The sequence below is a fragment of the Gopherus evgoodei genome, chromosome 2 (assembly GCF_007399415.2).
Source record: "Gopherus evgoodei ecotype Sinaloan lineage chromosome 2, rGopEvg1_v1.p, whole genome shotgun sequence".
NCBI classification, from domain to species: Eukaryota; Metazoa; Chordata; order Testudines; family Testudinidae; genus Gopherus; species Gopherus evgoodei.
In genome coordinates, this window is record NC_044323.1 from 171,830,727 (window position 1) to 171,891,674 (window position 60,948).

At 45.1% G+C, this 60,948-nt stretch overlaps 1 protein-coding gene and 2 pseudogenes across 1 annotated transcript; 1 reads left to right on the forward strand and 2 right to left on the reverse strand.

Moving 5' to 3' along the window:
- Positions 1–13,760: 13,760 nt before the first annotated feature.
- Positions 13,761–35,227, reverse strand: LOC115646451 (serpin B6-like). Its single transcript, XM_030552285.1, is given in 15 exon segments — positions 13,761–14,697; positions 14,700–14,804; positions 14,807–15,056; positions 16,141–16,211; positions 16,214–16,308; positions 18,163–18,178; positions 22,448–22,457; positions 23,568–23,605; positions 23,608–23,682; positions 23,911–23,927; positions 23,929–24,017; positions 25,333–25,491; positions 28,131–28,308; positions 28,992–29,092; positions 35,072–35,227. Coding segments are annotated over 13 exon segments (1,137 nt in total). The 5' UTR covers positions 28,299–28,308; positions 28,992–29,092; positions 35,072–35,227; the 3' UTR covers positions 13,761–14,653.
- A 2,991-nt stretch (positions 35,228–38,218) lies between these two features.
- Positions 38,219–53,301, reverse strand: LOC115645020 (annotated as a pseudogene).
- Positions 53,302–56,944: 3,643 nt separating this feature from the next.
- On the forward strand, positions 56,945–59,298 carry LOC115645021 (annotated as a pseudogene).
- Positions 59,299–60,948: the final 1,650 nt, after the last annotated feature.

Below are 60,948 nucleotides of genomic sequence, written 5' to 3' on the forward strand. Positions count from 1 at the left end.
ACTGGTGAGGAGAAAGGTGCCCACTTTCTGCCAACCCGCAGGCAGCAATTTTCCTTGTTTCACAAACAGAAAACTGGGGCACAGACAGCAGGAAAAGGCAGGATGTGAGAACATAACAGTCTGCTGTTTTCTCTCAGTCTCAGCCTCTTTCCTATACTATCTACTACTAGATTCATTTCAAGTCTGTTTATCACCCCAGGCAGACCCACCCCTCTTTCTTGCATGCACAACACATCTCTCTTCTCCTCTTCCTCATTATGCGCTTTCTGTTCTCTGTTTTTTCTGTCCCGTGTCTTGTCATATTTCCCTTTTCTCTTCTGAACTTTATTTTCTTCTTTTCTGTCTTCCCACCATTTCTTGCTAGCGTGCCCCTTCCCCTCCCACCTACTGATGTTGAAGCTTGCCTCCGACTCTTCTGCCCACCAACTGGCACACTCATCCACAAAGGCCTTAGGGATCCTGAGAATTAATCTACCACCAGCCTAGCCCTAATGCTTCACCCCAAGAGGTGCTGAGGATTCTAAGCAGATCTAGCCCCCCCGCCCCCAGAAGTTGGTCCAGAAAAGTTATTACCTTCCACACCTGGTCTCTATCCTGAGACCCCCAGGGATACAATAACACTGCACACAAACCCAGCCAAACAGGTTTATGTGCCTACGCTCTTCCACCCAGCCGTAGCCGGTTCATCTCCTCCTCCATTCCCCACTTTTCCCTCATCCTCCCGTACCGATCCATTCCCCCACCCCCACTGCTTTACCCCTCCTCCAGAGGTGGCCCCTCCCCCTGCAGTCACAGCGCCCCCAGCTAGTGTGGGGCAGCCACACCCTCCCTTGGTCTGTGCATTTCCCTCCCCTAAGGCTTATCCCCAGCACAGTCCAGCCCACGCACACACTCCCTGCCCCGGCCTGGCTAAGCACACAGGGCTGAGTCATCGGTTCACGTGTCTCTCCTACTGCCTGGAACCAGTGACTCCTCAGCTGGCTGCAGCCTGCAGGGTAAGAAACAGCAGCGGTGAATTTGTCCCAGTTCAAGAGCAGAGGAGGGGGATGCTCATTGGCTCTGAGAAATGGGGCTAAGGGGAGGACTCTGCGCCATGTGCTGGGTCTGTGTGCAGGGTGCACCTAGGTAATTTGTTCGAGTGCTTAACTATCCTGACAATTTGGAAGTTTTTCCTAATGTCCAATCTGAACCTCCTTTTTCATAATTTAAGGTCATTACTTCTTGTCCTGTCCTCAGTGGTTAAGGAAAACAATTTATCACCCTTATCTTTGTAACAATTTTGGCTGTGCATTAAGACTGTGATCATGTCCCCACACAATGTTTTCCTTTCCAAACTAAACAAACCTTATTTTTTCCATCTTTTCTCGCAGGTCATGTGTTCTGGACCTTTAATCATTTTTGTTGTTCTCCTCTGAACTTTCTCCATTTGTCCCATCTTTCTCAAAGTGTGGTGCCCAGAACTGGCCTTATCAGGTCTAAGGAGAGAGGGAGAATTATTTCTTGTGTCTTGCTTACAACATTCTTGCTAATTCATCCCTAACTCACACTTGGAGTGTAGGAGTTTATATCAGTATACAGTGTTAATTGTATGTTCAGGTATGAACAGGTCAGATTCTGTTTTCCAACTCTCCCATCTCCCTCTGCTCCACATCATGGTGAGTAGTTCTTTTCTCTGTGAATAAAGTACTTCTGTATTGTAGTTTAAATGAATCATTACTCAAAGATCTGTATTAATATGCCTAGTAAGGAATCTACTTGTCAAAAATGATTCAGGAATTTTTTTGACATTACAAACATACTTGCTGACAGGTATTTTGAAATAAATTACAAAAATAATTGAAACTGGCATGATTATTTTGTTATTTTCACAAATAAAATATGCAGAATTTTAAGATATTGAGCTCAGAATTTTTAATTTTTCCTGGCATAATTCCCCCAGGAGTAAATGTTCATGTATCATGCCACTGCCCCACAATTAGGCATTTGCTACAGCACAGACAGGCCCTTTGCCCCTCCAGTCTCTGGCAGCTTGTCCATATGCAGAAGTTGTGATGTTTAACTGGTGCCGCTTTAAGTGTGGACAGTCTTCCTTCATTTAAACCTGATGTGCACCTGTTTTGCTTCTACCCAAGAGTGAAAGTTGAGGAGGCAAATCAGAGGAAAGGAAGGAGGAGGAGAAACTGCATCTCTGGCCTTCCCTGGAAGGCTGTGGAGAATTTGCCATGGGCAGGCTCTTTCGAAGCAGCTTCATCTCCCTGGCGGCGGGTGGGAGAGGCTCAGCCGGTACTGTGGGCTTTTCTCTCCTGCAGGGCTGTCTCCGTGTCCCTCTGGGCACGCAGTGAGGGGGTGAAGAAGAACAGGCCAGGTGCTTGGCCCAGCCCAACTGCACATTTCTAATATGCTGGAGCGGGGGCAGATTGCAGGCTCCTGCTCTGTCCCCAGCACATGGAGCAGGGTCATCCCTTTTAGGCCCTGTTTTTTGGAGCTAAAGAGCAAGCAACACGGCTCCCACCTTCCCCCACTCTGGACTGGACAAATTCACCACTGCTGTTCCTTACCTGCAGCTCATCTGGGAATTCACTGGTTCCAGGTAGTAGGAGAGACATGTGAACTGGTGACTCATCGCTGCGTATTTAGCCAGGCCCGGGGTGGGGAGTGTGTGCGCAAGCTGGGCTGAAATATCCCCTTAAAATAAATTACAAAATCTTTCATCACAAGACAGAAGGACTTTAAAATTTACATAAAAAGACATGCATCTGAGGAAGTGGGTATTCACCCACGAAAGCTCATGCTCCAAAACGTCTGTTAGTCTATAAGGTGCCACAGGATTCTTTGCTGCTTTTACATAAAAAGAGTATCTAAAGAGAGGAATATGCATGAGAAAAACCACACTGGGTCCAACCAATGGTCCATTGAGCCCAATATCTTGTTTCTTGCCAGTGGTGAGTACCGGAGCTTCAGGGGTGCATGTACAGAACAGGGCAATTTTGGAGAGATCTACTCCAGTCTTCCCTTCCCAGCTTCTATCAGCTATCAGTCGTAGGTTTATTACCTCCCTCAAATAAATGAGACTGACAAGATTTCCAGAAAAGATCTCTCAGCCCCTTATCCTGATATGTCAAGCTTTTGGTTTGCTCTGAAAAGGCAGAGCGAGGAGCCCTTGCTGGTGGGATTTTATGAACTCAGCAGGAAAGCAAGTATGCAGGCTGGAAAAAGGGTGCACAGATATAGACCGTTGGTATTATCCATGCTTCAAAGGTGTGGACAATTTTTTCTGCCTCTGGTGGGAGAGCAAGCTCCTCCAGAAACACCTTTTCAACCAGTGCCTTTTCTTTATGTTGCTGTTCTCTGCTGTGATGTGATATGGGGTCTAGTATCTTGGTCTGCTATTGTTAATTTTCTCTTTTTTTGCTCAGTGGTAAGCCTGTGTGTCCATAGTTTATGCTATAATGATAGTCACGACATTGGAAGAGTTCTTTAGGCTACATGACTGAAAGGCAGAAAATCTACATGACTGGGCCCCTGGAGCTACCTGCCTTTTTTCAGCTGCAGTGCTGCCTTTGCCTCTCTGAGTGCACCGAATCACAATGGGTACTGCTGGCCATGACATCATCAGGTAAAGGAAATACACTGCTAAGGAACAACAAATGTTATCCAGGCCTTCATGAGTTTTAGCCTTACAGGAGAGACACTACTGATGTTCAGGTGACCATTATTAGGTAATAGCCCATATTTGAAATGAAGAGGACAACAGCACCCTTCCCGTTGTTGCTAATCACAATCTCCAATTTTTAAATTAGGTAGAATAATACGTAAGCAGAGTCAGGATGAGCTCTACCCTGACATCTGGTGGTGAATTACGGGGAGTGTGGAAAGGAATTTTAGGTATTTGCATTGGCACCACCCACCCATCTAGCATATCCCTCAGCAGCCTGGGATGGTTATTTTGACAGCTCTGGGATCCCCAATTTCTTTGTTATTGGGGCAGGAGGAATACATGTTGTCACCCTGATTATGGTGAATGAGGAACTATGAGACTGTTTATATCACAGAGATGTCTCAATATCAGTGAAATAGCACTTGCTAGACAAGGGAAATGGGTGCCAACTCCCATTGAAATGAGAGTGGTTGGGGACTGGTGTGTGTACTTGAGGTATGGACCCCTTTTGAGGGCATAGAACACCAATTGCACATCCCCTCTCTCTACTTTTGAAGAGTAGAGCTAATTTTGATTCCATTAGGAGTCTATCTAGAGGCTGCTGACCTGAATTCATGTTGGGCCAATAATGCACTGGCATCGGGCTCCCTTACTACAAGCTGAAATCACTAAAAGAGCTAAGCTGAGATCACTGAGTGCTGTGTTAACTAGTGAGGGAGCCTGAAGCTCTATTGCTAAGTGGCTGGCAGAGCAGAGCAGTTTGCAGCATGTTGGAGCAGCCCATGGAACAGTGAGAGGAGTGGAGTGGCACAGCGGATGTAGTGGAGTTGGTTGTGGTGAAGGCTGCCGCAGATCTCCAAGGAGAGGCAGAGAAGTTGGCCCTGGCCCATGTAAGGTGCCCCTTAACACCCTGTGTGTGTGCTCCCCCCATTTCCACCCAGGCTGGGGGGTAAATCTCTGCAGATAAACTTTTGACCTCTGGGGTGGCACTGACCAGAGGCTTTCGGGTTATTGGACTTTGGGGTGATTGGACTTAAGACCCTAAGGGGGAAAGGACATTGCCAAACGTACTTGGAGGTGGGTTTTTGTTTATGGTTTGTGTTATAATCCTGTTTGTGGTGTTTCTTCTCCAACATGATGCAGCCTTGGTTTCCGTCCCTTTATTAAAAGGATTTTGCTACACTCAGACTCCGTGCTTGGCCGAGTGGGGAAATATTGCCTCCTAGAGGCACCCAGGGGTGGTGGTGTAATTGTCCCAGGTCACTGGGTGGGGGCTCGAGCCAGTTTTGCATTGTTGTTATTGAAATTGGAACCCTTGGATATCTGAACCCGGCCCTTGTTGCTGCCAACTCAGAGGGGCAGAAGGGTTACAATATAATTGGAGACAATAGTTGCGTGTCTGCTTAACAGACAGCTGGGAAGTCTTCCCTTCTCTTCCAGCTGGTGAGATGAGCTCCAGGGACTGTGTAGTCAGCACAGTTGTTGAAGGATTCTTCTGATTGGCTGCAGTGATATTTTAGGAAAGCAGGAGGCAAGTAGTGAAGCAGCCCAGCTTATGTGTTGGGTATAGGACAGCTGTCCTCAGAAAGGTAAATAAACCACTAGTTGGGGAGGCTTTTTTTTTTTTTTTTTTAGTGATTAATTATGGTTATATGGAAGACTAACCAAGGACAGTTTACATTAAAAACAAAAAATGCCACCATGGAATTAATAAGATGCCTGCTTACCAGCCAATCACTGTGCTTGCACAGCATAGCCCATTTCCCCTCCCTACGTAAACCTTGTTTGTTTTGACTGTTAACTCTTCAGGGCAGAGACTCTTTCTCTGAGTTTGTACAGTGCCTACCAATAAGGCCCCAATTCTGTTAGGACCCATTAAGTGTTGTCACAGTATAAATAGTAACCATCAGTGCAGACCTCACGCTTATAAATACTTAACTAATGGTCCAAAATAAACTCTTGCAGTAGTGTCACCGCAGTAGTGTGTGTTAATAGTGTAGTTTTTTATTTAAAGACAAACGATGGATACATCTCTCCAAATACTATTACCCAAAGAGGACAATATTTCCTTTACTTACCAGAGATAGAGAGAGGAAATTCATGCAAGAGGCCCAAGCTCTACAATATATAACTCCTTGCCCCCTATGGAGAAAAGTTCTTACAAAAATCTAAAAAATGCCAAAACTCCACGTAGCTTCAGACTAACATTCTTGGAAACAATTTACCAAATACTTCTAACCTACCACTATAGTTTCACATTCTGACCTCCAACAAATTTGTTGAACTAAACACCTTTGTAGACTTTATGCTAGATGAGATGAGATTGATATTCTTTTGGGGCTTGGGAGAAATCTCACTGCCAGCTTTCCTGTTCATTCAAGAGGTGTCACAGAATTTTGTATATTGAGCCTGTTACGTAGCTTATTCTTTGCTCCTGTCTTAAGCTGTGTGTGGTGAATGATGTGCTGTTAATAGCTGCAGCATTATACCCCAGAGATGAGTATATGTCAGTGATGGATTAAGTGATCCCTAGGCAGTGGTCTCCCTTAAACTTTGAAGTTTTGTCTTTACAAAGATTACTCAGTATTTCCTAATCTTTCCCTTATTTACTCTGGGGAACAGCTAGAATGCTCCCAAAGACTGAGGTGAATTAGTTATCTTAAAAGGTACAATGAAGGCACAATTAGCAAGTCTATGGCATCACTTCACCTACCACAGAAATGCAGTCCACCTCTGAGCTGGAACAGGATTTTCAGTATTGCATACCAGCACCAGTTTACAACAGAGACTGAGAATGGGTTAATGTAGGGGGCTGTTAGGTTGAGGCATTCTGCAAACCTAAGTTGGGATTTGGTCAGGACACCATTGTAAACAGCCCTTGCTCTTAAGTTCTTAGGCAGTGAAAAGTGAAAAACAACACTGAAGCATGTGACTCTAGGATTTAAAACCCCACAACTATGGAAGTAAAACAAAGAGTGCTGTTGCTGCTGAAGTTAGTTACACAAAGCAACTTCTTAAATGCTGAACTTACATTTATGCACAGAATTTCTATTGCATTTGAGTAATGGATGACCATTTTAAAAAAATGTACGATTACCTGCAACTTGTGTGTAAGTAGAGTCAGGATGAACTCTACCCTGGCATCTGGTGGTGAATTATGGGAAGTGCAGAAAGAATTTCAGGAATTGTGACTTCTCAGATATTTGCACGGGCACGCCCAGCATAGCCCAGTGCAGCCTGGGATGGTTATTTTGACAGCTCTGGGATCTCCAATTTCTTTGTTATTGGGGCAGGATAAATAAAGTGTTGCCAGCTGGTTATGTGAATGAGGAACTAGGAGACTGCTTTATGACAGAGATGTCTCAATATAACTTAAGTGACACTTGCTAAACAAGGGACATGGGTTCCAATACCTAGTGAATTGAGAGAGGGTGGGGACTAGTGTGTGTGCCTGATGGTATGGGCCTGGAACACCAATTGCACAGCCTTCTCTCTCTACTGTAAAAAAGTAGAACTAATTTTAATTCCAGTAGGAGTCCATCTAGAGACTGCTGAGCTGAGTTCATGTTGGGTCAATGGTGCACCAGCACCAGAGCTCCCCTACTAAGAGCTGAATGAGCTGAGATCACTGAGTGCTGTGTTAACTAGTGGGGGAGCCTGAAGACCTATTGTTAAGTGGCTGGCAGAGTGGAGCAGTTTGCAGCGTGTTGGAGCAGCCCATAGAACAGTGAGCGAAGTGAAGCGGTTTGCAGGGATGGCTGGAGGAGTGGCACAGCTGGTGTGATGGAGCTGGTCGTGGTGAAGGCTGCAGCAGAACTCCACGGAGAGGTGGAGCAGTTGGCCCTGGCCCATGTAGGTGCCCCTTAACACCCTGTGTGGACTCCCCCACCCCCATTTCCACCGAGGCTGGGGGTGTGTGTAAAACTCTGCAGATAAACTCTTGAATTCTGGGGTGGCACTGACCAGAGACTTTTGGGTTGTTGGACTTTGGGGTGATTGGACTTAAAACCCTAAGGGGAAAAAGGACAGTGCCAAACGTACTTGGAGGTGGGTTTTGTTTATGGTTTGTGTTATAATCCTGTTTGTGCTGTTTCTCCAATGGGATGCCGCATTTGTTCCTTCCTTTATTAAAGGATTTTGCTACATTCAGACTCCGTGCTTGCGAGAGAGGAAGTATTGCCTCCTAGAGGCGCCTAGGGGGGGTGTGGTATGTAAAGCCTGGTCCACACTACAGCGTTAAATCGATTTAAAACAGCGTTAAATCGATTTATGGGTGTACCCGTTCACACTACAAGGCACTTTAAATCGATTTTAAGGGCTCTTAAAATCGATTTCTGTACTCCTGCCCACGAGAGGAGTAACCCTAAAATCGATATTACTAAATCAATTTAGGGTTAGTGTGGACGGAAATCAAAGTTATTGGTCTCTGGGAGGTATCCCACAGTGCACCAGTGGCCGCTCTGGACAGGTAAATGAACTCTACTGCACTGGCCAGGTATACAGGAAAAGCCTCGCAAACTTTTGAATTGCATTTCCTGTTTGGCCAGCGTGGAGCTCTCAGCAGCACAGGTACAATGCAGTCTCCTGAGAACAGGAAAAAGAGCTCCAGCGTGGCCCGCACAGGAGTTATTGGATCTGATCGCTGTATGGGGACAGATTCTGTGCTATCAGAACTGCGTTCCAGAAGACGAATGAAAAAACTTTTGAAAAAATTTCTAATGCCATGAGGCAGAGAGGCCATACCAGGGACTCAGTGCAGTGCAGAGTTAAAGTGAAGGAGCTCAGACAAGCCTACCAGAAAACCAAAGCAGCAAATGGCAGATCCGGATCTGGGCCAAAAACATGCCGCTTCTATGCTGAGCTGCATGCAATTTTAGGGGGCTGCGCCACGACAAGCCCCCCCCTTGTCTGTGGATTCCGAGGTGGGGGTAATAATCTCACCCATGGATGAGGATTCAGCGGAGGGGGAAGATTACGAGGAGGAAGAGGAGGAAGACTTGCTGAAAGCACACAGCACTCCATTCTCCCCAACAGCCAGGAGCTTTTCGTGACCCAGACAGAATTAAACTCCCAGCCCTCCCAAGCCACTAGCCCAGACAGTGAAGCGACCTCTGGTGAGTGTACCTTTGTAAATATAAAACATAGTTTAAAAGCAAAGCGTTTTTTAATGATTGATTTGCCATGAGGGCTTGCATGCATTAGCTGGCATTAAAGTTACTGGAAAAGTCTGTTAACATGTCTGGGGATGGAGCGGAAATCCTCCAGGGACATCTCTATGAAGCACTCCTGGAGGTACTCCAAAAGCCTTTGCAGAATGTTTCTGGGCAGGGCAGCCTTATTCCATCCTCCATGGTACGAAACTTTACCATGCTATGCCTGGAGCATGTAATCGGGCATCATTGCATGACAAAGCCTAGCTGCGTATGGTCCCGGTGATTGCTGGCATTCAAGAAGTATAATTTCTTTCTCTCTGTCTGTTATCCTCAGAAGAGTGATATCATTCATGGTCACCTGGTAAAAATTAATGTATTTTATTAAGGGGACAGAGATGACCATTCCTACGGTGATGCTTTCCTGTGGCTTAAAAGAAATCCTTCCCTTGCAGTTAGCCATGCGGGGGGAAGGGAAAAAGCTGCCCATTCCTACAGGGAGGTGTCTTTAATGGCGCTGAGCTTTTTAGCATTTGGCCAGCAGGAATTTTCCCTGCTAATAGCCACGCGGTGGGGGGGGGGGGGGGCGGGGGGGCGGGGATAGGGTTTCAGTGATCTGCCTTCATTGCAGGACATGCAGAGTGGGGGGGAACACAATTCACAATTTCCTCTACTGCTGCTCCTTCTGAAGGCATAAGAAAAAAAGCAAAAGATGTGCTTTTTAGCAGTTGGCTGGCCAGCAGGAATTTTACCTGCTAATAGCCATGCGGGGGGGGGGGGTGGTGCAGGGGGAAGGGAGACAGTGATCTGCCATTAGATGTAGGCCTTACCATGACCGCCTGCAAGCTGAATTGTAATCCCCGGACCTGCGTCTGTGTTGATCTGTTACACCACAGCCGCAGGCACTAAATACTAAAAGAATCCAAAGGCGACCTTGTAGTGAAGTGACATGTGCTACGTACGGTGAATAGTGTAGTTCACTGTGAAAGAGTATAACCATTGTTCTGTGAAATGTATCTCTTATGATCCTTCTATCACTCTTTTCCCCCACCATGCAGCTACAAATTTTTCAAGCCTCCCTACTCTAGCCCAAAGGCTAGCTCAGATAAGGAGGAGGAAGAAGAGGACACGGGCTGAAATGTTCACAGAAATCATGGCAGTAACCCACAATGAAAGAGCTCATCTGGGGGAGTGGAAGGACGTGGTAGCAAAGTACAGGAAAGATGCCAGTGAACGTGAGGACAGGAGGGACGCTTGAGATGAGATGTGGCAGCAGAAAGATCAGCGGTGGCGGGATGCAATGCTGCAGCTGCTGAGCGATCAAACTGACAACCTCCGAGGTCTGGTGGAAGAGCTGCGGGGTCACAGAGTGCCACTCCAGCCATGTTTAACCTCCCTCACCACTCACCATGTTCCATATCTTCCACACCCAGACGTGTAAGAACGCGTGAGGGAAGGCTTTCTGCACCCGCCCACTCCACCCCCGTGGACAGTCCAACCAAAAGGCTGTCATTACATTGAAATGTCCTTAATGGCCTTTTCTTTCTTCCCTCCTATCCTCCTCCCAAACCACTCCCGGGTACCTTTTATTTCTCTTACTCGTCTTATAATTACATGCTTTTCAAAGCAAGTGGGAGGGTGGGCTGGAATGACTTTAATTTCCATAAGCAAGCTGTAATGGAAGGCGGAGGGGTAGGTTGCTTGCAGCAGGAGTCAAAACAGGGGGGAGGTTCATGAAGGGGAAACAAACACAGCAGTCACCACACCGTACCCTGGCCCATGATGAAACTCGTTTTCAAGGCTTCCTTAATGGCCTTTTTCTTCCCTCCTATCCTCCTCCCAAACCACTCTCCGGGGTACCTTGTTATTTCTCTTTACTCTTTTTATAATTACATGCTTTTAAAGCAAGTGGGAGGGTGGGTTGCTTACAGGGAATGACTTTTAATAAAGAATACAGGGTTTTTAAAGGATAGTAACTTTATTTCCATAAGCAAGCTGTAATGGAAGGAGGGGGGGAGGTTGCTTGCAGGCAGGAGTCAATAACAGGGGGGAGGTTCATGAAGGGGAAACAAACACAGCAGTCACACTGTACCCTGGCCCATGATGAAACTGCATTTTCAAGGCTTCTCTGATGCGCACCGCTTCCTGGTGTGAATCTTCTAATCGCCCTGGTGTCTGGCTGCGTGTAGTCAGCGGCCAGGTGATTTGCCCCACCCCGCCAGAAAGATCTCCCCCTTACTCTCACAGAGATTGTGCAGCACACAGCAAGCAGCAATAACAAAGGGGACATTGGTTTGGCTGAGGTCTGAGCAAGTGAGTAATGTTCTCCAGCGCCCTTTTAGACGGCCAAATGCACATTCCACCACCATTCTGCACTTGCTCAGCCTGTAGTTAAACAGCTCCTGACCACTGTCCAGGCTGCCTGTGTATGGCTTCATGAGCCATGGCATCAAGGGGTAGGCTGGGTCCCCCAGGATAACGACAGGCATTTCAACATCCCCAACTGTTATTTTCTGGTCTGGGAAGTAAGTCCTTTGCTGCAGCCATTTAAACAGAGCGGTGCTTCTGAAGACACGAGCGTCATGAACCCTTCCTGGCCATCCCACGTGGATGTTGGTGAAACGTCCCTTGTGATCCACCAGTGCTTGCAGCACCATTGAAAAGTACCCCTTGCGCTTTATGTACTGGGTGCCCTGGTGCTCCGGCGCCAAGATAGGGATATGGGTTCCATTTATGGCCCCCCCACAGTTAGGGAATCCCATTGCAGCAAAGCCATCCACTATGACCTGCACGTTTCCCAGAGTCACAACCTTTCGTAGCAGCAGCTTAATGATTGCTTTGGCTACTTGCAACACAGCAGCCCCCACAGTGGATTTTCCCACTCCAAATTGATTCCCGACTGACCGGTAGCTGTCTGGCGTTGCAAGCTTCCAGAATGCTATTGCCACTCGCTTCTCCACTGTGAGGGCTGCTCTCATCCTGGTATTATGGCGTTTCAGGGCAGGGGAAAGCAAGTCACAAAGTTCAAAGAAAGTGCTCTTACGCATGCGAAAGTTCCGCAGCCACTGCGAATCGTCCCACACCTGCAAAACTATGCGGTCCCACCAGTCTGTGCTTGTTTCCGGGCCCAAAATCGGCGATCAATGGGTAGAACCTCCCCCATTACCATCAGGAGCTCCAAAGCGCGGGGGCCCGCGGTTAGGGAGAAATCAGTCTCCAGGTCCTCATCACTCTCGTCGCTGCACTGCCATTAGCTGCCTCCTCCTTCTCCTGCGTTTGCAGTTCATGGTTCACCATAGACAGCACGAGAATGCTTGAGCATGTTACAACGTCCACAGATCGTGGTACTGATCAGAGCAGGGTCCATGCTTGCTGTACTATGGCATTTGCTCTCCAGTTCACCCAGTAAAAAACGTGCGAAATGGCTGTCTGCTGCTTTCAGAAAGGGAGGGGGGTGAGGCTGTACCCAGAACCACCCACGACAGTGATTTTTGCCCCATCAGGCACTGGGGTAGTAACCCATAATTCCAAGGGTCAGGGAAGACTGCAAGAACTAGGGATAGGTACCCACAGTGCAACGCTCTCGGAAATCGATGGTAGCCTGGGACCATGGACGCACACCACCGAAGTAATGTGCCCTATGTGGGACATGTTAAAATCGATTTTATAAAACCTGTTTTATAAATCGATTTTAATAATTTCGATTTTATTCTGTAGTGTGGACGTGGCCTAAGTGTCCCAGGTCACTGGGTGGGGGCTAGAGCCGGTTATGCATTGTGTTATTGAAACAGAACCCCTGGATACTGAACACGGCCCTTGTTGCTAGGCCAACTCAGAGGGGCAGAAGGGTTACATGTGTAAGTGAAGCTAATTGAAAAAGTCTCCCATTTCTTCCTGTCAAGTGAAAGAATATAGGCCAAAAATCATTTCTGATTGAATCATGAACAACTCATCTAAAGTCAGTAGTGGTGTTCTTGATTATGCCACCACAGAGCCAAAATCATTGGTGGCAATGAGGCAGCATGGATCTAGAATATAGGGCACTGGGAGTCAAGAGACCTGGGTGGTATTCCCAGTTCTGCCAGTCTATCGGCTGTAACTTCAGAAAAGTCACTTTACTCCCCCTTTCCACTCCTTTCTGTCTTGAGTATTTTGTCTCTCTGTACAAACACAATAGGCGCCCAGTAATGGCTGGCGCTCTAGGCACCACTGAAATACATATAATGAAATACATTTTAATAGTGAACTGGCTCAGCTAGTAGGAGCTTTTCCCTCAATTTCTCCAGAGTTAAGGATCTATTGTGGTGCACATCCCTGTCAGCTCCCAGGGCAGCTTAGAATGCCAGGGACTGTTCCATTTCACCTCCTTCAAAGTCAAGTCAGTGTTTCTATAATGCTGACCTCTGTCCCAGTGCCTGTAGGGGCACCGATTGTGAAGGGTCAGGATTTGTAGTTGGTGGAGGGAATGAAAACCTTGCATACAATCCAGGACTGGTATCTTATTGCAATTTATAATTTATAATATAGTGAAAGGTTATTTTTAACAACGAGGTTTTCACTGAAACTAATTCCATGCATAGAAGAGATACCTGTGCCCTTACCGCCCAGACTTCACTCTGCCAGGTTATGAGGTGCTGTTGGCAAACCTAATTTGAGACTGAAACTGAGTTAGCTGCAACACTCAGCTAACACTGAGAATAAATTCTCCGTTCCAAGGTAACCACCCTTTTGCCTCTATTTACATATATGTTCTTGGCAGCCAAGTATTCTAAAGGAAGCAATAAATACTGGACTTGATTGGAGGTGGGAGTCCTGCTAGTGCAGTCTTAGAATGGCAGGGCCTGTCTCTGCTAGTTATCGATAGCAAAATTCACACAATGTTTGTTTCAATCACACTCCAGCTAAAGAACTACACAATTAAAACCAAACAAAACCTGACCCCAAGCACTTCTCATCAGTTCTTTTATTGTTGGTTCAAAGAGGAGAAAGAGCAAGACCAAAATCACTGTATAAGACCACTATGGCTGTGCAATTAGCATTATCAGTCTAAGCAAATGTCTGTCCTATTTCACAAATATAATAATATTAGTGTAACCCAGGTTAACATATGAGACCATGCAGAGTGAAATTCTGACCCCACTGAAGCCATAAGAAGTTTTACCACTGATTTCAGTAGAGCTGACTTCATTCCTTGTCTTGAATAAGTACTTGCTCAATTTTCCCCAAGAGTACAGCTGTGTTAGCATCATTCATAAAAATCTGTTAGATGGCTGCCAAGAGCTATTTGTTTGTTTTTTAAAATGGTGACACAGCTAGACACAGAATGAACCAGTCTGGAAAATGAGAGAGGGAGAAGGGAAATTTGCAAAAAGCATTTGGAGGTCAGTCAGAAGTCAGTCTTCTTCATTTTCCTCTCCCCAGGAGATCTTACCACTTGCTGCTAAGAAACCCCAAGTATGAGAACCAAATTTCTAGGGGAATATGTACAGAGATGGAAAGATGCATTAAGCAAGATGTTATGGCTAAAAATGGACTAAAGTTAAGGAACCCTGCATTTATTAAGGTATATAGGATACAAGGGGTGCTTTACAGTGAACTATGGCAAACGCAATTTTAAGTCTTATGGATTGGAATAAATATTAAATGATTCTGTTATTTAAAACAGTTGCTAAATTTGAATAGTGGACTACAAAAAGCTATTTCAGGCACAAGAGAGAAGGGTATTTAGGGTTGCACCATGTAATGTACAGCATCTGGTCAAATCCTGTTGCTTAGGGTGCAAAAAAAATCCCAAAATAGTAAAATGGAAATAACTCTACTCTGTTAATGGCTGCATTTTTTCTTTTTAGGGGGAACAAAATCTGCCATAGAACAAAATGTTGCCAGTTTGTTGTGCCGGATAAGGAAGAGGAAAGGATGGTCAGCAGTGAACCGTGGTACAATCCGTGCACAAAGCATACGGAACACTAATGCAGTAGCAGCTGCTGCCTCTGTGCTTCTTCGTTTACCTCCACAAAGGACTTGTGAACAACCTCAGACAGAACTAGGTCATTGCTGGCTGACATTCCAGATAAATCCACCTTCTCACTGTCAAATGCATCAGCCATTCCCATGCTCTTCAGAACAGGCTTCAGATCATAAGCTTGCTCCAACTTAAATCTGGGTAAAAACACTTCCACTTCACTATAGTCCATCATTTCTGGATTTATCCACTCTGTAAGTTTCTCATAGGTAAGTTCTCTTTCCAGCTACAAGAAAAAAATATTGCTGTAGTCAGAAGCCAAAAATAAATGACAGTCAGAAACATTCTTATTTTTTTTCAATACAGTCAAAAGGCCCCCCAGCTAGGATCAGAGCCCCGCTGTGCTATATGCAGGTACCATCCCAAGACCATCCTTCATGGTAACAAGTTAATGCAATTGCATGTTGTCACTAGTAATGAAGCATACTTGGCAGAGGTGGCTACTGTGGGAGAGGCATTACTATTTCACTGTCCCTTGCCAGCCCAGTAACAATGTAGCACAGAAAGGAAATCAGTAGCTCTTGAATGAAGGAGGAGCACTTGAGGACTCCCATATAAAGAAATGTAAGGTAGAAGGTTAGGTACAAGCGAGGGAGAGCCTAACCCAGAACAGTTAAAAAGGAATATGGGGGAAATCCATCAAATAGGAATTGATTTTTGTGACAGTGGAAGCTCTCCAGGATCTCCTTCAATCTGTCACTCACCTACATTCTGGCTTCATCCCAATGCAAGGGTTAGCAACCTCTGGCACGCGGCTCACCAGTCTGGCAGTTTGGGTCAGTTTGTTTACCTCCTGCGTCGACAAGTTCGGCCGATCATGGCTTCCACTGGCCGCAGTTCGATGGCTCCAGGCCAATGGGAGAGTGGCGGGAAGTGGCGTGGGCCGAGGGATGTACTGGCCACGGCTCTTCCCGTCACCCCCAGGGCCTGGAGTGGCGAACTGTGGCCAGTGGGAGCTGCCTATCGGCCGAACCTGCTGACGCGGCAGGTAAACAAACTGACCCAGACTGCTTACCCTGGCGAACTGTGTGTCAGAGGTTGCTGACCCATCATGATGCCTGGTCAAAAAGTCTCTCTTTCAGAACTAACATTTCTCTGGACATCAGAGAGAGCTGGGTACTTACTTGACAGTGACAGATGGTATTCCCAGCCTCTTGGGGGAACAGATGCAACATTTCTGCAGCTCTCCCACCCTGTGCTAATACTGGTGAGTTGAGAGCTTGGGACTTGAATTCACAGATCTAAATGAGATTTAGTCAAATGCTCTTCTCTAGCAGGATTGAGCTTTATATTCAGTACAAATGGCTTACCTGTTCCAGGCCAGTGGAATTATCTTGGATTTCATCAGGAAGCAGGATGATCATACTAGTCTCATTATCACATAAGGGAGATCAAGGATTTTGGTCTGAAAGTCTGTTAGGTAGCTCATGTTAAATTTAGCTTCCTTGAACATCATCTGCACTGGTTTGCTCTCATTCCTTAAATAAATAAATAAATAAAAAAGTATCAGTGTCAACAAGTACTACAGAGCCCAGCGTGTTGGTACTAAACTAGAAGAACTGGGATTCAAATCACATGGGACATCTGAAAACTGGGCTGGACAGAGCACTACAGAATATTGGCAAGAAGGGTGCTACCATTGCCCTTTGGGGTGGCAGGGAATGAACCAGAATTCCATCAGGCTTTTCCCATTTGTAATGCCAGTCCCTCGAGGATTTATTTTGAGGAAAACACTACAGGTATTTAGTTGCTTAGTGTGTAGCTCCTATCAACAAAATTGTTAAAACACTAGACCTCTTGCCTAAAATAGTTTCACACTTGGATTCAAGCCCTTTAGTTTATTGACATATTTTAATCATTTCAAATAGACAGGGAACATCTTCAGCTTAAATATTTTGTTATTTTAGGCTCAAAAGAAATGTCAATATTTTAGTGATGTTAAAAAATAATTAAATTCTAAAATTATAAAGCCACTAATGGTTTGAAATGACCATTTTAAAATCCTAGATTAGGGTTGGAGAGACCTCCGGAGGTCATCTAGTCCAACCTCCTGCTCAAAGCAGGAATCAACCCCAACTAAATCATCCCAGGCAGGGTTTGGTCAAGCCTGACCTTAAGAACCTCTAAGGATGGAGATTCCATCACCTCCCTAGGTAACCCACCCCAGTGTTTCCTAATATCCAACCTAGACCTCTCTCACTGCAACTTGAGGACCATTGCTCCTTTTTCTGTCATCTGCGATCACTGAGAACAGCTGAGCTCCATCCTCTTTGGGACCCTCCTTCAGGCAGTTGAAGGCTGCTATCAAATCCCCCCTCACCTCTTCTCCTCTGCAGCCTGACTAAGCCCAGTTCCCTCAGCCTCTCCTTGTATGTCATGTGCCCCAGCCCCATAATTATTTTCATTGCCCTCTGCTGGATTCTCTCCAAGTTGTACACATCCTTTCTGTAGTGGGGGCCCCAAAACTGAACGCAGTACTCCAGGTGTGGCCTCACCAGTGCCAAACAGAGGGGAATAATCACTTCCCTCAATCGGCTGGCAATGCTCCAACTAATGCAGCCCAATATGCCATTAGCCTTCTTGGCAACAAGAGCACACTGCTGACTCATATGCAACCTCTCATCCACATCCCCTGGTCCTTTTCCGCAGAACTACTGCTTAGCCAGTCAGTTGTGGTGCATGGAATTCTTCCTTCCTAAGTGCAGGACTCCGCACTTGTCCTTGCTGAACCTCCTTGGATTTCTTTTGGCCCAATCCTCCAATTTTTCTAGGTCACCCTGGACCTTATCCCTACCCTCCAGTGTATCTACCTCTCCCCCAAATTTAGTGTCATCTGCAAAGTTGCTGAGGGTGCAATCATCCCATCATCCAGATCATTAATAAAGATGTTGAACAAAACCAGCCCCAAGACCGACCCCAGGACTACTCCACTTGATATCGGCTGCTAACTAGACATCGAACTGTTGAGCGGTACTCATTGAGCCCAACAATCTAGCCAGCTTTCTATCCACCTTATAGTCCATTCATCCAGTCCATACTTTTTTTAACTTGCTGGCAAGAATACTGTGGGAGACAATATCAAAGGTTTTGCTGAAGTCAAGATATATCAAATCCGCTGCTTTCCCCATATCCACAGAGCCAGTTACCTCATCACAGAAGGCAATCAGGTTGCCCTTAACTACTTTCTCCTTCAAAATTTTTTCCAAGACCTTACATACTATAGATGTCAAACTAACAGGCCTACAGTTACTCGGATCACCTTTTTTCCCTTTCTTAAAAATAGGAACTATGTTAGCAATTCTCCAGTCGTACGATACAACCCCTGAGTTTACTGATTCATTAAAAATTCTTGCTAATGGGCTTGCAATTTTATGTGCCAGTTCCTTTAATATTCTTGGGTGAAGATTATCTGGGCCCTCCGATTTTGTCCCATTAAGCTGTTCAAGTTTGGCTTCTACCTCCGGATGTGGTATATCTACCACCATATCCTCATTCCCATTTTGTCATCCTTCCATTATCCCTAAGCTCCTCATTCGCCTCATTAAAGACCTGAGGCAAAGTATTTGTTTAGATATTGGGCCACGCCTAGATTATCCTTACCTCCACTCCATCCTCAGTGTTAGCTGTCCCACTTCTCCTTTCTTTGTTTTCTTCTTATTTTATATGGCTATAGAACCTTTTACTAATTGGTTTTTAATTCCCTTTGCAAGGTCCAACTCTACATGGCTTTTGGCCTTTCTCACTTTATCCCTACATGGTTCTGACCTCAATAAGGTAGCCTTTCCTTGCTAATCCCTTCCATCTTCCACTCCTTATAGGCTTTTCTGCTTTTTTCTTAATCACCTCTCTGGGTACGTCTACACTACGGGATAATTCCGATTTTCCATAAATCAGTTTTATAAAACAGATTGTATAAAGTCGAGCGCACGCGGCCACACTAAGCACATTAATTTGGCGGTGTACATCCATGGTCCGAGGCTAGCGTCGATTTCCGGAGCATTGCACTGTGGGTAGCTATTCCGTAGCTATCCCATAGTTCCCGCAGTCTCCCCCGCCCCTTAGAATTCTGAGTTGAGAGCCCAGTGGCTGAGGGCAAAAATCATTGTCGCGGGTGGTTCTGGGTAAATGTCGTCAGTCATTCCTTCCTCCAGGAAAGCAACAGCAGACAATCATTTCATGCCCTTTTTCCCCTGGATTTTCCTGGCAGACGCCATAGCATGGCAACCATGGAGCCATTCAGCTTTTTATTTATTTATTTATTTTTTACAGTCACCGTATGTGTACTGGATGCCGCAGACAGAGGCAATACTCCAGCGCTACACAGCAGCATGCATTTGCTTTTGCATGATAGCAGAGACGGTTACTAGTTGTTCTGTACCGTCTGCTGCCAGTGTAATTTGCAATGAGATGATGGTTATCTGTCTTTCTCGTGCTGTCTACTACTATCATGGGTGCCCTGGCTGAGGTTGGCCGGGGTGTGCAAAAGCAAAAATGGAATGACTCCCTGAGTCAATCCCTCCTTTATGGTTCTAAAAATAGAGTCAGTCCTGCCTAGATTGGGGCAAGTGTACTAGAGAAGCAGTGTATCAGAGAGCACAGCTGCTCCATGTCAAGATCCTGCAGAAATGATGAGCTACATGCTATTCACGGGTGGTGCCCCTGCAACAACCCCACCCGTTGCTTCCCTCCTCCCCCACCTTCCTGGCTACCGTGGCAGTGTCCCCCCCATTTGTGTCATGACGTTATAAAGAATGCAGGAATAAGAACAGTGACTGTTAGGAGAGTAAAATGAGGGGGAGGCAGCCCTCCCCGTGCTATGACAGTCCAGGCAGGACATTAAGCGGTGCGTGGGAGAGGAGCCCAGCATCCCGCTGCTATGATAGTCCAGGCAGTACAGAATCTTTTCTTAACATCAGAAAGGGAGGGGGCTGATGGAGCTCAGCCCCCAGTGCCTATGATGAAGACGGTTACCAGACTTCTGTACCATCTACTGGGAATGACCAGGAATCATTCCTATTTTTACCCAGGTGCCCCTGAGGCCAGCCAGGGGTATTCAGCAGTTATCAAGCATGTACCGTCTGCCACCAGGGAGGGGAGAGGAGCAGATACTGCTCTTCACTGCTGCAGCATTGCGTCTACCAGCAGCATTCAGTAGACACAGGGTGACATTCAAAGAAGTCAAGAAATGATTTCTTTCCCTTTTCTTTCATGAGAGGGGGGAAGTAAATTGACAAGCTATTCCCTGAACCACGCCGGACAATGTGTTTGAACCTACGGGCATTGGGAGCTCAGCCAAGAATGCAAATACTTTTTGGAGACTGCTGAGGACTGTGGGATAGCTGGAGTCCTCAGTACCCACTCCCTCCCTCCATGAGTGTCCATTTGAGTCTCTGGCTTCCCGTACGCTTGTCACGCAGCACTGTGTAGCCTGTAGATTTTTTTTCATATGCTTTGGCATTTCGTCTTCTGTAACGGAGCTCTGATAGAACAGATTGTTTCCCCATACAGCGATCAGATCCAGTATCCTCCCTACAGTCCATGCTGGAGCTCTTTTGGATTTGGGACTGCATTGCCACCCGTGCTGATCAGAGCTCCACGCTGGGCAAACAGGAAATGAAAATCAAAATTTCACGGGGCTTTTCCTGTTTACCTGGCACTGCCTCCGAGTTCAGATTGCTGTCCAGAGCGGTCACAGTGGTGCACTGTGGGATACCGCCCGGAGCCAATACCGTCGATTTGCGGCCACACTAACCCTAATCTGATATAGTAATACGATTTTAGCGCTACTCCTCTCGTCGGGGAGGGTACAGAAACCAATTAAAGAGCCCTTTATATCGATATAAGGGCCTCATAGTGTGGATGGGTACCAGCACTTAAATCGGTTTAACGCTGCTAATCGGTTTAAAACGGAGTGTAGACCAGGCCTCTGAGATGCTTGCTCATCCAGCTTGGTCTACACTCCTGCTATGATTTTTTTCCCCCTTTCTTGGGAGGCAGCTTCTGATAGTTTATGCAACTTTGACCTGAAGTAATTCCAGGCCTCCTCCACCTTTAGATCCACAGTTCTTCAGTCCAACCCACTTCCCTAACTAGTTTCTTAATCTTTAAAGTTAGCCCTTTTGAAATCAAAACCCTAGCCCCAGATCTATTTTTGTTTACCCTTCAATAATAAATTACTAATAATATTGGAGATATACCAATTCTCCTAGCACTGGAAGGGACCTTGAAAGGTCGTTGAGTCCAGCCCCCTGCCTTCACTAGCAGGACCAATTTTTGCCCCAGATGGCCCCTCAAGGATTGAACTCACAACCCTGGATTTAGCAAACCAATGAGCTAGTCCTCCCACACTGAGCTATCCTTCAGCTCATGATCACTGAACAAGGTTGTCCCCTACAACCATTTCTTCTATGAGGTCCCGCTACTCACCAAAACCAAATCTAAAATGGCATCCCCTCTTGTTGGGTCTTCAACTACTTGGTGAAGGAATCCAATCAGCTATTGCATCCATAAAAACTGAGCCCTATTATTATTATTAGCACTCATTCTCCAATCTATATCTGGGAAGTTAAAGTCTCCCATGCTCACACAATTCCCATTAGTAATACTTCATATAAAACATTAAAGAGGGTCTCTATCATATCCAAATCAGATCCCGGCGGTCTGCAGCACATCCACAAGCACTATCTCAGGGAAGGCTCTAGTAGCTTTCTTTCCCAACTTCAAACAACCAGTTGTCCTCCAGTAGCAGATTTTATTCCTCTGCATCAACATCTTGTTTTGGCTCAGATTTACTAATGCATTGCTAGATTTGAATATTCTGACACAGGGCCAGTTTTTGCTTCTAATAGTACCACAAAATCCTGTTTAGCCTGAAATATTTTATTGCTATAGAAAAGAATTCAGAGTAAATTGAGAATTTCAACATATAGGCCTGATTCTAGAGTAGCTGTTGAAATCAATTTAAGTTACTTGGTGTAAGCTTGTGTAAATAGAACAGAATCAGGCCCATTGCTTTAACATTTTGTTCCTCTTTTCTGAACCTCTCTACAAATTGTCACACCACCTTCCCTGAAATGTGGTGCCCACGAACCGGACACAATACTCCACCTGAGGCCTAATCAGAGCAGAGTAGAGCGGAAGAATTATTCTCATGTCTTGCTTACAACAACTCCTGCTAATACATCCCAGAATTATGTTTGATCTTTTTTTGGAAAAGCATTACACTGTTGACTCATATTTAGCTTGTGGTCCACTATGATCCCCAGATCCCTTTCCCGCAGTACTCCTTCCTAGGCAGTCATTTTCCACTTAGGATGCGTGCAACTGATTGTTCCTTTGTAAATGAAGTACTTTCACTTGTCCTTATGAATTTCATCCTATTTACCTCACACCATTTCTCCAGTTGTCCAAATCATGACTTCTGCGGTGCTGCTTGACTATAGCCTGTGTTGGGCTAGGCGATAACATTCTCTCTCTAAAAGATGGCATTGAGAGACAGTAGGACTTCCAGGCACTTCCAAATGACCTTGGCTATCCAGGAAGGTATGAGTAAACATACAAGGTGGCTCATATTTCATTCAGTTTCTTGGTATGCTCTTCAGAGTCATGTACCAGTACCCTGTTCGTGCTATTTGGAGACAGCCTCAAGAGGATGGATGAGCTTCTCCAAGAAGGAAGGCTGGCCTATAATCACATTGAGAATTCCTGTATTATGCCTTGGGGTAGAGTGGATGCACTTTAAGATGAGGAGATTTGCACACTGTGATGTGAGTAACTAAAAAAGAAACCTGATCTATTTGTGTATCAATTTCATCGTGAATCCATTTTTAAAGCAAAAGTGATCTTGTTCTGATCAAAGTTGCTGTAAACAGAAGCATTCCTTTTTTAAAACATCTGAACACATGTGTTCCCTTCTGCTTGTATACAGCAAGGGCCTAATTCTTCTCACTTATTTTTTATACTATCATAGTTCTTGGAGTCCCAGTCATGGACCAGGACCCCACTGTGCTAGCAAGAAGACTGACCGTATCATGAAAAGCTTACAGTCTAAGTATAGCTGTTTTAGCTCCCCGGACTGTAGAGTTGCTCCTGCATTTACATTGCTTTGAGGAGAATTAGCAAATGCCACACATTTTACAAATCAAACTTATAAACACGAGGTAGTTGAGCATTTTTCATGTTCCATTTTATCACTGGGTAAAAAACTGAAGCAAAGGGGACCAGTTTCTGTAAGTAACCGTAATTTCTGTGGGAGTTCTGCACATAAAACAGCAACAGATTTGAGGAAAGGGATATTAATGACTTATAGGTCCTCTAAACACTGAACAACATATGGAATCCCCAAACTGCCTTGACACTCATTTATCCACTTCTTCCCTTACATATTAAAATTCTGACTATTGTAAGTTCGTAATTGTGTTCAAGGCCTACACCTTCTAATGCTGAAAAGATACACTGAGAGGTATAGCAGAAAACAGAGATGAGAATGAAGGAAACAAGGGATACATTCATGTTAATGCATTTATTTGAAAATGTAGTTTCACAAGATGTTTACAATAAACTAAACAAAGGGGTTGTGTTGAGGGGGATGGGATGGGATAGAATAGAGGGTGTGGTAAAATGTACTGAGGGCAATCCTGATTAAAAGCATTTCTTGTTTTCTCTGGGTGAAGTGTAGTGCAAAATTAGTGATACTTCCCTACTTCATACCTTGTTAGTTTTAAACTTGCCTTTCCACTGTGCAATCCTTGTTGAATGGGGTTGCCCAGTTGCCTTGAAGTAGATGGCATTCACCAAGACTAGTCTGGTCATTGAATCAACAACACCATGAGCCAACAGATTCTGGATTTTACCTTTAGGACACATTAAAGGAAGCATAGTTTTTTAGCTGTCTACCTAGTTGTGTTATTAACTACGGTATACTCTAACAATCTGCACAATACAAGAACTACATCTTAATCTGACGGATTCAGTCTGTTTTTCTTCTCCTTCCCTTCTTGTATCTCTCCTATGGCCCATATGCTTTTTAAACAGGCTTTAGCTGTTTAGAGAGACACTGTGGAACTCTGCAAGCATCTTACCTTCAGTTTTTCTTCTACCCAGGAATTATGTGTTTTCTGGAATCTTCTGCAGCTCTAGAGAAGTCAAGTTGTTCTAGCTCTGCATAGTAGAAGTTCTGGCAGGCAGTCTATAAATGTCTAGGACAAACAAAGGAGGATGTCTTAGCAATATATTTTTCTGGCATGCAGTTGTAGAAGACCTCAAACATAGAATCTACCTCTTTTTCTGAAGGGATGGAGGAAGGAGTCAGTCTTAATAACTTGTTGTCACTTCTATTCAAGCTGAGCATTTTATTTTCTATTCTTACATTCTTAGTCCAAGCAGCCGGCTTACTGACAGATCAACGACAAGACTGCATGATGAGAGTGATGCAATCAATTTGCTTCGGTTTGAGAGTACAAGGCTTTGTAAATCAGTCTCTAGATAACGCTTTTTGTAATCCTTCCAGAGTAACCCAAACCTGATCTAGTTTAGAAGTAAAATCTCAGGGAGGTTATTTCTATATCTTTTTTGTATAGCATTTGGGGACGATAATAACCTGCTCTTCAGTCTTATGAAATGTCTACTGTGCAAATGTCAATAGGTCAGTAATTGTGTGGTTAGGTCAAAATCATGCTCTCTCTCTCTTTCCAATTTGTATTTTGGAGTCTTTTATTTTATGGACGAAATGCCAAAGATGCCAAGTTTAAATATTTAATCACAGTGGTTTTAACTTTAATTGAGAAGAGGATATCTGAATCTGAGCCAATTTATACTGGCAATCCCTTTTAGTAATAAAATTACTGCAGATTGGGGAGGGTAAGGTTGATTGCCTTACTGAAAATGTAAGTCTACAACTTTAGTTTTTTGAGTCTACAACTCATGTGAGACTTTCAGTTACCTCTTAATTGTCTGAGATGAAAGAAAGGGGTGCGAAAGAGTAAGGTTAAAATCAGTGCTACAATTTTTGGATACATTTTAAAAGGGAAATATATACCCCAGTACCCGATACTCTCAGCTAAGTCTTTGGAGAATTTCTAACTGCTCTTCTGTCTGATTTAAAAAAAAAGTATTACGTGCCCATTGCTGTGTCCTTTGAATGCATTGTCCAATTTAAAGGGAGTGAAGACACCCCTCCCCAGTCACAAAATAATGCCTATTCCCTTCCCTTCCCACCATTTGAAGGAAATTCTTAAAATCTTAGTCCTGGTCAAAAATGAGTGATTAATGGAATGCTGAAGAGTTGGAGTTTGTTGGACCTTCCATTGACAACACGCTGCTCCAGTTCTCAAGAGTTCAGAGCTAGGGACTGTCAAACAATCATCTGAGCACATGAATGGATTTCACAAGGAGACTTGCTTTGGTTAGTCAGGTCCTGAACTACATAGTGCCTGTAGATTAAAGCCGATCCCTTGATTTGCACTCTAAAGTGGAAATGTAGCAAATGTGTTATAACACAAAACCAAACTGAACGTTTGACTTACTGGAAGAAATTTAAATGTCTTTTCCCCATAGAGCCGGTTGGCAATCCTAAGCACATAATTAGTGCCTGGTCTGTTAATTTCAGAAATAAGTGACTGGTATCCATTGTAAATCTCTTCAACTTTGTCCAGAGAAAGCATCTATAGAAAGAGACAGGAATACACTCAGCATGACCCACATGTGCTGAAATATGTGCTTTGGGACAGGTTATTACAATTCCTTTCAGCAGCTTAGAGATAAAAGCTTCAGCCTGAACACCCAGGCAGCCCTAAAAGGGAAACGACTTCCCATTACACAGCACATTTGGAGCTCATTGTGTTAGAAGAGAGACCCTGCTGAAAAAACATTTTACCGTGGAAATAAACATAGCTGTTTTGAAGAGACTCCTCACTCAGTCCTAGCTTTAGGACACATAAAATGAAGAGTTATGGAGAGTTTTAAGGAAAACCATCAACTTGAAATCTACTTCATTTCAAAACATGAATTTAAAGTAGCTTCAGGTCTCAGACTCGTCTCTAGAGTCCCTTAGCTTTATAGTTACATTTTTTTTAAATTTGTTTCATTGTGCGGAAGAGCCTGACAAACAGGGAAAGTGTCTCTATGGAAGAAAGGGTAAAACATAAAGTGCTGTCAAATGCACATGAATACAAACAGGGGAAATGTCCCTTATTTTTCCCTAATCTTAACTGTTACGTGCAACACTAAGAGGTTAAAAAAAAATCAGACAAGTTATGATTTAACTTGACCGAATCCCTTTCAACAGTCTTTTCCCCAAAGCTTCCAGCAATGTTTTGGAACTATGCCTTCAATTCAAGCACTCCCACAAGATGCTGCTGCCTTTGTTCCTTTGCAACAGGGCCACCATTTGCCTTCCATAATGGATTTTTTTGCATCATTTCATGTTTGCATTGTTCTATTCCCCATTCTTTTCCTTCTTCTAATTTACTAAAATGAAGCACCTGATAGTACAATAGTTAGCATAGGTTCTCTTGGGAGGATATTCAAGAACAGATCTGGTTCTTATTTGAGCTTAAATGGTAGTGGAAATGAAGAAATGTTATGGAATGATCTAGTGCTCCAGTACATTAGTCATTGCTTTAATCTGAGCAAGATTTATTTAATAGAGATCAAGAATGGCTCTTCTAGTATGAAACACTATAGTGAAGTAAGACACCCTGAAAAGCTCTTTCTAAGGGAAAACTTTAGCTCTATGGTGATTTACTGCATGTGGGCAGGCAAATGTCCAAACCAACAAATAGCCGAAGACCTTAGAGGCTTCCCAAAGGGCCAAACAGCCAACAGGGGAGATGGGCAGCTCACCGAAGAAAGTGTCCCCACAGGACATAATAGGCTCAATTCAACCAAATGCAGTCTGGGATAACTCTGTGGGACATCCATGGTAAGTCTCTGGGCTAAATTCACTGATGTCAGGTCTCGTAGGTCAATGGTTTTAAAATCAAGATCAGGCCATATTCTGCTTTCATTTACATAGATGTAAATCTGACACAATTTCATTGAAGTCTAATAGTTACTCCAGTTTTACACCAACATAACAGCAAAATTTGTCTCAATGTTTATTTAAACATAACTAGTACTAAATCTTAAAATTCATCCTCAGTTTTGAGTTCAGGTGACACACTGAATAAGATTGATTTAAAAAAAAATACTGCCTCCCAAATGTTGGATTTGCTTAAAAGTAATAACTGCTAAAGAAATGCCATGATATGAATTCCATAACAATTGCAGAGCTGTTATATTGGTTTATATTTTGAGCAAGAGATTTTACTGACACAGAACAAAAGAATGTTCGAAATCCATTAGTACATCTAATTTTTAGCAACTTCTGCTAGTATGGTAGTTAATCAATCATTCTCAACAAAAGACATATACAGGTCAATTCTAAAAGTCTTTAGAGATTATAAGGAGTCAGTTTCAAGTCCACCCTATTTTACTGTTGAAGCTGCAAGTTTAGACAAACTCTTCCCCTCCTCTAAGCCAAATATTGTATAAGGCTCTAAGTGGACAGCTATAAATGTTGTTTTGAAATTTGTAATTCTCACCCCAGGAAACCAAGCATACTACACTAAAAACCGACAAGCTAAGAGAACTTAAAAAGCTATGCAACTGCAACACAGAAGGCCTCCTTTGCAGACAGATTTCAGGGCCTCAACTCCATCCTCATCTTCCCAGACTCCTGCCAATTTTGCCACTATTGATCATGCTCCTTTCTAAATCTTGTTCTCTCCTCACATTTATGACTCTGTCTACTGGGTCTCCTCTTAGGTCTTTGCTTGACCTTTCAGGGGGACCTCAGGGATCCAATCTTGGCATCCAACTCTTCTTCCCTAGGCCCTCTTTCTCTCTGGAGAGTCTGAATGCTCTTTGGAGCAGGATTTGGCATTAAGAATTTAATGAACTAGACCTACATTTTCAAAAGCGACCAGTGATTTTTTGGTTGCCCAACTTGACACCTTAAAGGGGGCATGATTTTAAGAAAATGCTCCGGGCTATGTTTTTAAGACATATTTAGGTGATTAGTATAATCTGATACTAATCCCAGAGAATGTAATTGAAGAAGTTTTTTTCTAACTCTTGAGGCAGCTAGACAGCTCTCTCTTTTTCAAGGCATCTCAGCTGTATGGTGCCACCAAAATTCTACTCTCAGGCACACAAGGATGATAATGGGAGTTTTCCATAAGTACAGAACATACAATAAAGATCTGCGGTTCAGCTTCTAGACCAAAGTTGTGTTAAGTGGTTCAAGTTTATCCAGACATACCTTTGCCATCTGGGCTGCAGTGTTACCTTTTGCACCCAAAAATACCATGGACAAAGCAGAGGAGATACTCAAAGGAGAAAAGAATAGGTTCTGTGAACTGGCATTTTCACTCAGCTTTTTGAATAGGTTGAGTGCAAAGGTGGTGTTTGATTTACTGAGATTATCCATGGTTCAGAACCTATAAAACGAAACACAAAGGAAAGATCACATAAGATACAGATTTAAAATGTAATGAGTATTTAATGTGCCAGATTCTTAGCTGGTATAAAGCACCATAACGCCACTGAAGTCAGTGGAACTACACTGGTTTTACACTACCTCAGGATATAGCAAAGCATCATATAAGTTTAAGGATCATGTAGTCTGTCTCTCTCAGAATCCAAGTTTATATAAAAGCCTTCAGATAAAAATTGGAACAAACTCACACAGATTAAAAGTTTTCCAATTCTTTAAGATTCGTGTTGTGTTTCAATAGCATTATACACTGTTTTTCAGGAATTCAGTACCTATCTACCAGACTGTCTAGTCACATGAATACAATTTATATTTCACATAATGTTTTATATTTCATATTTTATATAATATTATATTTCATATAATATGCTTTACATTTAATGGTCATTATTGGAGGCATGTTGTTTAAGTCACAGCTGTGCAATACTTACTGCCTCAAATTTACTTTAATCCAACCTGTAGTACATAATTACTGTATTTGAATTTATATTAGATTCTCTGGTATAAAATAGTCACTGCATGTACTTTATGATCTGAGTTGTTAACTTTGTCGATCAAACTGATTTGAGTGTAAAGTTCCATAAACACCTGCCTTATTCACTCATTTGCAGTAAATCCACATATTACTTCCTGCTGCTTTCTAGGATAGTACTTGTCTTCTATTTCACAGTAGAGTTACGGAGAGTGGATCCTGTGACTATATGTTCTAGAGGGGTGGAGTGCCACTTCTGCAGAGATAGGGAAAGTGAGGCAAATTGGGAAGAGAAATGGGAAAATATAAAGAGAGGGTGAGCGAAACACAGGTAAGATGAGAGCTCTTTGTTGCAGTCATCTCTCTTTAATGTTTCATCCCTTTCTTTTGTTTCACTATTTTTAAACATCCTTTGCTCTTCCCTTCCTGACTCCTCAGAGGGCAATTGTTCAGCACTGGTTTTGTTTAATACGCTCAGCCCATCTATTCCTGTCTGTCAGTGACTAACAGGAGATTCTGCTTCCAGCATTTCTCATTCAACCAATTGGGAGACTGACAACAAGCATGATAAGACAGTATTATCCTTAATTCACATTGTAGTATGACAGAACCTCTGGGATTAAAGAAAGTCTAATGAAGATGAGTAGTAGACACATGTGCCCATCCAAGAACACATATTCATAATAAAACGAACCAGTGTTGCCATCTAATGACTGTTCTGTGCTTATATGAAGCAAATTTGGTTGTCTTCATCCAATACCCCATGAAAAAGAGTCTGCATTGCAGTCTCTTTATTACTCTCCGTAACATAATGGCTTTAATTTTATGTTGCCTGCCTGGTAGTTGCTCACTGTAAATACACTGGTGCATAAAGAAATTACTGGAAAGCTCCCAATTAGAGCTGATTGATATCTTTTGTGTTTTCAGAACCTATGACCAGCAGGCAATACTAATTGACATTAATGGTGTGGGTGACTGATTTTATTATTGGTATGGCAATAAAAAGCTAGAACAAACTGCAGAGTTGCTACAAAACTGTCCAGGCAACTTTCTAATAACAATATTCTAAAAGAATATTCAGCTATTTAGGTTATTTCGCAAGTGCACAATTTCAGCGCAGTAGCAAAGAAATCATTATTGTAGAAGGATGGACTGTTGATTACAAAGCTATTTTGGAATGCGGGACACCCAGTATCAACTCCCTGCTCTACTATAGACTTCCTGTTTGGCCCTGGGCAAGACACATAGGCCATGTCTACACTGCAATGAAAGACCTGAGGCACAGATATGGCTAGTCTGGGTCAGCAGGGCTATAAAACTGCAGTGTAAAATTCAGGCTCAAGCTGGAGTCTTGGCACTGAGACTAAGTGAGAGGGGAAGGTCACACTGCCCAGACTCCACCCCATTGTGCCACAGAATCTAAAAAAAGAAAAAGAAAAAAAAAAACCAGGGAGGGGAATTACTGTTGGTCATCATGCCAGCCAGAGATTACAAATTGGTTCCTGTTGCAGTGTTACCAGAAACTCAAATCAGATCAAAATCTGGTTCAGTCCATGTTTGGTTACCCTAAGTACCACTGGAACATGAGACACTTGTGCACTGTAATGCTTAGACTGAATTTAAAAAAGAATCCATGGAGAATTTTACACCACACACACAGGTACAGACTTGCACTTCTCTTGTGTGGATGTCATACATGTTTTAGAGTTTTAATTCTTGCAGAGATTTTTGTTTGTTTTTTTGCATTATGCACTGGTTTTGGCACTATTAAAACACCTTGAAATTAAATTGCAAGCTGATTTAAATTAAATGTATATATTACAGAAAAAAACAGACTCAGTACTGTCACTTGTTCTTTGTCCTCCTTGACCGCAAATCTAGAGACTTGCAAAGCAGGACAGCAAAATATAAATCTGCTAGCTCCTAAATACTTCTGCAAGACCAATCTGTCTTGATCACACAGTCTTATTATCGAAGACAGAAGTTTACCAAAACCCTAAAACAGATAATCGATGTACCAATGGACACTCACTCTGATTCCAAAATAGTGCTACTGCCTAGGAAATAGCAGGAATACATTTTGACTCTGTTTGACTTAGAATATTAATTGACCATCTGGAATAAAGCTCTTTAACACAGTTGAGGGCAATGTTACCAAGCAAATGAATCATCTGCCCTTTTCCATTTACAATAATCCATTAGGAAACAACAAACACTCTTCTCTCTCCCTGAGGGGAATGCATTTCTCTGTGGTGTACAGGTCTAGGTATACCACAAAAGAATCAGATTCTTTTCATGACCATGATACTGGAGCTGCTTTTTCAGTTTCCCAAACACAGTGGAGTCTGTATGTGTGCTGGTACAAACTGCTACATGTCAGAGGGAATAAACTTCTGGGATCTCATAAACCAGCATTGCTTGTGTAGGATAACTCCCTGCATTACAATGAGAGTTTCCATGCCAAAACAGACAATTCTTTTGGAATTTAGAAAAAATTCTAGATCTATGGTCACAGTCCAAGTAAGAAACAACCCTGCAATCCTGACAGCTGACCACAAGCTTTACAGTCTTGCAAATTTGCAGCGTAAGATATGCAACTTCAGCTACGCTATTCACGTAGCTGAAGTTGAAGTATCTTAGATCAATTTATCTCCCATCCTCATGGCGTGGGATCTACGTCTGCAGCTCCCCCTCGACTCCGCTACCGCTGTTCGCGCTACTGGAGTTCCAGAGTCGACGGGAGCGCGTTCAGGGATCGATATATGGCGTCTAGATGAGACGCGATATCAATCCCCGAGAAATCGATCGCTACTCGCCAATACAGCAGGTAATCTAGACATACCCTAGGAGATGTGAGGGATTTGTTTATCAAAGGACTTGCTCTCCTTCCAAACTGCATTATGTTCAAGCTTCTTCTTCTTGACTTCAAGCCCCGCATAACTGGTCTACCTTCTTTGGCTGTCCATGCTTCATTTTGCATTCCAACAGCACGCCGGGCCCAAACCACCCTGTTCCCTCACTCTACCAATGCTAGCAAACATCACGTTTGTACAGGACTCACTTTTTAAGAATCACAGTGGTCTCTCACGACCATCTACATAAGCCTAAGAGCTTCACTCTCCTTATGAGTATGTGAAGATACTTCGCACATGCTCGTTAGGACAACATCAACCCCTAACTTGTGGCTGATCTACAGCATATGTCATAAACAGATAAGTAAGAGTTAATAGAACAGAAGTACTTCATCTCTCTTTTGCGTGTAAAGGGTTAAGTTCAGTGAGCCCGGCTGTCACCTGACCAGAGAACCAATCAGGGGCCAGGATACTTTCAAATCTTGAAGGAGGGAAGTTTTGTGTGTGCAGTTAGTTTTTGGTTGTTGTTTCACTCTGGGGGCTCAGAGGGACCAGACGTGCAACCAGGTGTTCTCTCCAATCTCTCCGATACAGGCTTCTTATAAGGTCAGAATAGTGATTACTAGGTAGATAAGCGAGTTAGGCGTATGGTTTTTCTTTATTTGCAAATGTGTATTTGGCTAAAAGGATTTTAATTTGTACTTGTATACTTAGGCTGGGAGGGTATTCCCAGTGTCTATAGCTGAAAGACCCTGTACCTATTCCATTTTAAATTTACAAAGATAATTTTTACTGTTTTTCTTTCTTTAATTAAAGCTTTTCTTGTTTAAGAACTGATTGTTTTTTTTATTCTGGTGTGAGACCCCAGGTGACGGGGTCTGGATTCACCAGGGAATTGGTGGGGAGAAAGGAGGGAGGGGGGGAGAGAGAGGCTAATTTCTCTCTGTGGTAGGATTACTGTTCTCTCTCAGGGAGAATCTGGGAGGGGAAGAGAGAAGGAGGGGGGAAGGTGCATTTTCCTCTCTGTTTTAAAGATTCAAGGAGTTTGAATCACAGTGACCTTCCAGGGTAACCCAGGGAGGGGAAGCCTGGGAGAGGCAATGCTGGGGAAAGGGTTTACTTTCCTTGTGTTAAGATCCAGAGGGTCTGGGTCTTGGGGTCCCCGGGCAAGGTTTTGGGGGGACCAGAGTGTACCAGGCACTGGAATTCCTGGTTGGTGGCAGCGCTACAAGTACTAAGCTGGTAATTGAGCTTAGAGGAATTCGTGCTGGTATCCCATCTTTTGGACACTAAGGTTCAGAGTGGGGGTTTATACCATGACAGCATATTTTTTTGGAAATACAGCCAATCTTAATTTAAAAGTGTGAAGTGATTGAGAAGCCATCAAGTCTTTGGCAGATTATTCCAATGATTAATTAGCCTCCCTGTTCAAAATTTGCACTTTACTTTCCATTTGATTTTGTCGAGCTTCAACTTCCAGCTATAAGATCTTGTCGTGTTTCTGTCTGCTAGATTACCTAATATCTTCTCTCCATGTTGGCACTTCTTCCTTGCATGAAACACCCTTCTTGAACTAGTTTGCAAAGCAACTTCATTCCCATATTTAAATCTTTCCTAAGGGCCTACTCCATATGTGACACCTACAAGCAGGCTAACTGATTACTTATTTGTTTGGCACAGGACCCAAAACTTCATATGGAAGGGTTAATCTATTTCTCCACACAAAAAGGAGCAAGGGAACAAAACACCATGGTGTTATTAAAACCTTTTTGTTAACAAATTTTGTTATAACCTTAACAGAGTAGAGATCACCCCTTTTCAACAACTGGAAATTGCAGAGGATATTACAGTGTTGTTGGAAACAAGTAATAAACTCTTTACATATTTTTTGAATGAATGAATGTCAAAAACTATACTGCACTTTCTGAATACTGTGAATAGTTTGAGTTTTTAAAAGTTATCTTATAAGTTTAAAAATTGTGCATACATATCTATATCTATCTCCATTTGTGTGGGAGCATAATGGGAGCAAAGGCAAAGCAGTATTTAACAAGCTGTAATGTTTTTGTAGATACAGGCAATCCTCGGACCTATGACACAATTGGTTCCTTACAACTGCATTGTATGTCATAACTTGGAACTGCAATCTACTCCATTGTGGGACGGAGCAGCATAAACTCAAAACCTATAATTGTAAGTCAAATCAGGGTGTCAATGTAGAAGTGTCGTAAGTGCTGTTTGTCATAACTCAAATGTTGTAAAGTCAAGGACTGCCGGTATATTATTATCTTAAAAACTAAGGCCCCAGTCCTGCAGTAAGTCTGCATGTGTGGACCTCTGCAGCCTCACAGAGCTCCATAAGGCAGTTAGTGGGGCTTTATGCAGGGCTTTTTGCAGGATTGGGGCCTAAAGTGTATATAGCCATAAGTGCCTCTCCCCACCTCAAAAAGAAAAAGCTTTTTTACATTGAAATAATAATAAGACTATCTGGTGATCACAAAGTCACATATCTTTAGATATACAGAAAAGAAAAAAAAGTGAGGGGCCCAGAATGTGCATAATACAAGCAATGAGTCAGAAAAAATTAATCCCCAACATTTCAATTAAAATGTAAGGTCAGGCCCATGGTCTATTCTTTCAAGGAATTTGTACTGTCTGTTTTTACAGACTTATTGAGACACAAGATGGGGGAGGTAAAAGCTTTTATTGGACCAAGACACTGCCTTAGGCTCAGTCTAGAATAGTGTAGTTTATGCTACTATACAGAGCTTATTAACATAACAGAGGTATGTGCACTGCAAGTGTTATTGCCTCCTTCCCTCCAGGGCCACAGGGATTCATTTAGAGACAAGAGCCCTGTTTTACTGGCTCAGTAAATGGCAGTGCCAGGCACCTCCCATCACAGGAACCTCTGCCACAAGAATCAGCAGCCAAGGCCGGGCCCCTGTATGTGTAACGGATTTAATAAATCCCAAGTACCAGCAACCTGTGCTGCGTGCACCACACCCACCAGCTCCGTCCCACCCCACCGGCAAGGGAACCAGGGAAGGGTCCTTGGCTGGCGGGGCAAAACCCAGGGCAAGGTGCAGAGTCACAGGGTTCCTCCCCCACCCGGGCTTACTGGGAGGGGGAAGCCCCAGGCTGAGCCACCTTCTCCAGGCAGGGAAAGGCCCCGAGGTGCCCGTTATGAGCTCCGGATTCAAGGTTCAGGGTCTGGTCTCTTAGGAGCCTGACTCCGCCCCATGCACCCGCAGGCAGACCTGCCCCCCGCTCCCGCGGTGGTTTCCATCACACGGCGGGTTCGCAGCTCGGTGCCCGGCTCCCAGCGCACAGACTGTCCCAGCCCCGGAGCAGGAGCAGCCACTGACGAGAAGCAAACTCACCGGGCACCAACGGGCCCCCCCGGCCTCGGCTGCTTGAACCAACCGTGCGGCCCGATGCCCAGGGCGGACTCCGGCTCCCGGCGTCTCCTCCCCGCCCGCCAGCACCGAGCGGCCCCGGGCTGGAAACGAAACCCAACTCCCAGCCCCGCTCCCTGCCCGCGGTTCGCGGCTTCCCCCGCGCCTGAGGCAGCTAGCGCGGCAGGACCCGCCCCACACGCAGGCGGTGCCCGGCTGGGACTGACCCCGGGGCGATGCTGCGGGACCGGGGCGGAATCGTGCGGCGCTGAGCGCAGGTCGCTGAAGCTGCTCCGGTGGCGCCGGGCAAAGGGGCGCTGACCTCGGGCTTGTGTTAGCTCCGCCGAGACCCGGGATCCCGCCCTCCCTGCTAGAGCCCGGAAGCCACCACGGGGCGTTTCATCCCTAATTCCCTGCACCAGCGGGTCTGACTTGTTCTGTTGGGGTTAAATTTCAACATGCTGCTCCGGGCGGGTTCATAGAAGCAAGTCCCTAAGGCCCTGCCTAGACTAGGAGAAGGAGATGGGTTGCCAAGTGTGTTGATTTTAACTGATTTTAAACACCACTGTACAACCTGATGCAGACAAAACAATGGTCTTTTAAAAGTCTTATCTGGGCGTAGCCAGTGCTGAACTTCTACCAGGGGTTGTCAGGGTGAGCCCTGGTACCTGTAGGCTTTGGCAGTTCACAGCTCAGGCACCTCTGGGCTTGCTGCATCCCTTATGTATGTCAAAAAATTGCTTAGGCCCTGGCACCTCTTTCATTACAAATTAAGTACCAGGCATAATCAACCCTAGTTTAAGTGACTATCATTTTGGAATGATAACAAGGAAACATTATAAAGTGTTTGGACTATCATATCAGAACACAAATGACAACTCCCCCCCCCCAACCCTATAATTAGCTAAATGACCATTTCAATAGTAGAAACAATCTCAGCATGTTTTTTTTAATTACAAGTCATACACTAGAGTTATGGAGTAAATACCAGCTAAAAGCATTGGAATTTGTGTAAATAACAGGAATATCTTTGCTGAAATGCATTCTTGAAATGAAAGCCTATTTTCTACTTTATTGGTGATACAGGTATCTAGGAATGGGTTCAAATTACAGCTAGTAATTACATTAACACCACATTACTGTTATTTGAATGCTGCAGGTTTCATCCTATGTCTATAAGCATTATAGTCAGACAGGAGGCATGCTGGTGAAAGTTTTCATATCAGTTGTGCTCATCAGACCTGTTAGATGATCTAATTTACAAATGATCAGGTACAGGAACAAACATTAGTATGAGATGACAAGTTCACTGGCTAGGGAGGCTAGGCCAGTTCACTGACTCTGTGCCAACACTGACAGAGGAGCATTTGCAGAATGTTTAATGCCTCATCCAGAGTCCTTCCTCTGACAGCAGTAAAAACTGAAATGGGCTCTTAGGGAGGTAGAATAGTCTCACAAATATAAATGTTTAGAGAGCTTCTGATGAGGATTGAAATTCACATGCTTTTGCCTTGGATTTTATGAAAGATTACAAAAACATAACTACTTCCAAGTTTATTACACATCAGACAGTAAGATCTCTAAAACTCATTACAGTCTGTGATAATGTTTCAGTCAGCTGTATCAGACTCACAGTGAAGTCGGTGAGAGAAGGATTTGGCAAAGTGTCATTTTCCTCTGCTTCTGTGAGCAGTGTTATTATTGATTTATTAACTTTTAGTGCTTATGAACATGCAAGGTATGTCCAGCAGACTGACTTCTAAATCGTCCAGCATCTGTCATTTAGACAGAATGGCATGGTTCCAATGAAATACTATGTACAGTATGTGATGAGGTTAAATTTCTATTTTAAACACTCTGAAAGAACAAAAGAAAATATACATTTTGGGTGGAAAAAACTTTATAAAAATACATCTCAAGGCAAATATTATGAAATTCAGAGCTAATACTGATTCTCTATCATTAACTGGGCTTGTTGTGCCTGGGATTTGCAAACAGGACTTACTGTGTTTTCAATTATCCTTTTTATACAGATCTGCAACACCTGTGAATAAGAGAGCTAATTATTAAGCACTTTACTGTGGACTTCAGGAATGGTCTACATAATACTTAGTCCTGCCATGAGTGCAGGGGACTGGACTAGATGCACCTCTTGAAGTCCCTTCCAGTCCTATGATTCTATGACTGAGTCTAAGGTGGCCATGGACAACAGTAGGAGAGATTAGAGCTCCACTCCCCCAAATCATTCTGCAAGACTAATTTAGACCTGCCCACATCTTGTCTGCAGGCATGGGGATAAGGTCATGGCCTGAACACTGAGGTGCATTCTCCTGTCCTATGAAGAAATAGGTGGGGAGGGACAGACGCTACAGAGCCATGACTCTGGCCCCCATAACACTAGCCAGGAGAGCAGGCTCAGCAAAGTGGGTGGGATGCTGCACTCTGTAAGGGGCTTGTGGCAAATTGCCAGTACTGTTATGCTGGGTCTCACACTCTCTCTTCTTTGGGGAAGGTTCAGGGCACCATTGCTTGCCTCTGAATCAGTATTTAATTAGCCCACTAGTGTCCTGGAGTGGAGAGGAAAGGGAGGGACCTGGGCCCACCCTCTTCTCCAGGTCCCAACCCAGGGGCCCTGAGGTTTATGGTGAACCACTTGAACTAGCAGTTCCTTCCCCTGAGCTACTTCCCTCTCCTGCCCTTCAGCTTGTGAAGGGGCTTCTAGCCCTCCTTCTACACAAGCCAGTTGCCCCTTTCCTAGGGTTTTTTTAGATTTCTCAGCTCTCCACAGTACTCCTCCAAACTTTCCTTTTGGTTTCTCTTCAAACTGTTCTCTGTTTTAACTCCTTCAAATGCTTCCTGCTCCAACTCCCACACTGTCTGACTGAAGCAGGGGGGGGTTTATCACATGACTGACTGCTGGTGCTCCAATTGGCTTCAGGTGCTCTAGTTAATCTATAGCAAACCTTCCTCCCCCTTGCAAGGAATAAGGCTCCCTGCTAACACTCTCCTGCTGCCCTCTGGCCATGCTGTATCACAGGCTGCAGTAGATTACTGTCCCCCTCAGTACAGCAGAGGAACACAGGAGAAATTGTGCCTCAGTGTGTGTTTCTGAGGCAACTTATGCTCAGGGCTCTAATTAAAAGCACACACTAGACCTACACTTGGAATTTCAGCTTCAATTCCCAGTTGCATGGTGAACAATGATGTTATTTGGTAGCAGAGAATACTACAGTCTTGGGGGGAGCAGAATCTGCCTAAGAAGAGGATGCTGTTGGTTTTGTTGTGCCTGATGAAGAAGAGGAAAGGGTGATCTGCCTTAAATCTTACAGAATTAACAGATGCTCTCACTACTACATTACTGCACTGGTATCTGCAGCCTCAGTGCCCTCTTCACTGACCTCAGTAAAGAACTTGTGAAAACTTGTGACAAAAAACAGATCATTATTCTCAGACATCGCTGTGAAGCCAGCTTGGCTCTGACTGAAGACATCTCACATCCCCATACTGCCCCAAGTGGACTTGAGGTTATAGCTCTCTTCCAGCTTGGTCCTGGGCAGAAACAACTCCCCTTCAGACATTTTCATCATTTCTGGGCTGGTCCACTTGAATACTTCTCAGAGGTCAATTCCCTCTCTAGCTGCAGTGAGTTAAGAAAGAGAGGGATTTAGACAATTAAAAAGCAAAAGGAAATCATGAGTAAATGAAAAAAAAACTCATCATAAAAGCATGAAATACATACATTGCTACCACCACGGATATTGCCATCATTATAGGATATGCCACAAGCAAAAAGGGTTTAGCCCTGCAAGGTTCTAAGTAACGTGTGCTCCCATTTATCTAAATGGGAGTGGAGGTGACCTTACATGCAGGGTTGGGTCCGTAGAGCAGTTCCTTGTTTTTTCTATTTAAATGCCACATGGGAATGTTCCCTCTTATGCACAAATAGAGCTCCTGTTAATATTAATAGAACATCCACATGTGCATGCAAGGAAGATTTGATGATCTGAGGATTTGTTGTCATTACTGAGGTATTATAAAGGGGAACAAGTTAAGGAACTTAGAAGGTGAGAGATAGAGACCTCTATTTCTCTTAAAAAGCAGCACATCTTGTCTAACAAGCCATCTTTAGTTCAGCAGCCAGGGATTTCCTGCTGAGGAACTACAGCTGGTTCATCTACAGGAAATGCTGGCACAAGAACTTTTGAGATATCTTCAGGTAGAACATCCACCCCTATCCCTGACCCACTCCCAAAATGCTGAGAGGAAAGGGGCTTGTCCTTAGAGCTTGTCTGAAGAGCAGAACACTTCAGGCAACTCCCCACTCTGGTCTAACGAACCAAGGCAGATTTATCAGAATGTATGTGCTGGTTTGGTGGGGTAATAGGGGTATTGTCATCACCAACCCACTCCATCTCTCCAGCACTACATGCACCTGGCCATTCTCCTACCTTCTCACAAGCACCTTCCAAATGTTTCCCTATATTCAATATATTGTCACATACCCCATTCCCACCTTAACTTCCACATCATGCTTTCCCTCTTTATAGCAACACATCATAACCTTCACAATTGCACATATGTCTGTAACTATCCAGTCTCTGAGGCAGAGTTTAGGTTTTGCATTACCAATGTGAGTTAGAGGAATTGTTGTGTGTGGTTGTCCATCTGTATATGTGGAGGTGGAAGGGAGTTCCCTGAGGAGGCGCAGAGTCAGTGTCATGTTGGTTCTTGTCAGGTAGTGTGAATCAAGGTTGCCTTTCCTGCCTTTGAAGGTTAAGTGAGTGTGTTGTTCTACTAAGCAACCTTCATTAGTTATTAAACTACAATTGTTGGAGGCAGGGAGCAATACAGCTGTAGGCTGAAATCAACCCCCTAACGCATGATTCAGACTAGTGCCGCTGTTGAACTTTCCTATTCCCAGAAGAATAGCGGATTTGTTTCTCTGATATTTTGGTTCTAAAGAATACCATTCTTCTTCTTCGAGTGATTGCTTATATGCATTCCAGTTAGGTGTGTGCGCGCAGTGTGCACATTCGTCGGAGAACTTTTACCCTAGCAACACTCGGCGGGTTGGCTGGGTGCCCCCTGGAGTGGCGCCGCTATGGCGCAGGATATATACAACAGCCGACCCTGCTACCCTTCAGTTCCTTCTCACCGCCCGCGTCGGTCGTTGGAACAGTGGAGTGCAGCTTAGCTGACCTCCACCTTCCCTAGCTACTCGTAGTCTCTTCTAGTTATATTCGTAGTATAGTTTACTGTTATTGTATTATATATATAGATATAGTTCATTAGAGTTAGTTATAGTTCATAGTTATAGTTGTTAATTAGTAAGTGTTGCGGGGTTCTGGGGATAGCCCCTTCCCCGCACCCGGTGCCGGAGCTCATGCCTGGCTCACCGGGTTTCAAGCAGTGCTTGGCCTGTCATAGGCCGATGCCAACAGGAGATCCCCACGAGTCCTGTTTGAAGTGCCTAGGGGAATCGCACTTATCGGCCAAGTGCCCAATTTGCAAGGCTTTTAAGCCTAGAACAAAAAGGAGCGGGACATTAGATTGAAGCAGCTCCTGATGGAAGCGGGCCCTGACCACCGTCGCCCTCGGCACCGAGCATGAGCCAGTCGATGAGCAGAGGCACCCCTACGGCACAGGTGTCGCCGGTACACCTAAGGATTCCCAGCACCGGCACTGCCGGCACGAAATCGACTCCGCGGCCGCTCCCTCTCCCCGAGGTCGAAGACGGCGAAGGGCCAGATGACAACACTAGTCTTGAAGCCAGATACTGCGCTAAGGCTGACCGCCCGGCACCAACACCTGCCGCGGCACAGCCAAAACTGGTGCCGTCGACTTCCAGCCCCATGAGGGCAGTTGAGTCCGGCACCCGACAGCTCCCCGGCACCGGCCGTGGTAGAGCTCACTTTACCATCGACCTCGGAGACTTTCTTCCGTGGCGAGGGACATGAGTCGCCATCACCAAGCGGCACCACCCCTACCCCGGCACCACCGGTGCGGGTATTGCAGTCCCTGGGCAAGCGACCCTGACCAGACCGTCGTCGGTCAGCGTAGGGACCGGCACCGATCAAGATCACAGTCCCACCACCGCTCTGAGTCGAGACGTCGCTCCTGATCTCGACGTCACTCTCGGTCCCGGCACCGGTCCTCGCCATGGCACCGGTCAGACTCTCAGCACTGGTTGGACTCTCGGCACCAATCAGTCTCTCGCTCACCAACCCGCTACTCGCGGTACCGCTCCAGCTCCCGGCACCGTACCAGGCACCGTACCTCCCGGAGCAGATCAGGGCGTAGAGACTCGAGATCCCGGTCGACCTCCCGGCACCGGGCCGGTCGCAGGTCCCGGTCTCGTTCCCAGTACCGCTATGCGTACTGGCACCGGTCCCCACGACTGAGGGGTGCGAGATCAGTCGGGACTTTGGCTCCAGGTTTTTCTGCTCCACCTTGGCCGTCCAGACACACGTCCGCATCCTCCCAGGCAGGACAGCTATTACGACCGGGACCGGGATACAGAGGTACCGGCGGGGGTTTTTCCAGGACTCTCGGCCGCAGGACATAGGACCTCAGCAGTGGTCCTTCTGGACACTCTGGGCGTCCCACCAAGCCCAGGGTGCCCCTCTGGTCTAGACCCGCTCTGCTGCCTCAGAACATCGGGCACCAGAGGCCACCATTTCCCGCCCCCCTGCGGTTGAGTCGGAAGAGCATGTAACACATCCTCCGGACTCCCCGGGACAGCTGGAGCAGGAACCCTCCCAGGAGCAGGAGGCCGTCCAAGACCCCCTCATTTCCCCGGGTATCCTCCTCCTCCTCACTGAATGAGGCTGTGGCAGGGACCTCATCATCAGGGCCCCCGCCGATAGACCTCAGGGCCCATCAAGACCTCCTGCACAGAGTGGCCCTCAACATCAACCTCCCAGTGGAGGAGGTCCCGGAAGTCGAGGACCCCGTAGTGAGCATCCTCTCTGCTGATGCTCCCACCTGGGTTGTGCTGCCATTCATTAAGACCATCCAGGCCACTGCCGACACCCTCTGGCAGTCTCCAGCCTCCATTCCACCGACGGCAAAGGGAGTTGAAAGAAAGTACATGGTACCCTCTCGGGGGTACGAGTACTTGTATGTCCATCCTCTTCCCTCCTCCTTAGTTGTCCAGTCGGTCAACGAAAGGGAACGACATGGCCAGCAGGCACCGGCCCCAAAGTCCAAAGAGGCCAGACGGATGGATCTCCTGGGTCGTAAGGTGTACTCAGCAGGGGCCCTACAGCTCCGTGTGACCAACCAACAGGCTCTACTGAGCCGATATAATTACAACACTTGGGCTGAAGTGGGTAGGTTCTCTGAGCTGCTACCCCCGGACTCACGCCAGGAGTTCAACGCATTCCTGGAGGAGGGTAAGAAAGTGGCCAAGACCTCTCTCCAGGCCTCCCTAGATGCGGCCAACTCAGCAGCCAGAACCTTGGCCTCGGAGATTACCATGAGGCACATCTCCTGGCTCCAGGTCTCTAACCTACTTCCGGAGCTGCAGTACACCATCCAGGACTTACCCTTTGATGGCAAGGGTTTGTTCTTGGAGAAGACTGATCCCAGGCTGCAGAGCCTGAAGGATAACAGAGTCATCATGCGCTCACTGGGGGTGCATACCCCTGTAACCCAGCGTAGACCCTTCAGGCCCCAAACACACCGCCCGTATTTTACACCTCGCCAGAGGCAGGACCTCAGTAGAAGGCACGGGCGGGGGGGCCACAGATGCCAGTCCGGTTCACAAGGGGGCCAAAACCATGGGCCCTCAAAGGCACCACCGGGCCCCAAGACCAACTTTTGAAGGTGCGCCCGGGGACGGCGTACCAGCCTCAGGACAGGATCCTTTCCTCCCTTCTCCAACCGCCTCTCCACTTCCTCCTGGCGTGGTCCCAAGTGACATCGGATCTTTGGGTTCTGCGCACAGTGAGGCAAGGATACCACCTCCAATTTGCTTCATCACCACCCTCCTGCCACCCTTACTGGTCCCTCTTCAGGGACCCCTCTCACAAGCAAGCCCTCCTACAGGAGGTCCAATCTCTCCTCGCTGCAGGAGCTATAGAGGAGGTACCTTTAGACGAGAGAGGAAAGGGGTTTTACTCCCGATATTTTCTGATTCCCAAGTCCAAGGGAGGCCTCAGACCTATCCTAGACCTGCGCGGACTCAACAAATGGATGCTCAAGTTGAAGTTCCGCATGGTCTCCCTGGGAACGATTATCCCATCCCTGGATCCTGGAGACTGGTATGCCGCCCTCGACATGAAGGATGCGTACTTCCATATTGCCATCTTTCCACCGCACAGGAAGTACCTTCTCTTTATGGCCAACCACCAGCACTTCCAATTCATAGCCCTCCCCTTCAGCCTCTCCATGGCCCTGAGGGTGTTTACGAAGTGCATGGCCGTTGTTGCCACCCCCCCTCCGCCGGCAACGGATACATGTGTTCCCATATCTGGATGACTGGCTCTTCAAGGGGTCCTCTCAGTCTCAGGTACGGCAGCACGTCAATATAGTTACAGACCTATTCTCCCGGTTGGGACTACTCCTCAACACCAAGAAGTCCACCCTGGTCCCCACGCAGAGGCTGGACTTCATAGAGGCAATGCTGGACTCCACTCAAGCCTGGGCCTACTTGCCTCAGCCCCGCTTCCAAGAGATCGTATCGATCATACGAAGCTTACAGGCCTCCCCGATCACCTCAGCTCGCACCTGTCTTGGACTCCTGGGGCATATGGCCGCATGTTCTTATGTGACAAAGTATGCCAGGCTCCGCATGAGACCCTTCCAAACGTGGCTCCATTTGGTCTTCCGCCCGGGCAGGGACCCTATAGACATCCTGGTGACGGTTCCCCGCAGGCCCCTCCGCTCCCTCGATTGGTGGGTAACTCCATCCCTGATATGCGCAGGGATGCCGTTCCATCAACAGCTGCCATCAATGACCTTAACAACAGATGCGTTATCCCTCGGCTGGGGGCCCACCTAGGTCATCTGCGTACCGAGGGCCTTTGGTCGTCCCAGGAGCTGACACTCCATATAAATGTCCAGCAGTTGAGGGCAGTCCGCCTTGCCTGCCAAGCTTTCCAACAACATCTGCATGGCCGTTGTGTTTCGGTGTTCACGGACAACACAACAGCCATGTACTACATCAACAAACAAGGAGGGACCCGCTCGTCTCCCCTGTGTCAGGAGGCCATTCGACTCTGGGACTTCTGTATAGCCCAGTCGATAGATCTAGTGGCGTCCTTTCTTCCGGGGGGTCCGGAACGCTCTGGCGGATCGGCTCAGCCAGTCCTTTCTATGTCACGAGTGGTCAATAAGGCTGGATGGCATCCATTCACTCTTCCGGAGGTGGGGATTTCCCAGCATAGACCTGTTTGCCTCCCGCTCGAACAGAAAGTGCCAGGAGTTCTGCTCTTTTCAGGGTCTCTCCCCGGGGTCGATCACGGACGCATTCCTCCTGTCATGGAGGCACCACTTGTTGTATGCCTTCCCTCTGTTTCCCCTGGTGCACAAGGTCCTGTTGAAGCTCCGCAGGGACAAAGTGCATCTGATCCTGATCGCACCTGCGTGGCCCAGACAGCAGTGGTTCACCACCCTGCTACATCTGTCCATGGACACCCCAGTTCCCCTCCCTCTCCTCCCAGACCTGATCACACAAGACCACGGCAGGCTTCATCACCCAGACCTGCGAGTCCTCCACCTCACGGCGTGGCTCCTGCGTGGCTAAACGCAGCGGAGTTGAGCTGTTCCGCTCCGGTTCAGCATGTTCTCCTCAGCAGCAGGAAGCCTTCCACCCGCTTCACGTACTTGGCAAAGTGGAAACGCTTCTCTTGCTGGTGGGCAACTCAGGGCGTTACTCCTTCGGATGCCTCGATCCCCACGGTCCTAGACTACCTCTGGTACCTTAAGCAACAGGGCCTGGCGATATCCTCTCTGAAGGTGCACTTAGCGGCCATATCCACCTTCCGGCCAGGCGAGGACGGCCACTCCGTGTTCTCCCACCCCCTTGGTCCTCTCGGTTCATTAAGGGCCTAGAGCATCTCTATCCCCCCATACGTCGCCCTGCCCCTACCTGGGATCTTAATTTGGTCCTAACCAGACGTATGCTCCCACCATTTGAGCCGCTAGCGACTTGCTCGCTCCTGTACCTATCATGGAAAACAGTCTTCCCTGGTGGCCATTACATCGGCCAGCTGGGTCTCCGAGCTGAGAGCTCTCACGGTGGACCCCCCATACACTGTTTTCCATAAAGACAAGGTACAGCTGCGCCCTCATCCGGCGTTCCTCCCTAAGGTTGTGTCTGCCTTCCATACCAACCAGGACATCTTCCTCCCGGCCTTCTTTCCAAAGCCCCACTCTTCTCGGCGGGAGCAGCAGCTACACTCCTTAGATGTACGCAGGGCACTCGCCTTCTACACTGAGCGAACAAAGCCATTCCGAAAGTCTCCCAACAGTTTGTGGTGGTCGCGGAATGGATGAAAGGCCTGCCAGTCTCCTCCCAGACAATCTCCTCTTGGGTGACTGCATGCATCCATGCATGCTATGACCTAGCTCATGTCCCTTCGGGCCACCTTACAGCGCACTCTACTAGAGCTCAAGCGTCATCAGCCGCCTTCCTGGCGCGCGTGCCTATCCAGGAGATATGCCGTGCAGCGACCTGGTCATCGGTCCACACCTTCACCTCGCACTACGCGCTGGTCCAGCAATCTAGAGATGATGCAGCCTTTGGGGCAGCAGTTCTGCATACTGCCACATCTCACTCCGACCCCTCCGCCTAGGTAAGGCTTGGAAATCACCTAACTGGAATGCAGATGAGCAATCACTCGAAGAAGAAAAGATGGTTACTCACTTTTGTAACTGTTGTTCTTTGAGATGTGTTGCTCATATCCATTCCACACCCGCCCTCCTTCCCCACTGTCGGAGTAGCCGGCAAGAAGGAACTGAAGGGTGGCCGGGTCAGCGGGGGAATATATTCGGTGCCATAGCGCTGCCACTCCAGGGGGCACCCAGCCGACCCGCCGAGTGTTGGTAGGGTAAAAGTTTCTCCGATGAACGTGCACGCGGTGCGCACACACCTAACTGGAATGCATATGAGCAACACATCTCGAAGAACAACAGTTACAAAGGTGAGTAACTGTCTTTTCCTTTCTTTGGCCTCCCACAAGAAGTTCTTCTCACCTGCAAACATCTTCCTCCGATTCCTGTACTTTTCTTAAAATGAAGCACCTGCAAGCCGAGTTTGTAAAGATAGTAAAAATATTTGAAGACAGCTATCTAAAATAAATGTACACACAAACTGATTTCTAGTAACCTAACTGTCAAAACCTTCTATTTATTATAATTAGTCATCAAAGATGTTTGCTACTTAGCCTCCTAAGGACACTATATCTATGATTTTCAATGAGGATTTGAATGTAACTGAGACCGAGGTCAGAACCACACAGCTGGCTTAATAACAGATAATCATTATGAATCAGATGGAAATTAAGTTAGACATATATTCAGGCCATGTGAAATTCATGATGGCTTCAGCCATTTATTATTATACTCCATTTATTATGGAGCATCATTGATGTGCTAGATGCTGTACAATATATAAAGGCACAGTGCTTCCCCAAGGCGGGTTTACAACCTATATTAAAAGATAATGCAGTTTAGTTATATAATATACCAAATGGCCATATGAAGGTGTAATCACAGAGCCATCACATGGTAATGATCAGATAAACTTATGGTCAAAACATAGATTGATTAATTTTGTCCCATTTTAGCATCTTTTCTTAACTCTGCAACTTGTACTCTGTTTCTAAAAACTAAAATCTATACTAAATTATGATGAAAATGTGTAGTCCTTATTTTACTGCATGACATGGATGTTATCATTTAATCTGCCCTGTAGGGCAGAGTTTAACTACTTCAGAAGAAGTTTCAAAGAAACCTAAGTATGTTTAATACAAATATTACATTACCTCAGATTCTTGTGAGAGACAAGAAATTACTTGCCTCATCTGTTCGGTTTTGGTTCTGTTTTTAGGCAATAAGTACATTTAGCAATATAAAATAGTGTGCTTCCTTCTGGCCTACATCCTCCACTCTTACCGTCCAAAATATTTCACCACCTATGTTTACCCCTCCTCCCCACCAATTTCCAGAATTTTCTATTGTAAAGTTTGCCTAGATTGTTGACATACTGTGTATTTGTTTGGCAATAAAGTTTAGAAATAAAATCAGATTGCAGTTCACTTTCCTTCTAACCTACGTTCTACACCCCAAGCACCTATCCTGCTTAGGTCTGCACCTCTCCGCATCTTTAGGTGCCTAAATATCTTTGGTAGTCTGGCCCTCAGGCCTTGGACTCTTCAGGTTCTGTGGTTGTTAACAGGGTCCATATGGAGTATCTAAACAAATGAATTCTTTTGTTATGAGAAGACTAACAAGAGAGTGACAAAATAAAATCTTGTTGTTCTGCTTCAGGGGAACAATAATTTAGTGCTTGGCCCACTTCTTTGCAGTGTTGTACCATCTCATAGCCAGAACTATCACCTGCAGATATTATCCTTACTTATCTAATTTAAGATTGTAAGGAACAGATTTTAAGTTCCTCTGTTGGTTGCACCGAGTGCAGTGTTTGAATTGCAGATATGGCAGGGGAATGTTTATGATTAATTAAAACAACTCTGACACCGTGAGGTTTTGAGCTCTACTCCTAAGCCTGGAAGACTATGATATTCAACACAGGATCACACAGCTCTCGTGCAGCAAACCTGTGCTGGGGGATGAGGAATAGCTTTCCCTTAGCACTAGAAGCAGCAAAAGGGTGCCATTACTGAGGTATTATAAAAGGGGAACAAGTTATAAGTTAAGAGACTTAGAAGGTGAGAGATAGAGGCTTCTGTTTCTCTTGAAAAGCAGCAGACCTTGTCTAACAAATCATTCTTAGTTCAGCAGCCAGAGATTCCCTGCTGAGGAACTACAGCTGGTTCATCTACAGGAAATGCTGGCACAAGAACTTTTGAGATATCTTTAGGGAGAGCATCCACCCCTATCCCTACCCCACTCCCAAAATGCTGAGAGGAAAGGGGCTTGTCCTTAGAGCTGTCTGAAGAGCAGAACACTTCAGGCAGTTCCCCTCTCTGGTCTAATGAACCAGATTATCAGAATGCATCTGCTGCTTTGGTAGGAAAATAGGGGTAATGTCACCACCACCCCACCCCATTTTCTCCAGCATCACACCACACCTGGCCATTCTCCTGCCTTCCCACAAGCACCTTCCAATGCTTCCCTATACTCAATATATTGTCACAGACCCCACTCCCACCATAATTTCCACATCATGCTTTCCCTTCGTATGTCAACACATCATACTTTTCACAACTGCACACATGCCTTTAGGATATGTCTGTAGCTATCCAGTCTCTGAGGTCAGAGTTCAGGTTTTGCATTACAATGTGAGTTAGAGGAATTGTGTGTGTATGTTGTCCATCTGTACATGAGTGAGGTGGAAGGGAGTTCCCTGGGGAGGTGCAGAGTCAGTGGCATGTTGTGTTCTTGTTCAGGAGAGTGAATCAAGGTGCCTTTCCTGCCTTTGAAGGTTCGAGTGAGTGTGTTTTGCAGTTAAGCAACCTTAACTTGTTATTAACTACAATTTTTGGAGGGTGGGGAGCAATATAGGTGTAGGCTGAAAACAACCAACTAATAGCATGATTCAAACTAGTGCCGCTGTTGAACTTTCCTATTCCCAGAAGAACAGCGGATTTGTTTATCTGATATTTTGGTCCTAAAGAATATCATCTTCCTTTTTTTTGGCCTCCCACGAGAAGTTCTTGTCGCCTGCAAACAGCCTCCTCCGGTTCCTGTACTTTTCTTAAAATGAAGCACCTGCAAGCCAAATTTGTAAAGATATTAAATATATTTGAAAACAGTTATCTAAGACAAATATACACACAAATTGATTTCTAGTGACCTAATTGTCAAAACCTTCTATTTATTATAATTAGTCATCAAAGATGTTTGCTACTTAGCCTCCTAAGGACACTATATCTATGATTTTCAATGAGGATTTGAATGTAACTGAGACCCAGGTCAGAAACCACACACCTGGCTTAATTACAGATCATCTTTACGAATCAGATGAAAATGAATTTAGTCATACAGTCAGGCCAAGTGAAATTCATGATGGCTTCAGCCATTTATTATTATACTCCGTTTATTATTGAGCATCATTGATGTGCTAGATGCTGTACAATATATAAAGGCACAGTGTTGCCCCAAGGGTTTACAATCTATATTAAAAAGACAATGCAGTTTAGTTACATAATACACCGAATAGGCATATAAAGGTGTAATCACAGAGCCATCACATGGTAATGATCAGATAACTTATGGTCAAAACATAGATTGATTAATCTCGTCCCATTTCAGCATCTTTTCTTAAACCCTGCAACTTGTACTCTGTTTTCTAAAAACTGAAATCTATACTAAATTTATGATGAAAGAGTGTAGTCCTTATTTTACTGCATGACATGGATGTTATCATTTAATCTGCCCTGTAGGGCAGGGTTTAACTACTTCAGTAGAAGTTTCAGAGAAACCTAAGTATGTTTAATACAAATATTTACGTTACCTTAGATTCTTGTGAGAGACAAGAAATTACTTGCCTCATCGGTTGGGTTTTGGGTCTATTTTTTAGGCAATAAGTACATTTAGCAATATAAAACAGCTGTGCTTCCTTCTGGCCTACATCCTCCACTCTTACCGTCCAAAATATTTCACCACCTATGTTTACCCCTCCTCCCCACTAGTTTCCAGAATTTTCTTTTGTGAAGTTTGCTTAGATTGTTGACATACTGTGTATTTGTTTGTCAATAAAGTTTAGAAATAAAATCAGATTGCAGTTCACTTTCCTTCTAGTCTACGTTCTACACCCCAAGCATCTATCCTGCTTAGGTATGCACCTTTCTGCATCTTTAGGTGCCTAAATATCTTTGATAGTCTGGCCCTCAGACTTTGGACTCTTCAGGTTCTGTGGTTGTTAACAGGGTCCATTATGGAGTATCTAAACAAATGAATTCTTTTGTTATGAGAAGACTAACAAGAGAGTGACAAAATAAAAATCTTGTTGTTCTGCTTCAGGGGAACAATAATTTAGTGCTTGGCCCACTTCTTTGCAGTGTTGTACCATCTCATAGCCAGAACTATCACCTGCAGATATTATCCTTACTTATCTAATTAAGATTGTAAGGAACAGATTTTCAGTTCCTCTGTTGGTTGCACTGAGTGCAGTGTTTGAACTGCAGATTTAATGTGATTTAATTCATGTGCTCGTGGTTTAATTAAAACAACCCTGACACCATGAGGATTTAGAGACTGGCAGGCTTTTGAAAATGGAGGGATTGAGGTCTCTCTCCAGCTTTTCTTTCTGTTTCAGCCCCACTAGCATATATGACATTTCATGGCCTAGTCACATAACTTGTTCATTCTGAAAGGCTGTTCTTTTGTAAATCCATCCTTAAATTTCTTTGCCCCATTTCCTTTGAAGTAGAGGGCATTGACTAGCACCAACTTGGTGGGTGAACCAACAGAGTTGACAGGCAATAGCACCTGAATTTTAACTTTAGGAAATAGTGAGACAGTAATATAATTGTGCAGCTTTTATGCCTGGAGTAATCACCAGATTCAAGTTTTGGAGAATATATTTAAGAAAAAAAGCACTATTTGATACCATACTTGTAGAGCAGCTTCCTGTCTCAAACATACTGAGTTGGACTTTGTAATACCCTTCAATGACTTTGCCCTACTCAGGCTGCCTCTCGCTAGTAATAACCCTGATTGATAGTCTTAAGCTACATTCCTCCCATGGACAGAGAAAGAAGACTGAAGTCAACATTAGAGGCAACTTAGATCAGCATAAAAGACCCAGTGGTGTAGACGCATACATTAATAGGTTGACTTAGGGCAGCTTCCATCGACCTAATGCTGTAGGTAGGGCAGGCCTCAGAGTTTATCACACTAGCTGCAGAACCTCAGGCTTGTGCTGAAACATCTTTACCTCTTTGTAGTTTTGGAGGAGAAAAGGCCTACAAACCCCTCTGAAGAATTTAGGCAGAGTGTACCCTTTCTGTCAGACTGTTTCATGACACTATTTATAGCAGAAAATGAACCCCCCAAACATACTGCATGGAATCCCATCAAACACATTTTGCTATGTAAGTATTTGTATGAGGCCCAATACTGTGGTATCTTATTGCCTTCAAACACATATAGGTTAAATTGTTATCCTAAATATTTGTGCAAATGGAAAGCAGGTAGTCACCAGTGTTTCCCCTGTGGTGTGAGTAGTGTTATAACTTTCAAATGTGGTTATCTGCCTGCCTCCAACTGGGGTAGTGAGGCAGCAGCCATTTTGTGTTTCAGTTCAAATGCAGAATGTAACAGAATGAATCAACATTTTTTCTCTCCCCTCATAAACATTTAGGGTGGGAAAATACATGATGTCTCTCTGTGAATGGTTAAAAGAACAGTCTTGAGATCACGTTCAGTCTGGCATTCAACACTAGAATTGATCTCTCTTTCTGACTTCTGCTGCTGCTGCCATGAAATAAACAGCTCATGGCTCTGTGTGGTAATATTTTTTGATCAAAAGTAAGTATTCCTTCAAGGCAGGGAGAGGGACAAGTCTTACATATTATTTGGCAAGATATCTGTGCCAACTGCTGCCAAATAGAAAAGAGAATTCACGTTATGACACAGTTTACTAAGAGCACAAAGTTCTGTCTTCAGAGAAGCAAAATGTTTTTAGTTATATTTGTTATCAATCATTTACTCATCTACGATTGTTCATGTTCAGATATAGTCCAGTCTGGAAAGGGAAATAAAAAGAATTCTCTATCTGTAATCTTGATCTGAGTACAGGTCTATCTCATCTTACGCGGGGGTTCCGTTCTGCGGTTAGCTCGTAAAGCAAAAACCGTGTATAGTGAAAATTACATTGAGTTGAATGCACTTCAGAATTGACTACAATACAGTGTTTAAATTGTTATTTTTCTCTTTTTTTTTTGTTTTTGCCAACCGCATAAAGCTGAAATCGCACATATTAAATGCACGTAAGATGAGACAGACCTGTATCTACAAAGAGTCAGTAGGAAATAAATCTTAAGGGATAATAAACTATTTTGCAGATGTAATTAAAATATTTGCATTTATGTCTTGTATGTTTTGTTGTCATAGACCAATCATAAAGATGAGTTGTAGATGAACTGCTTCACTTACTTTATTGAAAGGTGATGATTTCTCTCCATATAACTGGTTGACACTTTTAAGCAGGTAATTTTTAGTTGGTTGCTTAATTTCAGAGCTCAGGGCCTGAAACCTTGCATGGATGTTGCTTGAGTTCTCCAAATTGGCCTTGAAAGAAGGAAGAAATATTCTGGTTATTTATCTGCGATTTCTAGGTTAAGTGATTCAGAACTTCTAATATAATATATTACACATAGCTCCACTGGTTACAGTTGCATGTAATATTCTGTACAGTTACTCAAGTAATTTTTATGGACTGTGTGTCCAGACAGTGGACACACCATAGACACTTTGTGATCAAGAGAGAGCTGAATATAAAGGACTGAAATATAAAGTTATCTAGAGAGATTATTAAAAAACAAAGCACATGCACAGAGATAGTGATAGTACAGTGTCTGTAAAATGCATGGAGAGTTAGCTATATGATGCCTATTAGCATTTATGAACATCACATAACCAAAAATTCCCATGTATCACATTGGAAAGTTTGCCCCAAATGTGTGGAACTAGTGATTCCAATATTGGCTGATAGTGTTAGTTTGAAAACCGTTTGTATTCTTGCACATGAAGCAGATAAAATTATCACAACATGAGGTGAACTGAGTTATTTAAAGTAAGTTAAACGGGGCCTCTGATTTGGGCACAGTTTTGCAAGGTGCTTATTACCTATGAGAGTTAAGAATATATAAGATAAGAATAGCCACCCTGGATCAGAGCAATGATCCATCTAGCCCAGGATTCTGTCTTCTGACAGTGGCCAGTGCCAGATGCTTCAGAAACAATAAACAGAATTATCGAGTGATCCGTCCCCTGTCATCCAGTCCCAGCTTCTGGGAGTCATAGGCTTAGGGAAACCCAGAGCATGGGCTCATGTCTCTTACAATCTTGGCTATAGCCATTGATGGACCTATCATCTATCCTCCATAAACTTATCCAATTCTCTTTTGAACCTAGTTATATTTTCAGCCTTCAGAGTATCTCCTGGCAACAAGTTCCACAGGTTGACTGTGCTGTATAAGAAGTACTTCCTTATATTTGTTTTATACCTGCTGCCTATTAATTTCATTGGGTAACCCTGGTTCTTGTGTTATGTAAAGGGGAAAATAACATTTCCTTATTCACTTTTCCACACCATTCAGGATTTTAAGGGCCTCTATTATTTCCCCTCTCAGTTATCTCATTTTCTAAGATGAACTGTCCCTGCCTTTTTAATCTCTTCTCTTATAGAAGCTGTTCCATTTGCTTAAGCATTTTTGTTGGTCTTCTCTGTGGCATTATTATATTGTCTGTTTATTATCTATCATTTCCTAATGGTTCCTAATATTGTTAGCTTTTTTAGCGCCTCTATGCACTGAGCAGATGTTTTCAGAGAACTATCCACAATGATACCAAGATCCCTTTCAATGAGTGGCAACAACTAATTTAGAAATTTTATATGTACACTTGGGATTTGTTTTTTGATGTGCATTATTTTGCACTTATCAACAATGAATTTCATCAGCCATTTCATCGCCCAGTCACGTCATTCTTTGCAGTCAGCTTTGAACTTAATTATATTTAGTAATTTGTATCATCTGCAACTTTGCCACCTCACTGTTTACCCTTTTCCCCCCAGATCATTTATGAATTTGCTAAACAATGCTGGTCTCAGTACAGATCCTCAGGTGACCCCTCTATTTACCTCTCATCCCTGTGAAAACTGACCATTTATTCCTACCCTTGTTTCCTGTCTTTTTAACCAGTTACTCTTTTATGAGAGAACTTTCCCTCTTATTCTATGGATGCTTATTTTGCTTAAGCCTCTGCTGTTTCCCACAATTCACTCCTTCCAACACCCCCATGCCCACTCCTTCCTCCGCAATCGGAATAAATCAGGGAAGAACTAAGCCAGGCACGCCAGAGCAAGCGAAGAGCTGTTCCCAAAGTAGCCCTGACGGCGGCAGATCAGACAGCGCCAGAGCTGCCACTGGAGTAGCGGCGAGTCTATGTCTACATCTACAATTTTGCAGCGCTGGTTGTTACAGCTGTATTAGTACAGCTGTATAGGGCCAGCGCTGCAGAGTGGCCACACTTACAGCAACCAGCGCTGCAAGTGGTGTTAGATGTGGCCACACAGCAGCGCTGTTGGGCGGCTTCAAGGGGGGTTCGGGGACGCGAGAGCAAACCGGGGAAGGAGACCAGCTTCGCCGCGGTTTGCTCTCGCGTTCCCCGAACCCCCCTGCAAACCGCAGGGAAGGAGACCTGCTTGCACGGGGGTTCGGGGAACGCGAGAGCAAACCGGGGAAGGAGACCAGCTTCGCCGCGGTTTGCTCTCGCGTTCCCCGAACCCCCCTGCAAACCGCAGGGAAGGAGACCTGCTTGCTCGGGGGTTCGGGGACGCGAGAGCAAACCGGGGAAGGAGACCTGCTTGATTACCAGAGGCTTCCTCAGGTATGCTGGGATACCTGCTTATTCCACGGAGGTCAAGAAAAGCACTGGTAAGTGTCTATACTTGATTACCAGCCCTGGATCACCAGCGCTGGATCCTCTACACCCGAGACAAAACGGGAGTACGGCCAGCGCTGCAAACAGGGAGTTGCAGCGCTGGTGATGCCCTGCAGATATGTACACCTCCTAAGTTGCAGCGCTGTAACCCCCTCACCAGCGCTGCAACTTTGTGATGTAGACAAGCCCAGACTATCTCCCTGGATCTCCTGCTCCACCCACAGATCTCAGCCGGTCTCCTCCCCACCAGGCTGGGCAGGGGGCGTGGCTGACAGGGTGAGTGGCCGGGCAGCCCGAGCTGCCAGGGAGCTGCTGCTGCCCTCTCTTGCCCCCGGACCAGCCCGCTGCGCATCTCTCCCGCCTCAGGCCCGCGCTGCCTGCCCTGGACGTGGAAAGGCAGAGCCCAGCTCTGAGCAGCACAGCCGGGGATCCTGCCCTGCCGGGGGACCCCCGTGGGTCGGGCACCTGGGGAGTCAGTGTCCCTCCTCTCTGCCTGCACGGGGCTGGGGAAGCAGCTGACAGTGCTTGCCTCTCTCAGCCCTTGCACTCCCTCAACTTGTACCTCCCCCTATTGCTCCTTCACCACACCCCTTCCCCTTGTACTCTTCCTTCACCCCCTTGTACCCTCCCCCAGCCTCTCCTCCCGCACCTCCCCTCTTCCCTGAACCTCTTCTCCCGCAACTTCCTGATCCCCCTCTCCTCCTCCACGAGTACATCACACCCCGCTTCTCTGCCAGTGTCGAGCCCCCAAGCACCCCCACACCTGCTCCTCTGCCTGAACCCTCTTTACTAGATCCCCATCCCTTTCTGGGTACAAGGTTGGAGGGTTAGTCCCTATGCCTTCCATGTGCATTTGGAGCACTAAAGATGGGGTTGCGGGGGGACGGGGGCAAGATTTATAGGAAAATGAAATAAAAATAGGAGAAACATTTTGATCCCCACTGCAAGTGTAAACGGGGATTGCTGAGGTGAACGAGGAGGTCACTTTGGTTGGGGGGGGAGCCCAGTGCTGGGGCAGCAGGGCGTGCGAGTGGGTGGAGTGAAGAGAGAATTCACTGTGGGATGGCGGGGGGGGCACTGGTGGGCAGGGGGTGGGAGCCCAGGGCTGGGGTGGGGGGCAGATAAAAATTATTTTGCTTGGGGCGGCAAAAAAACCTAGAGCTGGCCCTGACTGCAGTGCACAGACCAGAGTCAAAGTAAACATATCCTAAGGTTCCTAGTACCCCCTACCCTGCAATGTTAACACTCTAGCCTGTTGCCCACCCTGTTTCCTCACTATGAGGGTGCTACTGATGGAACTCAGGTGCTCACAAGGCACGCACGCAGGAGTACATAAACAGCATAATGAGCTCCTTTGGTGGCTGTCTTAGTAGAATGACTGCAGTCAGGACCAGCAAAGCAAGCACATGCTTGGGGTAACACAATTCCAGTTGCGCTCTTGGAGTTTGGGGTGCTTAATTTTTTGCTTGGGGTGACAAAAAACCTAGAGCCGGCCCCTGACTGCAGTTTGAGAAGACTTTATACTGAACTACCATCTAATCTGAAAATTGGGCTCTCCAGCTCTAGGCCAAGGACGTCAGTCTCCCGGGCTGTCAACCATTTAAAATTAAACTTTTCAATTCTTAATATTTAAAATAAGATGCTCAGCGAAGGTGGTTTTGTTTCTTGGGATTTTTGGCCAATTTTGAAGTTTGATATAATATGAGGGTACCAGAAGAAAAACACACATCCCAGCCTGGCTGCTGCTGGCTGTGGAGTGGCGAAGTGCATCCCCATGGCTGGGTGCAGTGTGCTCCAGCACCCTTTGGAGATCCCTTATCCCTGCACTCACTGTATCCCAGGAGTAGGGATCAGGGATCCCCAGGGGGCTGTGGGAAAGTTTTGGGGACAACTCCCAGTCACCACCCTCACAGTGCTCACTGCACCCCTGCAGATACAGCTCCAGGGAGACCGGGGGGGGGGGTCCAGGGGCAAGGGACAGAGAGCAGATTGGGACCAAGCACTGTCCTACAGGAAGAGGGAGCAGCAGAGCTCTTGGCTCAGCACAGCTGAGGAGGGATGACCCTCAACATCTCAGTGACTGTGAGCCAGTTCTTGCCTGTCAGCTTTGCTCCCTCCTCCAGGCAAGCTCCATGAAGCAGCAAGGAGTAGCTGGAGCAGTGGGAACTGGCTCAGCCAGGCAGTAATGGCACTTCTGGTGGCTGCCTTGGCTGCCTGCTCCTCAGCTGTCAGGAACTCTGGGATACATCCGGAGGACTTCTGGGACCCGAAACAAGCACACAGGAAACCAACAGGGCTCAACCCTAGATCCCAGCTTAACATGGATCCTGGGCTTAAATTGTTGTGTAGATACAACCTCCGTGTCAAAGCTGAGACATTGAAATATCAGCATAAATAGTGAAAAATACATTGGTTCTATGAAGTATCACTTTTTAGCAATCCTAACTAGTTATAAGCAGCACAGGCAAGAAAATTTAACTTTCATTCTTAACCATATTGTTTTCACCTGATCCTTTAAAAGTGACATTTGTCCTCCTTTGCCTTGTTGCAGAATAGAAATAAGCCAGTGCAGATGATGTTCCAGAGAGGGAAATTTAATTGGACCTACATACAAACAGTACACACGCATATTGTTGAGCTCTCATATGTCAATAATGACCTCAGCGCACACATACTGCTACCAGATGACATCAGCAATGACATAACTGGCTTAGAAATGGTAAAGAAATTAATCATATTAATACAGAGAATTCAATTGTTTTTATGTCCTAGATGTTTAAATGGCTGCTGTCTTATGGTAAGTGATGCTTCATTCTTGTATTAGGAACAAGTGAAAAGATCTGGCTCAGGAAAAATTAAGAACAGACCAACACGTTGTCTAACACTCAGAGAACCTGAGCCTTTTTTGACCTTTGACAAGATTTTCATGGACCCAACACTTTTTTTTTTTAGTTCTTGCTGTCATCCAGTCCTAGACGCAGAAGCCCCCACATCCTCCAAGAAAGGCAGTTCTTTCAGACCAAGCAGAACCGGAGACTATTAGAACCATTGACAAAAAGCCAGGATAGATGGGAAAACTTCATACTAAACTATTTACATCTTTGAAGTTTTTCCCCAGCCCTAATCTGTAAGGACATCAGCACCAGTGTAATGAGTCTGCAGCCCTTACTCAGTCAAGACTCCCATTAACTTTAACTGGAGTTCTGCTGGGACGGAAGCTCTGCTGGATCAGTTCCAAAGATATGCTAGAATGCCAAAAACTCAAGACATACAATATGGTTACTATCATGTACAACAGGACTCTGCTGCTATTACTCTACAAATACTCAGTACTGAAAGTACTCACTATGTGGGGTCAGGAAGGAATTTTCCTCCAGGTCCACATGGCAGAGACCCAGAGGGGTTTCACTTTCCTCTGTGGCATGGGGCATGTGTCACTTGCTAGTTTGAACAGGAGTAAAGGGTGGAGTCTCTATAACTTGAATTCTTAAACAAGATTGAGGATTTCAGTAACTCAGACAGAGGTTATGGGCCTATTGCAGGAGCAGGTGGGTATGATTCTGCAGCCTCCAATGTGCAGGATGTCAGATTACAGCCAGAAGGAATTATCATGATTATCTAAACACAAATCTTCCAGTTACTACAGTAACCTACTGTAAGAAAACACGCTGCTTTACAGTTGAGAAGACACCTGTAAACTAGCCAGAAGCTTTTCAGTGATCTTCACTATATTTGTAAACCATCTCTATAGTTTCTCCATTTAGGATTATGAAGAACATCAATGTTAAGGAAGTTTCATTTTCACTATGTAATTTTTGATTCTCTCTTTTTTAATTAACTGTAGCTAGAAAAAGACTGGTTGTATGAGACATTATCCAGATGGACCAGCTCAGAAATGTTGGAGAAAACTGAAGTGGATGTGTATCTGCCCAGGATCAAAATGGAAGAGAGTTATGACCTCAAATCTACTTTGAGCAGCATGGGGATGCGAGATGCCTTCAGTCAGGACTGAGCTGATTTCAGAGGGATGTCTGAGAAAAATGATCTGGTTTTGTCAAATACTTTTCACAAGTGCTTTGTGGAGATCAATGAAAAAGGCACTCAGACTGCAACTGCCAGTGCAGCTTCTATGACATCACGAAGTCTCATTTCTGCTATTCAGTTTGCAGTAGATCACCCTTTCCTCTTCTTCATCAGGCACAATAACACTAAGACCATCCTCTTCTTTGGCAGATTCTGCTCCCCGTAACCACTCAGATTTCTGTTGCTGAACAGGATCTTGCAGCAGCAGGACTATACCACAAAGACATCACCTCAAGTGTCTAAATAGCTTGGGTAATTTTACTTCACTTTCCTGTATTATTGGCCAGTCTTTGTAGCTTGGGGGACAACAAATAATGCAAATTACTAAGAATTTTTCTCTTCTGTTCATGTGGTTAGAGGACTTGATAATGATAATATCTGGCTACAACCCTCAAATGCACAATAAAATGCACTGTTGCTTTTTCCAGTGATTGCAAATTGCTCTTTTCTTAGTGCAACCACAAAGCAGAAGAATAAGTTTGATATAGAGAAATACATCTCAGGAATAAAACAATTACCTGTGCAGGCATACAAAGAGTACACGAGTAGGTGCAGATTGGACCACCCCCACTGAAGTCAATGGAGCTTGGCCATTTATACCAGATGAGGATATGGTCCACAGTCTCATAAGTTATATTGACTTAACAGAGGCATGGCTAGCAATGCAATAAACCATTTGAATGTAAATGTTTTGTAATCTTTACATTTCTACTGGCATTTTTTCTTGTTTGTAGACTGCTTGCAAGTGTTTGGGAAAAACGGGTAAACAGTGAATGTCAAAATTTGCAAATGATACAAAACTTTCAAGACAGTTAAGTCCCAGGCAGACCATGAAGAGTTACAAAAGAACCTCTCAAAACTGGGTGACTGGGCAACAAAATGGAAGATGAAATTCAATGTTGATAAATGCAAAGTAATGCACATTGAAAAACATAATCCCCACTATACATGTAAAATAATGGGTTCTAAACTAGTTGTTACCACTCAAGAAAGAGATCTTGGAGTCACTGTAGATAGTTCTCTGAAAGCATCCACTCAATGTGCAGCAGCAATAAAAAAAAAAGGATAACAGAATTTTAGGGATCATTAACAAAGGGATAGATAATAAGACGGAAAATATCATGTTGCCTCTATATAAATCCACGGTACGCTCACATCTTGAATACTGTGTGGAGATGTGGTTGCCCTATTGCAAAAAAGATATATCGGAATTGGAAAAGGTTCAGAAAGGGGTAACAAAAATGAATAGGGGTAAGGAATGACTTCCATATGAGGAGAGATTAATAAGACTGGGACTTTTCAGCTTGGAAAAGGGATAATTAAGGAAGGATATGATAGAGGTCTATAAAATCATAACTGGTGTGGAGAAAGTAAATAAGGAAGTGATATTTAAATAAGGGAGCTGCTCAGTCCGCTGCCTCTGGGGTTCCCGTTGCTGGCCCCTTGCCAGCCGGGGTCACCCCTGCTGCAGCCGCACTCAGTACCCGCTGCTGGCCTGGGGGAAGGAACCCCAGGCTGAGACTCCAGATGGCAGGAGCCGGCAGCCGAAACCCCAGGCCGGCAGTGGGCTAAGACCCCAGCTGGCAGGAGCTGGTGGTGGAAACCCCAGAGCGGTGGCAGGCTGGCCGCTCAGCCCGCAGCTGCTCTGGGTTTCTGGCTGCTGGCCTTTTGCCAGCCGGGGTCCCCTCTGCAGCCCCACTCACCTTGCTTCCAGTTGGAGTTTCAGTGCAGGCCCCCTGCCAGACATGGTCCAGACTTCTGACCCTGCTCAGCCCTACCGGCTGCCAGGTCCACTCACCTCAGCTGCCGATCTGGGGTTCCAGCCACTGACCTTCTGCCAGCCAGTTATCAACTTATAACTCACAAGCCTGCGTGCAGCTTAAAGTATCTAAATAGATACCACCAGACATTGGAAAACTCTGCAAGGAAAAGCAAGGGCAAGGATCAGACTAAACTAATAAGATCTGCATTTTAATTTA